The sequence below is a fragment of the Anolis sagrei genome, chromosome 13, assembly GCF_037176765.1.
Source record: "Anolis sagrei isolate rAnoSag1 chromosome 13, rAnoSag1.mat, whole genome shotgun sequence".
Classification (NCBI taxonomy): Eukaryota; Metazoa; Chordata; class Lepidosauria; order Squamata; family Dactyloidae; genus Anolis; species Anolis sagrei.
In genome coordinates, this window is record NC_090033.1 from 1,946,374 (window position 1) to 2,017,368 (window position 70,995).

Here is a 70,995-nt window from a genome sequence, read left to right on the forward strand (position 1 = left end):
ATTGAGCTGTAGAGGAAAGTCTACTGAACAAGCCAGTACCTGCCGTATGCCAGTACTGCCATGTGTTAAGGAGTTACGAAGGTGGAGGCCTTACTTTTTGTGCTAAGGCTTCCTGCCAAAATGGAACTGTAGAGGAGAGTCTACGGAACAAACCAGTACCTGCCGCATACCAGTACTGCCGTCTGTTGAGGAGTTACGAAGGTGGAGGCATTACTTTTTCTACCAAGGCTTCCCGCCAAATAGAACTATAGGAGAGAGTCTACTGAACAAGCCAGTACTTGCTGCATATCAGTACTGCCATTTGTTGAGGAGTTACGAAGGTGGAGGCATTACTTTTCACTTTAACAACACAACCGTTCAATGCTAAGGCTTCCCACCAAAATGGCACTGTAGAGGAGAGTCTACCGAACAAGCCAGTACCTGTCGCATACCAGTACTGCCATTTGTTGAGGAGTTATAAGGTGGAGGCATTACTTTTTCTGCAAAAATGGAACTGTAGAGGAGAGTCTACTGAGCAAGCCAGTACCTGCCACATACCAGTCCTGCCATCTGTTGAGGAGTTACAAAGGTGGAGGCATTACTTTTTCTGCTGAGGCTTCCTGCCAGAATGGAGCTGTAGAAGAGAGTCTACTGAACAAGCCAGTACTTGCCACATACCAGTACTGCCATCTGTTGAGGAGTTACAAAGGTGGAGGCAATACCTTTTCTACCAAGGCTTCCTGCCAAAATGGAACTGTAGAGGAGAGTCTACTGAGTAAGCCAGTACCTTCCGCATACCAGTACTGCCATCTGTTGAGGAGTTACGAAGGTGGAGGCATTACTTTTTCTGCTGAGGGCTTCCTGCCAAAATGGAACTGTAGAGGAGAGTCTACTGAAGAAGCCAGTACCTGCTACATACCAGTTGAGGAGTTACAAAGATGGAGGCATTACTTTTCACTTTAACAACACAACCGTTCAATGCTAAGGCTTCCTGCCAAAATGGAACTGTAAGAGGAGAGTCTACTGAACAAGCCAGTACCTGCTACATACCAGTTGGGGAGTTACAAAGGTGGAGGCATTACTTTTCATTCAACCCTTGTAAGTAATCGAAAAAGGAGGCAGTCAGGACAGTTCTATGGACTCATCATGCCCTAACGGTGTTGTGTAAGAGCCAGCAGGCCATTAGGAATTGTGGGAGTTGAAGTCCAAAACAGATGGAGGGCCCAAGTTTGCTCATACCTGCCCTTACTGGTGCTGCCACCTCCAACGTGGTGCCCTCCAGACGTAGTTAGCGTGGTTTCAGCCATTTCCAGGCTGCAACTCGTCTTCAAAGCTGAAGGCGGCAGCAGAGTCTGGGACACAAGGTCTCCCAATTCCTTTTATGCCAGCTGTATAGTATTTAAAGGGCAAAGGAAGTCTTTGAGTCACCTGGCAAAAGCCCTTCACAATCACAGGTGAGAAAGATGCTTCTTGGCAGGTGGACCTCCATACTCATCTCTGCGGATGAGTGAGCTTTTCGCCCATCTCTGCCCTCAATGATTGGGGGGCCTTCCAGATCTGTGATTCTATAATTCTGTATTCCTTCCAATGCAGGAAGGGGTTGGACTGGATGGCCTTTGGGGTGCCTTCAAGGTCTATAATCCTTCCAATGCAAGAAGGGGTTGGACTGGATGACCTTGGGGTGCCTTCCAGGTCAATGATTCTTCCAATGGCAGAGCGGGGTTGGACTGGATGGCCTTTGGGGTGCCTTCCAGGTCAATGATTCTTCCAATGGCAGAGCGGGGTTGGACTGGATGGCCTTTGGGGTGCCTTCCAGGTCAATGATTCTTCCAATGGCAGAGCGGGGTTGGACTGGATGGCCTTTGGGGTGCCTTCCAGGTCAATGATTCTTCCAATGGCAGAGCGGGGTTGGACTGGATGGCCTTTGGGGTGCCTTCCAGGTCAATGATTCTTCCAATGGCAGAGCGGGGTTGGACTGGATGGCCTTTGGGGTGCCTTCCAGGTCAATGATTCTTCCAATGGCAGAGGGGGGGCTGGATGGGCTTTGGGGTCTCTTCCAATTCCATGTTTCTATCATTCTGTTCTACTTCCAATGGCAGAAAGGGTTGGACTGGGTGGTCTTCGGGGTCTCCTGCATTTCTCTAGGTCTTCCAAAGACAGAAGGGGTTGGACTGGATGACCCTTGGGGTGCCTTCCAATTCCATGATTCCATAATTCTGTATTCCTTCCAATGCAAGAAGGGGTTGGACTGGATGGCCTTTGGGGTGCCTTCCAGGTCTATGATTCTTCCAATGGCAGACAGGAGTAGGACTGGATGGATTTTGGGGTCTTCCCCAATTTCTATAGGTCTTCCAAAGGCAGAAGGGGTTGGACTAGATGACCCTTGGTGGGGGTCTCCTCCATTTCTAGGATTCTATAAATCTGTATTCCTTCCAAAGGCAGAAGGGGTTGGACTGGATGATCCTTGGTGTCTCCTGGATTTCTGAAGGTCTTCCAAAGGCAGGAGGGTTTGGACTTGATGACCCATGGCAAGCCTTCCAATTCTACGATCCTATAACTCTGTATTCCTTCCAATGGCAGAAGGGGTTGGACTGGATGACCCTTGGGGTCTCCCGCATTTCTGTAGATCTTCCAAAGGTAGAAGGGGTGGACTGGATGACCCTTGGGGTCTCTTCCAATTCCATGTTTCCATAATTCTGTATTCCTTCCAATGGCAGAAGGGGTTGGGCTGGATGGCCTTTGGGGTCTCTTCCAATCCTATAATTCTGTATTCCTTCCAGTGGAAGAATGGGTTGGACTGGATGGCCTTTGGGGTCTCCTGCATTTTATAGGCCTTTCAAAAGCAGAAGGGGTTGGACTAGATGACCCTTGGGGTGCCTTCAAGGTCTATGATCCTTCCAATGGCAGAAGGGGTTGGACTGGATGACCCTTGGGGTACCTTCAAGGTCTATAATCCTTCCAATGGCAGAAGGGGTTGGACTGGATGACCCTTGGTGTGCCTTCAAAGTCTATGATCCAAGGGCAGAACAGGTTGGACTGGATGGTCTTTGAGGTGCCTTCAAGGTCTATGATCCAAGGGCAGAAGGGGTTGGACTGGATGACCCTTGGGGTGCCTTCAAAGTCTATGATCCAAGGGCAGAAGAGGTTGGACTGGATGGCCTTTGAGGTGCCTTCAAGGTCTATGATCCTTCCAATGGCAGAAGGGGTTGGACTGGATGACCCTTGGGGTCTCCCGCATTTCTATAGATCTTCCAAAGGTAGAAGGGGTGGACTGGATGACCCTTGGGGTCTCTTCCAATTCCATGATTCCATAATTCTGTATTCCTTCCAATGGCAGAAGGGGTTGGGCTGGATGGCTTTTGGGGGTCTCTTCCAATCCTATAATTCTGTATTCCTTCCAGTGGAAGAATGGGTTGGACTGGATGGCCTTTGGGGTCTCCTGCATTTTTATAGGCCTTTCAAAAGCAGAAGGGGTTGGACTAGATGACCCTTGGGGTGCCTTCCAGATCTGTGATTCTATAATTCTGTATTCCTTCCAATGCAAGAAGGGGTTGGACTGGATGACCCTTGGGGTGCCTTCAAGGTCGTTGATCCTTCCAATGGCAGAAGGGGATGGACTGGATGACCCTTGGGGTGCCTTCAAGGTCGTTGATCCTTCCAATGGAAGAGGGGGTTGGACTGGATGACCCTTGGGGTGCCTTCAAGGTCTATGATCCCTCCAATGGCAGAAGGGGTTGGACTGGATGACCCTTGGGGTGCCTTCAAGGTCGTTGATCCTTCCAATGGCAGAAGGGGATGGACTGGATGACTCTTGGGGTGCCTTCAAGGTCTATGATCCTTCCAGTGGCAGAAGGGGTTGGACTGGATGACCCTTGGGGTGCCTTCAAGGTCTACGATCCTTCCAATGGCAGAAGGGGTTGGACTGGATGACCCTTGGGGTGTCTTCAAGGTCTATAATCCTTCCAATGGCAGAAGGGGTTGGACTGGATGACCCTTGGGGTGCCTTCAAGGTCTACGATCCTTCCAATAGAAGAAGGGGTTGGACTGGATGACCCTTGGGAGGATTATAGACCTTCCAAGGGCAGAAGGGGTTGGATTGGATGGCCTTTGGGGTGCCTTCAAAGTCTATAATCCAAGGGCAGAAGGGTTTGGACTGGATAGACCCTTGGGGTGCCTTCAAGGTCTATAATCCTTCCAATGGCAGAAGGGGATGGATTGGATGACCCTTGGGGTGCCTTCAAAGTCTATGATCCAAGGGCAGAAGAGGTTGGACTGGATGGCCTTTGAGGTGCCTTGAAGGGCTATGATCCAAGGGCAGAAGGGGTTGGACTAGATGACCCTTGGGGTGCCTTCAAGATGTATGATCCTTCCAATGGCAGAAGGGTTTGGACTGGATGACCCTTGGGAGGATCATAGACCTTCCAAGGGCAGAAGGGGTTGGACTGGATGACCCTTGGGGTGCCTTCAAGGTCTACGATACTTCCAATGGCAGAAGGGGTTGGACTGGATGACTCTTGGGGTGCCTTCAAGGTCTAGGATCTTTCCAATAGCCTTTGGGGTCACCTCTCATTTCACGATTCTATAATTCTGTATTCAGAAGGGGTTGGACTGGATGGCCTTTGGGGTCTCCTGCATTTGTCCAAGTCTTCCCAAGCCCCTCCTTCCCAGCTCCTTCACCCTTTCCTTGCTGGTCCAGCTCCGCCATGTGCCGCATCCTTCTCCCTCTCGCCTCCTTCCTCCCTTCTTTCCATCCTTCCTTCCATTCTTCCTTTGCTTCCAATCCCTCTCTCTCCTTCCAAGCCTGAGATCTGAGTGGTGATGGGTGAGGGCTCTCTCTGTTGTGTTGACCTCCCCATCCTCATCCTTCTCTGCCTTCCTCTTTCCCTTTAAGGAGGAAGAAGGCAGGGCGCTGCAAGGACATCCTCCTCCTCCTCCCCCTTCCTCACTTCTGGAAGGAGGAGAAGGAGGAGGAAGCTGAAGTTGTGTGTTTTTCCCCATCCCATTTGCCAGGAAACTTCTCTACTTTGAGTCCATCAAGTCCTGAAGTTCTGGAGAAGCACACCTGGGTGCAAGACGGGACGTCCAACTTGGATCTCCCCATGCTTCTTCTCTTCCAGATTCCAAAAAAAGTCCTTCTTGGCTTTGGAAAGAGGAGGTGACGCCTACCTACCCGCCTTCCTTCCTCCCTCCCTTCCTTCCTTTCTTTCTGATGAATCTCCAAAGGCTTGCCTGGAATGGTAAACAGAGAAGGCGAGAACATCCTCCATCTGGGAAGGTTTGAACGGGGCAGACCAGACGTGGAGTTGGGTTCTCCTTGGACGCCCCAACATCTGGACCCACCCCATGGTTGGATATTGAGGTCCAAGGGCGAGACGAGACTCAGCCCCACGGATGGGGAGCGGACTGTGCACCCGGAGGCAGAAGAGCCTCTGGCAGATGGGACTCTGCTTGGTGGCCCTGGCTTGCTTGGTCTCAGGAGGCTTCCTCTACAACCACTGCCAGCAGAAGATCAAGTTGGCCAAAGACTTGGCCCTGAAGTACAAGCAGCAACAGGAGGCCCTTTCGGCCCAACTGCAAGGTGAGCAAGGCCCTATCGGTTCAGCTACTTCTTGTTCAGCAGTGGAACTCTCTGCCCTGCCTTTTGGCCCAACTGCAAGGTGAGCAAGGCCCTCTCGGTTCAGCTACTTCTTGTTCAGCAGTGGAACTTTCTGCCCTGCCTTTCGGCCCAACTGCAAGGTGAGCAAGGCCCTCTCGTTTCAGCTACTTCTTGTTCAGCAGTGGAACTCTCTGCCCTGCCTTTCGGCCCAACTGCAAGGTGAGCAAGGCCCTCTCGGTTCAGCTACTTCTTGTTCAGCAGTGGAACTCTCTGCCCTGCCTTTCGGCCCAACTGCAAGGTGAGCAAGGCCCTCTCGGTTCAGCTACTTCTTGTTCAGCAGTGGAACTCTCTGCCCTGCCTTTCGGCCCAACTGCAAGGTGAGCAAGGCCCTCTCGGTTCAGCTACTTCTTGTTCAGCAGTGGAACTCTCTGCCCTGCCTTTCGGCCCAACTGCAAGGTGAGCAAAGCCCTCTCGGTTCATCTACTTCTTGTTCAGCAGTGGAACTCACTGCCCTGCCTTTCGGCCCAACTGCAAGGTGAGCAAGGCCCTCTCGGTTCAGCTACTTCTTGTTCAGCAGTGGAACTCTCTGCCCTGCCTTTCGGCCCAACTGCAAGGTGAGCAAGGCCCTCTCGGTTCAGCTACTTCTTGTTCAGCAGTGGAACTCTCTGCCCTGCCTTTTGGCCCAACTGCAAGGTGAGCAAGGCCCTCTCGGTTCAGCTACTTCTTGTTCAGCAGTGGAACTCTCTGCCCTGCCTTTCGGCCCAACTGCAAGGTGAGCAAGGCCCTCTCGGTTCAGCTACTTCTTGTTCAGCAGTGGAACTCTCTGCCCTGCCTTTTGGCCCAACTGCAAGGTGAGCAAGGCCCTCTCGGTTCAGCTACTTCTTGTTCAGCAGTGGAACTCTCTGCCCTGCCTTTTGGCCCAACTGCAAGGTGAGCAAGGCCCTCTCGGTTCAGCTACTTCTTGTTCAGCAGTGGAACTCTCTGCCCCAGAGTGTGGTGGTGGAACTCTCTGCCCCAGAGTGTGGTGGAGGCTCCTTCTTGACCATCTGTTTTTGATGCTTTGAATGCAATTTTCCTTCTTCTGGATGGCCCATGAGGTCTCTTCCAACTCTAGGATTCCATGATTCATCATCATCATCCTCATCCTCATCATCATCCTCCTCCTCATCATCATCCTCATCCTCATCATCCTTCTTTGGAAGCTTTTAAACAGAGGCTGGATGGCCATCTGTCAGGGGTGATTTGAATGCAATATTCCTGCTTCTTGGCAGAATGGGGTTGGACTGGATGATGGTCCATGAGGTCTCTTCCAACTCTATCATTCCATGATTCATCATCATCATCATCCTCATCATCATCCTTCTTTGGAAGCTTTGAAACAGAGGCTGGATGGCCATCTGTCAGGAGTGCTTTGATTGCAATATTCCTGCTTCTTGGCAGAATGGGGCTGGACTGGATGGCCCAGGAGGTCTCTTCCAACTATCATTCCATGATTCATCATCATCATCATCATCATCATCATCATCCGTCTTTGGAAGCTTTTAAGCAGAGGCTGGATGGCCATCTGTCAGGGTTGATTTAAATGCAATATTCTTGCTTCTTGGCCGAATGGGGTTGGACTGGATGATGGCCCAGGAGGTCTCTTCCCACTCTTTGATTCTATGATTCATCATCATCATCCTCATCATCCTTCTTTGGAAGCTTTTAAACAGAGGCTGGATGGCCATCTGTCAGGGGTGCTTTGAATGCAATATTCCTGCTTCTTGGCAGAATGGGGTTGGACTGGATGATGGCACAGGAGGTCTCTTCCATTTATGATTCCATGATTCATCATCATCATCATCATCATCATCCTTCTTTGGAAGCTTTTAACCAGAGGCTGGATGGCCATCTGTCAGGGGTGATTTAAATGCAATATTCCTGCTTCCTGGCAGAATGGGGTTGGATTGGATGGCCCAGAAGGTCTCTTCCAACTCTATCATTCCATGATTCATCATCATCATCATCATCATCCTTCTTTGGAAGCTTTTAAGCAGAGGCTGGATGGCCATCTGTCAGGGGTGATTTAAATGCAATATTCCTGCTTCTTGGCAGAATGGGGTTGGACTGGATGATGGCCCAGGAGGTCTCTTCCAACTCTAGGATTCTATGATTCTTTATTATTATTATTATTATTATTATTATTATTATTATTATGTGGGTGAACTACAACTCCCACCATGCCAGGTTCTATGATTCTTCATCGTTATGATTATTATTATGTGGGTAAACTACAACTCCCACCATGCCAGGTTCTATGATTCTTCATCGTTATGATTATTATTATGTGGGTGAACTACAACTCCCACCATGCCAGGTTCTATGATTCTTCATCATTATGATTATTATGATGTGGGTGAACTACAACTCCCACCATGCCAGGTTCTATGATTCTTCATCATTATGATTATTATGATGTGGGTGAACTACAACTCCCACCATGCCAGGTTCTATGATTCTTCATCATTATGATTATTATGATGTGGGTGAGCTACAACTCCCACCATGCCAGGTCAACCCCTGAAACTCCATCCATATTTAAAGTTTGTTATGTTGTGCAAGTTTGCTCACTGGTGGGGTTCGGTGTGCTCTTTGCCTATAGGGTAAACTACAACTCCCAACATGGTGAGTCAGTCCCCTCAAATCCCTCCAGTAGGTTGCGTTAGTCACGGGGTTTCTGTGTGCCAAGTTTGGTCCGGGTCCATCATTGTTGTAGGTTACAATTTCTCTGGTTGTGGGTAAACTATAATTTCCACCAAGGTGAGTTAGTCCCCTCAAATCCCTCCCATAGGTTGAGTTAGTCACGGGGGTTCTGTGTGCCAAATTTGGTCCGGGTCCATCATCAGTGAAGGTCACCATTTATCTGGTTGTGGGTGAACTACAACTCCCACCATGGTGAGTTAGTCCCCTCAAATCCCTCCTGTAAGTAGAGTTACTCATGTTGGTTCTGTTTGCCAAGTTTAGTCCGGGTCCATCATCAGTGAAGGTCACAATTTCTCTGGTTGTGGGTGAACTACAACTCCCATCATGGTGAGTTAGTCCCCTCAAATCCCTCCCGTAGGTTGAGTTAGTCACGGGGGTTCTGTGTACCAAATTTGGTCCGGGTCCATCATTGGTGAAGGTCACCATTTCTCTGGTTGTGGGTAAACTACAACTTCCACCAAGGTTAGTCCCCTCAAATCCCTCCAGTAAGTAGAGCTACTCATGTTGGTTGTGTTTTCCATGTTTGGACCAGGTCCATCATCGGTGAAGGTCACCGTTTCTCTGGTTGTGGGTGAACTACAACTCCCACCATGGTGAGTCAGTCCCCTCAAATCCCTCCATTAGGTTGAGTTAGTCACGGGGGTTCTGTGTACCAAATTTGGTGTGGGTCCATCATTGGTGAAGGTCACAATTTCCCTGTTTGTGGGTAAACTACAACTCCCATCATGGTGAGTTAGTCCGCTCAAATCCCTCCAGTAGGTTGAGTTAGTCACGGGGGTTCTGTGTACCAAATTTGGTGTGGGTCCATCATTGGTGAAGGTCACAATTTCTCTGGTTGTGGGTGAACTACAACTCCCATCATGGTGAGTTAGTCCCCTCAAATCCCTCCCGTAGGTTGAGTTAGTCACGGGTCCGGGTCCATAATTGATGGAGGTTACAATTTCTCTGGTTGTGGGCAAACTATAATTCCCACCATGGTGAGTAAGTCCCCTCAAATCCCTCCCGTAAGTGAAGGTACTGCGAGTCCCATCATCCATGGTTTATCCTCCTCCAAACTGCATCAGGATGTAGAGTGGGTCATGGGGTCCCATCATCCATGGTCTGCAATCCCTTGAACCACACCAGGTCATGGGGGCTCTTTCTGCCAAGTTTGGTCCTGATCTGTCATAATTTGGGGTTGCAGTGGTCTTAGGAAGTTAGTGAAGGTACTGCGAGTCCCATCATCCATAGTCCATCCTTCTCCAAACTGCATCAGGATGTAGAGTGGGTCATGGGGTCCCATCATCCATGGTCTGTAATCCTCCAAACGACACCAGTTCATGGGGACTCTTTCTGCCAAGTTTGGTCCTGATCCATCCTAATTTGGGGTCGCAGTGGTCTTAGGAAGTTAGTGAAGGTACTGCGAGTCCCATCATCCATGGTCCATCCTTCTCCAAACTGCATCAGGATGTAGAGTGGGTCATGAGTGCTCTGTTTGCAAAGTGTGGTCCTGGTCAGTGATTTGTCGGGGCCACAGTGTTCTGTGGGAAGTGAATCGGGTGAAGGTACTGCAAGTCCCATCGTCCATAGTGGTCCATTATGAAACAAAACATCTTATGAGGGTTGAATGAAAAGTAATGCCTCCACCTTCGTTACTTGGGTTTGGATGGGAATATTTACATAAATCAAACACAGAAATAATCCTTAGAATGTGCTCTTTAACAACCACTATCCACTTTTCCACATAATCACCAGACAATCGGATACTTTTCTGCCAATGATGAATGAAAAGTAATGCCTCCACCTTTGTTACTTGGGCTTGGATGGGAATATTTACATAAATCAAACACAGAAATAATCCTTAGAATGTGCTCTTTAACTCCCACTATTCACTTTCCCACATAATCACCAGACAATTGGATACTTTTCTGCCAATGTTGAATGAAAAGTAATGCCTTCACCTTCGCTACTTGGGTTTGGATGGGAATATATACATAAATCAAACACAGAACTAATCCTTAGAATGTGCTCTTTAACTCCCACTATTCACTTTCCCACATAATCACCAGACAATTGGATACTTTTCTGCCAATGATGAATGAAAAGTAATGCCTCCACCTTCATTACTTGGGTTTGGATGGGAATATTTACATAAATCAAACACAGAAATAATCCTTAGAATGTGCTCTTTAACAACCACTATCCACTTTCCCACATAACCACCAGACAATGGGATACATTTCTGCCAATGATGAATGAAAAGTAATGCCTCTGCCTTCGTTACTTGGGTTTGGATGGGAATATTTACATAAATCAAACACAGAAATAACCCTTAAAATGTGCTCTTTAACTCCCACTATTCACTCTTCCACATAATCACCAGACAATCGGATACTTTTCTGCCAACGATGAATGAAAAGTAATGCCTCCACCTTCATTACTTGGGCTTGGATGGGAATATTTTCATAAATCAAACACAGAAATAATCCTTCGAATGTGCTCTTTAACTCCCACTATTCACTCTTCCACATAATCACCAGACAATTGGATACTTTTCTGCCAATGTTGAATGAAAAGTAATGCCTTCACCTTCGCTACTTGGGTTTGGATGGGAATATATACATAAATCAAACACAGAACTAATCCTTAGAATGTGCTCTTTAACTCCCACTATTCACTTTCCCACATAATCACCAGACAATTGGATACTTTTCTGCCAATGATGAATGAAAAGTAATGCCTCCACCTTCATTACTTGGGTTTGGATGGGAATATTTACATAAATCAAACACAGAAATAATCCTTAGAATGTGCTCTTTAACAACCACTATCCACTTTCCCACATAACCACCAGACAATGGGATACATTTCTGCCAATGATGAATGAAAAGTAATGCCTCTGCCTTCGTTACTTGGGTTTGGATGGGAATATTTACATAAATCAAACACAGAAATAACCCTTAAAATGTGCTCTTTAACTCCCACTATTCACTCTTCCACATAATCACCAGACAATCGGATACTTTTCTGCCAACGATGAATGAAAAGTAATGCCTCCACCTTCATTACTTGGGCTTGGATGGGAATATTTTCATAAATCAAACACAGAAATAATCTTTAGAATATGCTCTTTAACCACCACTATTCGCTTTTCCACAAAACCACCAGACAATCGGATACTTTTCTGCCAACGATTAACAAGTTTTCTGAAGCCGTCACGGAAGAAGTCGACACTCTGTTTCCACAACAAGTTTCTCACAGTTCTCTCCTCCTGGGTACCCATCGTGCACAGATCTTCCAATAGCCAAGCAAAACAATAATGTGACCCACCCGTTCTTGTGAAATGCCGATTATGCTTGGAATTTCTCTCAGAGTGATACGACGATCGTCCTGAATCAATCTGTCAACCTTTTGATTGTGAAACTCGGTGGTTGCCGTCACAGGACGTCCAACTCTTTGTTGTCACGCAAGTCAGATGTTTCCACCTCAACTTCTTTAAACTTAGTCTCCCAACGACGCACAGTACTCACATCAACACAATCACCACAAACAGCTTGCATTCTCCAATGTATCTCCTTTGGGGTGACACCTTCTGCTGTCAAGGATTCAATGACTGCACTTTGCTTAAGTTGCATTGACCAACCGTCTGTGCAGGGTTTCATACTTTTCACTTTAACAACACAACAACTCAATGCTAAGGCTTCCCACCAAAAAGGAACTGTAGAGGAGAGTCTACTGAGCAAGCCAGTACCTGCCGCATACAAGTACTGCCATCTGTTGAGGAGTTACAAAGGTGGAGGCATTACTTTTCAGTTTAATAACACAACCGTTCAATGCTAAGGCTTCCTGCCAAAATGGAACAGTAGAGGAGAGTCTGCTGAACAAGCCAGTACTTGCCGCATACCAGTACTGCCGTCTGTTGAGGAGTTACGAAGGGGGAGGCATTACTTTTCACTTTAACAACACAACCGTTCAATGCTAAGGCTTCTAACCGAAATGGAACTGTAGAGGAGAGTCTACTGCACAAGCCAGTACCTGCCGCATACCAGTACCGCCATCTGTTGAGGAATTACGAATGGGGAGTCATTACTTTTCACTTTAACAACACAACCGTCCAATGCTAAGGCTTCCTGCCAAAAGGGAACTGTAGAGGAGAGTCTACTGAACAAGCCAGTACCTGCCGCATACCAGTACTGCCATCTGTGAAGGAGTTACGAAGGTGGAGACATTACTTTTCACTTTAACAACACAACCGTTCAATGCTGAGGCTTCCCGTCAAAAATGAAGTGTAGAGGAGAGTCTACTGAACAAGCCAGTACCTGCCGCATACCAGTAAGGCCATCTGTTGAGGAGTCACAAAGGTGGAGGCATTACTTTTCACTTTAACAACACAACCGCTCAATGCTAAGGCTTCCTGCCCAAATGGAACTGTAGAGGAGCGTCTACTGAACAAGCCAGTACCTGCTGCATACCAATTCTGGCAACTGTTGAGGAGTTATGAAGGTGGAGGCATTACTTTTCACTTTAACAACACAACCGCTCAATGCTAAGGCTTCCTGCCCAAATGGAACTGTAGAGGAGAGTCTACTGAACAAGCCAGTACCTGCCGCATACCAGTACTGCCATCTGTTGAGGAGTCACAAAGGTGGAGGCATTACTTTTCACTTTAACAACACAACCGCTCAATGCTAAGGCTTCACGACAAAATGGAACTGTAGAGGAGAGTCTACTGAACAAGCCAGTACATTCCAGATACCAGTACTACCATCTGTTGATGAGTTATGAAGGTGGAGGCAGTAATTTATATTATTGTCTGACAGTCTTTGAAGGGCTTGGTTTCACCTCTGGCACTGTAGAGAGAGCTCTGTCTCGAGCTACATACCAGCGTCTCTTCAAACCCAACGTGACAGGATATGACATTTATCCCGATATGCGGCATGCAATTTAAGCCCGACATATGGTCCGCATGATGCTTCCAGATGCCCTTGACTCCTTCAAATCTTCGATTGTGGAACGATCAGCCTCAGAAGGCGGCAAAGGCAAAATGTATTCGAGAAAACACTGTCATGAGTTCATTTAAGGCAGTGCTTCTCAACCTGGGGGTCGGGACCCCTGGGGTGGGGTTGCGAGCCAATTTCGGAGGGGTCACCAAAGACCATATTTTTGGTGATCTGATGGTCCAGAGATCACTTTGGTTTTCTCGGTGTTCAATGAGAGGCCAAGCTGTTTAGAGTGGATTGGAGGTCTTCTGAATGCGCACAGATTATGTTATCATCAGCATATTGGAGTTCTATAACAGACATTGTTGTGACCTTGGTGTTAGCTTTCAGTTTGCTGAAAGGCTGAGCTTTTCATATGCTTCTGCAAAGGCATTTAGAGTAGCTTGTAGGTCTTCTTCTGAATGCTTACATACGTTATCATCAGCATATTGGAGGTCTATAACAGATGTTGTTGTGACCTTGGTGTTGGCTTTCAGTTTGCTGAAAGGCTGAGCTTCTCATATGCTTCTGCAAAGGCATTTAGAGTAGCTTGCAGGTCTTCTTCTGAATGTGTACATACGTTATCATCAGCATATTGGAGTACTATAACAGACATTGTTGTGACCTTGGTGTTGGCTTTCAGTCTGCTGAAAGGCCAAGTTTCTCATATGCGTCTGCAAAGGCGTTTAGAGTAGCTTGTAGGCACATACGTTATCATCAGCATATTGGAGGTCTATAACAGACATTGTTGTGACCTTGGTGTTGGCTTTCAGTTTGCTGAAAGGCTGAGCTTCTCATATGCTTCTGCAAAGGCATTTAGAGTGGCTTGTAGGTCTTCTGAATACGCACATATGACGTTATCATCAGCATATTGGAGTTCTATAACAGATGTTGTTGTTACCTTGGTTTTGGCTTTCAGTTTGCCGAAAGGCTGAGCTTCTCGTATGCTTCTGCAGAGGCATTTAGAGTAGCTTGTAGGTCTTCTGAATACGCACATATGACGTTATCATCAGCATATTGGAGTTCTATAACAGACATTGTTGTGACCTTCGTGTTGGCTTTCAGTTTGCTGAAAGGTTGAGCTTCTCATATACTTCAAAGGCATTTAGAGTAGCTTATAGGTTTTCTTCTGAATATGCACATACCTTATCATCAGCATATTGGAGTTCTATAACGGATGTCGTTGTGACCTTGGTTTTGGCTTTCGGGCTGCTGAAAGGCCGAACTTCTTGTATACTTCAAAGGCATTTAGAGTAGCTTGTAGATCTTCTTCTGAATGCTTACATACGTTATCATCAGCATATTGGAGGTTTATAACAGACATTGTTGTGACCTTGGTTTTGGCTTTCAGTTTGCTGAAAGGCTGAGCTTCTCGTATGCTTCTGCAAAGGCGTTTAGAGTAGCTTGTAGGTCTTCTTCTAAATATGCACATATGACGTTATTATCAGCATATTGGAGTTCTATAACGGATGTTGTTGTGACCTTGGTTTGGGCTTTCAGTTTGCTGAAAGGCTGAGCTTCTCGTATGTTTCTGCAAAGGCATTTAGAGTAGCTTGTAGGTTTTCTGAATGCGCACATATGACATTATCATCAGCATATTGGAGTTCTATAACAGATGTTGTTGTGACCTTGGTTTGGGCTTTCAGTCTGCTGAAAGACCAAGGTTCTTGTATGCTTCTGCAAAGGTGCTTAGAGTGGCTTGTAGGTCTTGTTCTGAATGTGCACATACCACATTATCATCAGCATATTGGAGTTCTATAACGGATGTTGTTGTGACCTTGGTTTGGGCTTTCAGTTTGCTGAAAGGCTGAGCTTCTCATATGCTTTTGCAAAGGCATTTAGAGTAGCTTGTAGGTCTTCTTCTGAATATGCACATACGACGTTATCATCAGCATATTGGAGGTCTATAACAGATGTTGTTGTGACCTTGGTTTTGGCTTTCAGTTTGCCGAAAGACCAAGGTTCTTGTATGCTTCTGCAAAGGTGCTTAGGGTGGCTTGTAGGTCTTGTTCTGAATGTGCACATACCACGTTATCATCAGCATATTGGAGGTCTATAACAGATGTTGTTGTTACCTTGGTTTGGGCTTTCAGTTTGCCGAAAGGCTGAGCTTCTCATATACTTCAAAGGCATTTAGAGTAGCTTATAGGTTTTCTTCTGAATATGCACATACGTTATCATCAGCATATTGGAGTTCTATAACAGACATTGTTATGACCTTGGTTTTGGCTTTCAGTCTGCTGAAAGACCAAGGTTCTTGTATGCTTCTGCAAAGGTGCTTAGAGTAGCTTGTAGGTCTTCTGAATGCGCACATATGATGTTATCATCAGCATATTGGAGTTCTGTAACAGATGTTGTGACAGTCTGCTGAAAGGCTGAGCTTCTCATATACTTCAAAGGCATTTAGAGTAGCTTATAGGTGTTCTTCTGAATATGCACATACGTTATCATCAGCATATTGGAGTTCTATAACAGACATTGTTGTGACCTTGGTTTTGGCTTTCAGTCTGCTGAAAGACCAAGTTTCTTGTATGCTTCTGCAAAGGTGCTTAGAGTGGCTTGTAGGTCTTGTTCTGAATGTGCACATACCACGTTATCATCAGCATATTGGAGTTCTATAACAGATGTTGTTGTGACCTTGATTTTTGGCTTTCAGTCTGCTGAAAGGCCGAGCTTCTCATATACTTCAAAGGCATTTAGAATAGCTTATAGGTGCTGAATAGCCGAGCTTCTTGTATGCGTTTTCAAAGGCGTTTAGAGTGGCTTGTCGGTCTTTGTCTGAATGCGCACGTACAACGTTATCATCAGCATATTAGATTTCTATAAGAGATGTTGTTCCAGCAGAAAACATTGGATTTTATTCAGGTGTGTGGAAGGGGCTTAAGATATCTTTCAACAGGTTGGATGGGCTTTATTTGTATCATCATCAATAATTTTATTTAGTGATGTTTACTATTGGTGAAATACCAATGTTCAGTCTTCGATGTTGTTGTGACCTCTCTGCGTGTCCTTCTCAAAGCTGACGGGGAAGCCATTGTTCGACAACGCAATCTTGAAAGGCTGGCCCGGGGCGTTCTTCACTCAGACGTGAGGAACGTCTTCCTCTTCCTCGGTCTGAGCCAAAAGGAGCACAATAGCTGGCGTCCAAGTGCAGCTTTTAGATGTTTAGTTTGACTCTCGTTCAGCGAGAGAGAGGCCTTGAAGAATGTTCTTGCCCTTAGGCACTTATGCATTACGATAGCGCATGGGGAACGAGCATGGCCGGAATCACTGGGTTGTTGGAGGTTTTTTCGGGCTATCTGGCCATGTTCTAGAGGCATTCTCTCCTGACATTTCGCCTGCATCTAGCAAGCATCCTCATGAGACCGAACTACAAATCCCAGTAACTACAACTCCCAAATGACATGGCCTATTTCCCCCAAACTCCATCTGTGTTCATATTGGGGCATATGGAATAGTCATGCCAAGTTTGGTCCAGATCCATCATGGTTTGAGTCCACAGTGCTCTCTGGATGGAGGTGAACTACAACTCCCAAACTCAAGGTCAATGCCCACCAGTCCCTTCCAGTGTTTTCCATTCGTCATGGAGCACAAGTTTGGTTCAAATCCATCGAATCCACCATTGCATGAGTCCATAGTGCTCTCTGGATATAGGTGAACTACAACTCCCAAACTCAAGGTCAATGCCCACCAGTCCCTTCCAGTGTTTTCCATTCGTCATGGAGCACAAGTTTGGTTCAAATCCATCGAATCCACCATTGCATGAGTCCATAGTGCTCTCTGGATATAGGTGAACTACAACTCCCAAACTCAAGATCAATGCCCACAAAACCCTTCTAGTGTTTTCTGTTGGCCATGGGAATTTTGAGTGCCACGTTTGGTTCAATTCCATCATTGGTGGAATTCAGAATGCTCTTTGATTGTAGGTGAACTATAAATCCCAGCAACTACAACTCCCAAATTTTGAGGCCTATATTCCCCCCCAAACTCCATCTGTGTTCATATTTGGGCATATGGAATATTTGTGCCAAGTGTGGTCCAGATCCATCATGGTTTGAGTCCACAGTGCTCTCTGGGTGGAGGTGGACTACAATTCCCAAACTCAAGGTCAATGCCACTAAACCGTTCCAGTATTTTTTTTTTTGGTCATGAGAGTTCTGTGTGCCAAGTTTGGTTCAATTCTAACATTGGTGGGGTTCAGAATGCTCTTTGATTGTAGGTGAACTATAAATCCCAGCAACTACAACTCCCAAATTTTGAGGCATATTTCCCCAAAACTCCACCAGTGTTCACATTTGGGTATATGGAATATTTGTGCCAAGTGTGGTCCAGATCCATCATGGTTTGAGTCCACAGTGCTCTCTGGATGGAGGTGGACTACAATTCCCAAACTCAAGGTCAATGCCCACCAAAACCTTCCAGTATTTTCTCTTAGTCATGGGAGTTCTGTGTCCAAAGTTTGGTTCAATTTCATCATTGGTGGAGTTCAGAATGCGCTTTGATTTTAGGTGAACTATCAATCTCAGTAACTACAACTCCCAAATTTTGAGGCCTATTTCCCCCCAAACTCCATCTGTGTTCATATTTGAACATATGGAATATTTGTGCCAAGTGTGGTCCAGATCCATCATGGTTTGAGTCCACAGTGCTCTCTGGGTGGAGGTGGACTACAACTCCCAAACTCAAGGTCAATGCCCACCAAACCCTTCTAGTGTTTTCTGTTAGTCATGATAGTCCTGTGTGCCACGTTTGGTTCAATCCTAACATTGGTGGAGTTGAGAATGCTTTTTGATTGTAGGTGAACTATAAATCCCAGCAACTACAACTCCCAAATTTTGAGGCATATTTCCCCAAAACTCCACCAGTGTTCACATTTGGGTATATGGAATATTTGTGCCAAGTGTGGTCCAGATCCATCATGGTTTGAATCCACAGTGCTCTCTGGGTGTAGGTGAACTACAATTCCCAAACTCAAGGTCAATTCCACTAAACCGTTCCAGTATTTTTTGTTGGTCATGGGAGTTCTGTGTGCCAAGTTTGGTTCAATTCTAACATTGGTGGAGTTCAGAATGCTCTTTGATCGTAGGTGAACTATAAATCCCAGCAACTACAACTCCCAAATGACAAAATCATATTTTTTTTGAGTGAAGGACGTACATTGGGTTGTTAGGTGTCTTGTGTCCAAATTTGGTGTCCATTCGTCCAGTGGTTTTTGAGTTCTGTTAATCCCACAAACGAACATGACATTTTTATTTATATAGATGGAAAACACAACGTAAAGGTGAAACTGGTGCAAAATACAAGGAAGTAAACAAACTTGCTCTGGTCACAGAACCCAAGTTTCCTTGGCACAGAAGTTGGAGGATTCATCCCTTGTGAAAGCAGGATCTTAGCGCTGAATTTTTCTTTCCTCCCTTTCTAAATTCCTCTTTTCCTGCAGTTGTTTATGAACACAGATCCCGCCTAGAACGATCCTTGCAGAAGGAGCGAGGAGAACACAAGAAGACCAAAGAAGGTGAGTTGACCAACCCAAAGCATTTCCCCAAATTCCACCAATGTTCACATTTGGGCATAATTGAGTATTTGTGCCAAGTTGGGTCCAGATCCATCATTGTTTGAGTCCACAGTGCTCTCTGGATTTAGGTGAACTACAACTCCCAAACTCAAGGTCAATGCCCACTAAGCCCTTCCAGTATTTTCTGTTGGTCATGGGAGTTCTGTGTGCCAAGTTTGGTTGAATTCCATCATTGGTGGAGTTCAGAATACTCTTTGATTGTAGGTGAACTATAAATCCCAGAAAGTTACAACTCTCAAATGTCAAGGTCTATTTTCCCCAAACTCCACCAGTGTTCACATCTGGGCATATTGAGCATTTGTGCCGAGTTTGGTCCAGATCCATCATTGTTTGAGTCCACAGTGCTCTCTGGATGTAGGTGAACTATAACTCCCAAACTCAAGGTCAATGCCCACCAAACCGTTCCAGTATTTTTTGTTGGTCATGGGAGTTCTGTATCCCAAGTTTGGTTCAATTCCATCATTGGTGGGGTTCAGAATGCTTGTTGATTGTGGGTGAACTCTAGATCCCAGCAACTACAACTCCCAAATGACAAAATCAATCTCTCCCAGGCTCACCAGTATTCAAATCTGGATTCATGACAGTGAGTCCCTTCAAGGCTTGGGGTTCTGTGTGGGAAGTTTTGCCCAATTCCATCATTGGTGGAGTTCAGAATGCTCTTTGATTGTAGGTGAACTATAAATCCCAGCAACTAAAACTCCCAAATGTCAATGTCTATTTCCCCCAAACTCCACCAGTGTTCACATTTGGGCATATTGAGTATTCGTGCCAAGTTTGGTCCAGATCCATCATTGTTTGAGTCCACACTCCTCTCTGGATGTAGGTGAACTATAACTCCCAAACTCAAGGTCAATGCCCACCAAACCGTTCCAGTATTTTTTGTTGGTCATGGGAGTTCTGTGTCCCAAGTTTGGTTCAATTCCATCGTTGGTTGAGTTCAGCATGCTCTTTGATTGTAGGTGAACTATAAATCCCAGTAACGACAACTCCCAAATGTCAAGTTGTATTTTCCCCAAACTCCACCAGTGTTCACATTTGGGCATATTGACTATCTGTGCCAAGTTTGGTCCAGATCCATCATTGTATGAGTCCACAGTGCTCTCTGGATGTAGGTGAACTATAACTCCCAAACTCAACGTCAATGCCCACCAAACCGTTCCAGTATTTTTTTGTTGGTCATGGGAGTTCTGTTTGCCAAATTTGGTTCAATTCCATCGTTGGTGAAATTCAGATTGCTCTTTGATTGTAGGTGAACTATAAATCCCAGCAACTAAAACTCCCAAATGTCAAGGTCTGTTTCCCCCAAACTCCACCAGTGTTCACATTTGGGCATATTGAGTATTCGTGCCAAGTTTGGTCCAGATCCATCATTGTTTGAGTCTGCAGTGCTCTCTTGATGTAGGTGAACTACAACTCCCAAACTCAAGGTCAATGCCCACCAAACCGCTCCTGTATTTTTTGTTGGTCATGGGAGTTCTGTTTGCCAAGTTTGGTTCAATTCCATCGTTGGTGAAATTCAGATTGCTCTTTGATTGTAGGTGAACTATAAATCCCAGCAAGTACAACACCCAATTGTCCAGGTCTATTTCCCCCAAACTCCACCAGTGTTCACATTTGGGCATATTGAGTATTTGTGCCAAGTTTGGTCCAGATCCATCATTGTTTGAGTCCACAGTGCTCTCTGGATGGAGGTGAACTACAACTCCCAAACTCCCTTCTCTTTTTCCCCCTTTTAGACTTCCTAGTGTACAAGTTGGAAGCACAGGAAGCCCTGAATAAAGAAAAGGTGGGTAGAACTAGTTTCGTGTGGAAGTATGCATCAGGTTAACTTCTGTCAATATCCTGGGACTTCTAGTTTTGTGAGGCTTGGCACTCTTTAGCAGAGAAACTAAATGCCTTGTAAAACTACAATTTCCAGGATTCCATAGCATTAAGAAACGGAAGTTTAAATGGCATCAAAGTGCGTAAACTACAACTCCCATCATGCCAGGTTAACCCTGAGAAATATATTAAATACTAGCTTGGGTACCCGGCATTACCCGGGCTATTTCAAAAAGTCCAAAATGCATAAATTGGTGGGTGAACTACAACTCACCTCATGCCAAGTTAACCCTGAGAAACTCCATCAGTACTTAAAGTTTGTTATGTTGGGCAAGTTTGTTCCAGATGTATCATCGGTGGGGTTTAGTGTGCTCTCTTGCTGTAGGGTAAACTATAATTCCCACTATGGTGAGTTAGTGGGAATTGTAGTTTACCCTACAGCAAACCCCTCCAGTAGGTTGAGTTAGTCATGGGGGTTCTGTATGCCAAATTTGGTCCAGGTCATCATTGTTTAAGTCCACAGTGCTCTCTGGATGTAGGTGAACTACAACTCCCAAAACTCAAAGTCAATTCCCAGCAAACCCTAATGGTCATGTCATGGGAGTTCCGTGTGTCAGGTTTGGTTCAATTCCATTGTTGGTGGAGTTCAGAATGCTCTGTGATTGTAGGTGAACTATAAATCCCAGCAACTACAACTCCCAAATGTCAAGGTCTATTTCCCCCAAAATCTGGTGTTCACATTTGGGTACACGTGCCAACTCTGATCCAGATCCATAATTGTTTGAGTCCACGGTGCTCTCTGGATGTAGGTGAACTACAGCTCCCAAACTCAAGGTCTATGTCCACCAAACTCTTCCAGTATTTTTGTGTTGGTCGTGAGGGTTCTGTGTGCCAAGTTTGGTTCAATTCCATCTTTGGTGGAGTTCAGAGTGCTCATTGATTGCAGGTGAACTATACATCCCAATAGCTACAACTCCAAAATGTCCAGGCTGATTCCCCTCATAACCCACCAGTATTCAAATTTGGGCATATCGGGTATGCATGCCAAGTTTGGTCCAGTTCCATCATTGTTTGGGTCCATAGTGCACTCTGGATGTAGGTGAACTACAACTCCCCCAAATCAAGGTGAATTTTCCCCAAAGACCTCCAGTATTTTTGTCTTGGTCATGGGGGTTCTGTGTGCCGAGTTAGTTCCAGGTCCATCATTGGTGGTGTTCAGAGTGCAGTTCTTAGATTGCAGGTGAACTATACATCCCAGTACTTGCAACTCCTATAAATCATGGTAAATTCTCCCCAAACCTCTCCAGTATGTTGAGTTGCTGATCAAGTCTTCTCTTTGTTGTGTGCCATAGAACAGAACATGGAAGGGTTAAGAGAGAGGCAGTGGGAGGGGTTATGCAAATTCCACACCAATGGAGAAATTAAGGAACACTGGGATGCCTGTGGTGGAGGAAACACATACAATCTAGGATGAAATTGTCTTCAGATGAAGGCATTACTTGGGTGCTGGGCAGGGTGTTTATTTTATAATACTGTTACCAATTTTTTTCATTTTTAGCAAGATTCCATGAATAGATACGGCGCATTGAGCTCCCAGCATAAGATCCTGAAGGTAAATTCATATTCTCCTTTTTTTGAAATCTAATTGAAATCTAAGCCTGATGGTGTGAGTGGTCCAGCATTTCCATGCTCTCAAATAATATGCTGTGTCCAGGTTGGACCATTCTCACAACCGCCGTGTCAGTCTACGCAGAGAAGCCACTGAAATCCACAAGAAGCATGTGGACAATCTCAACATGAAAATGTAAACAATACGCCTCCCAGTATTAAAAAAAAACAACTCTAAAATCAGGACATTAAATAAAGAGGAACATTAAAAAAGACAGGAGTCAATACAATACAATTCTTTATTGATTAGTCAATTTTGACCATATCAAAACATACAAAACATACACATACAGTAAAACCATATATGAATACGAGGCATCATGGCCTACTGGCCTGTCAACCCACTCCTAAATAATTGAGCAACTACGAGATAAAAAGGTTAAAAGATTAAAATTGTTTAATTCCTTAAAATAGGGTTAGAGTGGGGGGCATGGGTAGGTAAAACTAGTGGCGTGTCCATATTAAGTTTTTAAGTTTGAGTTTTGCTGATGGCAGCAAGGTCGCCTCTCTCTGCTTCCATCTTCTCACGGATGGCCAGCGCTTTTTGGATAAAAAGGGTCAATTTTAAAATAGAGTTTTTATCTGAACCCTGAAGAAGGATGTGCAATTTCTCCTTATTCTCTGAATAAGTATGGTTCTCCAGCAGAGGCTCTAGATAGCAAGACCGGATCCTGTTGTAGTAGGGACATTTTAAGAAAAAATGTTCTGAGTCCTCCACTTCTGCAATCAGGGCCAGCTAACACTTCCCAATAAACGATTCCCCCAGGCAGGAAGCACGCAGACCTTGAAGCTGTCTGTAGACAGTCCACGTTTCACTTGAGTGTAACGTCTGTAGACAGTCCACATTTCACTTGAGTGTAATGTCTGTAGACAGTCCACGTTTCACTTGAGTGTAATGTCTGTAGACAGTCCTCATTTCACTTGAGGGTAACGTCTGTAGACAGTCCACGTTTCACTTGAGTGTAACATCTGTAGACAGTCCACGTTTCACTTGAGTGTAACGTCTGTAGACAGTCCACATTTCACTTGAGTGTAACACCTGTAGACAGTCCACATTTCACTTGAGTGTGACGTCTGTAGACAGTCCACATTTCACTTGAGTGTGACGTCTGTAGGCAGTCCACCTTTCACTTGAGTGTGACGTCTGTAGACAGTCCACGTTTCACTTGAGTGTGACGTCTGTACACTCACGTTTCACTTGAGTGTAATGTCTGTAGACAGTCCTCGTTTCACTTGAGTGTAATGTCTGTAGACAGTCCACGTTTCACTTGAGTGTGACGTCTGTAGACAGTCCACGTTTCACTTGAGTGTGACGTCTGTAGACAGTCCACGTTTCACTTGAGTGTGACGTCTGTAGACAGTCCACGTTTCACTTGAGTGTGACGTCTGTAGACAGTCCACGTTTCACTTGAGTGTGACGTCTGTAGACAGTCCACATTTCACTTGAGTGTGATGTCTGTAGACAGTCCACATTTCACTTGAGTGTGACGTCTGTAGACAGTCCACGTTTCACTTGAGTGTGACGTCTGTAGACAGTCCTCGTTTCACTTGAGTGTGACGTCTGTAGGCAGTCCACGTTTCACTTGAGTGTGACGTCTGTAGACAGTCCACGTTTCACTTGAGTGTGACGTCTGTAGACAGTCCACGTTTCACTTGAGTGTGACGTCTGTAGACAGTCCACGTTTCACTTGAGTGTGACGTCTGTAGACAGTCCACGTTTCACTTGAGTGTAATTGTAGACAGTCCACGTTTCACTTGAGTGTGACGTCTGTAGGCAGTCCACGTTTCACTTGAGTGTGATGTCTGTAGACAGTCCACGTTTCACTTGAGTGTGATGTCTGTAGACAGTCCACGTTTCACTTGAGTGTAACGTCTGTAGACAGTCCACATTTCACTTGAGTGTGACGTCTGTAGACAGTCCACGTTTCACTTGAGTGTGACGTCTGCAGACAGTCCACGTTTCACTTGAGTGTGACGTCTGTAGACAGTCCACGTTTCACTTGAGTGTGACGTCTGTAGACAGTCCACGTTTCACTTGAGTGTAATGTCTGTAGACAGTCCACGTTTCACTTGATTGTGACGTCTGTAGACAGTCCACATCTCGCAGGTGTATAGCAGGGTTGGGAGGACAATAGCTTTATAAACAAGCACCTTGGTATCCCTACGGATGTCCTGGTCCTCAAACACTCTCTGCTTCATTTGGAAAAATGCTGCACTCGCAGAGCTCAGGCGGTGTTCTATTTCAGTGTCAGTGTTGACTATGGTGGAGGGGTGGCCAAGGGAGCGGAAATGGTCCACATTTTCTAATATGACACCATTAAGCTGTATTTCTGGCATTGGAGAGGGATTGGCCGGTGACTGCTGGAGGAGCACTTGGGTTTTCTCGATGTTTAATGACAGTCTGAGCTTCTCGTATGCTTCTGCAAAGGTGTTTAGAGTCGCTTCTGAATGTGCACAGATGATGTTGTCATCAGCATATTTGAGTTCTATAACAGATGTTGTTGTGACCTTGGCTTTCAGTCTGCTGAGGTCCCATGATATCCACTCTGGTGGGAAGCTTGAAGTATCATAGCAATGAAGATGGAGAATAAAGTTGGGGCAATAACACATCATTCCTGTTTGACACGTGATTCCACCTTAAATGGGTCACTTTGGGAGCCATCGCTGTCCAAGACTGTTGCCATCATGTCATCGTGGAGGAGCCGCAGGATGCTCACTAATGTGTTAATACCAGGCTGATAGCCCCAATAGCCCCACCGCCTTCATCTAGATCTCTACAACTAAGAGGAGATCTTGTCACATCCCGTCTAGACTACTGCAACGCACTCTACGTGGGGTTGCCCTTGAAGACTGTTCGGAAACTCCAACTGGTCCAACGAGAGGCAGCCAGACTGCTCACTGGAGCAACATACAGGGAACACACCACCCCCCTGTTATGTCAGCTCCACTGGCTGCCGATTCAGTTCCGAGCACAATTCAAGGTGCTGGTTTTGACCTACAAAACCCTTTACGGTTCTGTCCGAACGTATCTCCCTCTACGTCCCACCTCGGAGTTTGAGATCATCTGGGGAGGCCCTGCTCACGACCCCACCGCTACCACAAGTGAGGCTGGTGGGGACGAGGAGCAGGGCCTTCTCAGTGGTGGCCCCTCACCTGTGGAACTCACTCCCGGGGGAAATCAGGGCTTCAACTTCCCTCCTTGCCTTCAGGAGGAAGGTAAAGACGTGGCTCTGGGACCAGGCCTTTGGGCACCCTGACAATTAGACACGGAACCAGAATGATAGGACCAACAATGTGCGGAAAGTAGAACCTAACTATGAGTCGGTTAAACGCTGACCAGCAATGAGGTTTGTATTGCTTTTATTGTTTTAATTGTTTTTTTATGGGTTTTATGCCTATTCCTGCCGATAATATTGATTGTTTACGTTAATTGTTATCAGTGTTATAATTATTGTTGTTATTAATGTTATGGGTTTTTTTTGATGTTATGTTTTTTTGTAATACAGGCATCGAATTGTGCCTCGTTTGTGTAAGCCGCCCTGAGTCCCCCCGGGTGAGAAGGGCGGGGTAGAAGCAACCGTAATAAATAAATAATAAATAATAGAACTTGGAAATGAAATGAGACTGGGAATTGCCACCAACTCCTGGTCATGACTTGCTTGCAGATGCGCCCTCGTTGATTCATTTTTCGTTTCCCCCCGATCAGAACCAGCATGACGAAGTCAAGAAACAACTGATTGATTTGCAGCTGCAGCACAACGGGCTGAAACTGGAGCACCGCAAAATCGTGGAGACCCACAACCAAAAATATGCCCAGCTGCAGCGGGAGAAGGAGAGCGAGGTCTCGGCTTTGCAGGGTAATCCTAGGGTCAAGAGCAAGTTTCTCATTTACTCTGAATGTCTGTATAGGAACGTTGTACCTTTCCGTTAATCCAGCATTTCTCCCAGGGGGTCGGGACCCATGGAGGGGGGTCGTGAGGGGCCACCAAACACCATAGAATCATAGAATCATAGAATCAAAGAGTTGGAAGAGACCTCATGGGCCATCCAGTCCAACCCCATTCTGCCAAGAAGCAGGAATATTGCATTCAAATCACCCCTGACAGATGGCCATCCAGCCCCTGTTTAAAAGCTTCCAAAGAAGGAGCCTCCACCACACTCCTTCCGGGGCAGAGAGTTCCACTGCTGAACGGCTCTCACAGTCAGGAAGTTCTTCCTCATGTTCAGATGGAACCTCCTCTCTTGTAGTTTGAAGCCATTGTTCCATTGCGTCCTAGTCTCCAGGGAAACAGAAAGGAAGCTTGCTCCCTCCTCCTCCCTGTGGCTTCCTCTCACATATTTATACATGGCTATCATGTCTCCTCTCAGCCTTCTCTTCTTCAGGCTAAACATGCCCAGCTCCTTAAGCCGCTCCTCATAGGGCTTGTTCTTCAGACCCTTGTTCTGCTCCCTCCTCCCTGTGGCTTCCTCTCACATATTTATACATGGCTATCATATCTCCTCTCAGCCTTCTCTTCTTCAGGCTAAACATACCCAGTTCCTTAAGCCGCTCCTCATAGGGCTTGTTCTCCAGACCCTTGATCATTTTAGTAGACACGAATCACATATTTGTGATGGTCTTAGGAACCCCTTGGGCAGAGAAGGCTGAAGATCTCCCCTCCTGTCCTCTTCCTTTTTGGAAACAGTCGGCAAACCCTCCTGCCAAAAGTCCTGTGATTGGCCGGGAGGGGAGAGCAGGCGTGCTCGGCGCATGGCAGTGTGGTGAGGGAGAGCGTGCGAAGTTGGAGGGAGGCTCAAGCCAGCGAGTCTCTTCAAGGCATGAAGTTTGGCCCAATTCTATCATTAGTGGGGTTTGGTATGCTAGTTAGTGGGGTTCAGGTGTGCTCAGCGCATGGCAGCGTGGTGAGGGAGAGTGTGCGAGGCTGGAGGGAGGCTCACCCTAGCGAATCCCTTCAGGGCATGAGGATTCTGTGTCTGAAATTTGGCCCAATTCTATCGTTAGTGGGGTTCTGGATGCTAGTTTGTGGGATTCAGGTGTGCTCAGCGCATGACAGTGTGGTGAGGGAGAGCGTGCGAGGCTGGAGGGAGGCTCACACCAGTGGTCCCTTTAAGGCATGTGGGTTCTGTGTGAGAAGTTTGGCCCAATTCTATCGTTAGTGGGGTTCTGGATGCTAGTTTGTGGGATTCAGGTGTGCTCAGCGCATGGCAGTGTGGTGAGGGAGAGCGTGCGAGGCTGGAGGGAGGCTCACACCAGTGGTCCCTTTAAGGCATGTGGGTTCTGTGTGAGAAGTTTGGCCCAATTCTATCGTTAGTGGGGTTCTGGATGCTAGTTTGTGGGATTCAGGTGTGCTCAGCGCATGGCAGTGTGGTGAGGGAGAGCGTGCGAGGCTGGAGGGAGGCTCACACCAGTGGTCCCTTTAAGGCATGTGGGTTCTGTGTGTGAAGTTTGGCCCAATTCTATTGTTAGTGGGGTTCTGGATGCTAGTTTGTGGGATTCAGGTGTGCTCAGCGCATGACAGTGTGGTGAGGGAGAGCGTGCGAAGCTGGAGGGAGGCTCACACCAGTGGTCCCTTTAAGGCATGTGGGTTCTGTGTGTGAAGTTTGGCCCAATTCTATTGTTAGTGGGGTTCTGGATGCTAGTTTGTGGGATTCAGGTGTGCTCAGCGCATGACAGTGTGGTGAGGGAGAGCGTGCGAGGCTGGAGGGAGGCTCACACCAGTGGTCCCTTTAAGGCATGTGGGTTCTGTGTGTGAAGTTTGGCCCAATTCTATTGTTAGTGGGGTTCTGGATGCTAGTTTGTGGGATTCAGGTGTGCTCAGCGCATGACAGTGTGGTGAGGGAGAGCGTGCGAGGCTGGAGGGAGGCTCACCCCAGCGAGTCTTTTCAAGGCATGAAGTTTGGCCCAATTCTATCATTAGTGGGGTTCTGGATGCTAGTTTGTGGGATTCAGGTGTGCTCAGCGCATGGCAGTGTGGTGAGGGAGAGCGTGCGAGGCTGGAGGGAGGCTCACACCAGTGGTCCCTTTAAGGCATGTGGGTTCTGTGTGTGAAGTTTGGCCCAATTCTATTGTTAGTGGGGTTCTGGATGCTAGTTTGTGGGATTCAGGTGTGCTCAGCGCATGACAGTGTGGTGAGGGAGAGCGTGCGAGGCTGGAGGGAGGCTCACCCCAGCGAGTCTTTTCAAGGCATGAAGTTTGGCCCAATTCTATCATTAGTGGGGTTCTGGATGCTAGTTTGTGGGATTCAGGTGTGCTCAGCGCATGGCAGTGTGGTGAGGGAGAGCGTGCGAGGCTGGAGGGAGGCTCACACCAGTGGTCCCTTTAAGGCATGTGGGTTCTGTGTGTGAAGTTTGGCCCAATTCTATTGTTAGTGGGGTTCTGGATGCTAGTTTGTGGGATTCAGGTGTGCTCAGCGCATGACAGTGTGGTGAGGGAGAGCGTGCGAGGCTGGAGGGAGGCTCACACCAGTGGTCCCTTTAAGGCATGTGGGTTCTGTGTGTGAAGTTTGGCCCAATTCTATCGTTAGTGGGGTTCTGGATGCTAGTTTGTGGGATTCAGGTGTGCTCAGCGCATGACAGTGTGGTGAGGGAGAGCGTGCGAGGCTGGAGGGAGGCTCACCCCAGCGAGTCTTTTCAAGGCATGAAGTTTGGCCCAATTCTATCATTAGTGGGGTTCTGGATGCTAGTTTGTGGGATTCAGGTGTGCTCAGCGCATGGCAGTGTGGTGAGGGAGAGCGTGCGAGGCTGGAGGGAGGCTCACACCAGTGGTCCCTTTAAGGCATGTGGGTTCTGTGTGTGAAGTTTGGCCCAATTCTATCGTTAGTGGGGTTCTGGATGCTAGTTTGTGGGATTCAGGTGTGCTCAGCGCATGACAGTGTGGTGAGGGAGAGCGTGCGAAGCTGGAGGGAGGCTCACCCCAGTGAGTCTCTTCAAGGCATGAAGTTTGGCCCAATTCTATCATTAGTGGGGTTCTGAATGCTAGTTTGTGGGATTCAGGTGTGCTCAGCGCATGGCAGTGTGGTGAGAGAGAGCATACGAAGTTGGAGGGAAGCTCACGCCAGCGAGTCCCTTCAAGGCATGAAGTTTGGCCCAATTCTATCATTAGTGGGGTTCTGAATGCTAGTTAGTGGGGTTCAGGTGTGCTCAGCGCATGGCAGTGTGGTGAGGGAGAGTGTGCGAGGCTGGAGGGAGGCTCACCCCAGCGAGTCCCTTCAGGGCATGAGGATTCTGTCTGAAATTTGGCCCAATTCTATCGTTAGTGGGGTTCTGGATGCTAGTTTGTGGGATTCAGGTGTGCTCAGCGCATGACAGTGTGGTGAGGGAGAGCGTGCGAGGCTGGAGGGAGGCTCACACCAGTGGTCCCTTTAAGGCATGTGGGTTCTGTGTGTGAAGTTTGGCCCAATTCTATTGTTGGTGAGGTTCTGAACGCCCACCTCTCCTGACGTTTCGCCTGCATCTATGGCAGACATCCTCAGAGGCTGTAGTATCTTCACAACTTCTGAGGATGCCTGCCATAGATGCAGGCAAAACGTCAGGAGAGAAGGCTTCTGGCACATAGCCATACAGCCCGGAAAACTCACAACATGTCCCGTTATTTGTGTGTGTTGTAGATACAGTTTACAAGCTGAGAGAAGAAAGCAAACTCCTTCGGAAGGCCCACCAGGATATCCATTCACAACTTCTCAACGCTCACGTAAGTTTTGGAAATGGGTTTCTTTTTGGGTATCGATACACAAATCTCCTTTTTCCAGTCCTTGCTTCACAGTCTATCCAGGGTTAATGTTGCTGGAGCTCCATCCCCGACCCATCGTCCACGTCGGTGTCCTGGCTGGGATCTGTTAGCAGAGGACATGTCTGAATGTTTTTGGACAGGAGTAGGTCACGTGCCGGCCTCCAAATGCCCACAAGCGCTTTCTCTTTCTTCCGGATCTAGGTTCAGATGGAAGAGTTCAGGCAGCTCAAGGAAACCCTTCAAAAGATGCCAAGTTTCAAGGAGATGGCGGGGATGAGAGGGCAGCAGAAGCCACCGGCGAAGGAGAAGCCCCCCACGCCAGCCCTTGCCCCACTACCAACTCCTAAGCCAAAGGTGGGGTACCCACTGCCCTTCTTGTGTATACAGAGTCCCATTCCAGGATCACCCGCGATAAATGAAAATCCGTGAAGTAGGGATGCCATAAATATTTATACATAACTAGCCGTCCCCTGCCAAACGTCGCTGTGGCCCACTCTGGTGGTCTTGGGGGTTCTGTGTGGGAGGTTTGGCCCAATTCTATCGTTGGTGGGGTTCAGAATGATCCCTAATTGTAGGTGAACTATAAATCCCAGCAACTACAACTCCCAAATGTCAAGATTCTATTTCCCCCAAACTCCACCAGTGTTGCATTTGGGCATATTGTGTCAGCTCCACTGGCTGCCGATCCAATTCCGAGCATAATTCAAAGTGCTGGTTTTGACCTACAAAACCCTATACGTCTCTGGCCCAGTGTATTTGTCCGAACGGATCTCCCTTTACATCCCACCCCGGAGTTTAAGATCGGCCGGGGGGGGGGGGGGGCTGCTCTCGACCCCGCCAGTGTCACAAGTGAGGTTGGCGGGGATGAGGAGCAGGGCCTTCTCAGTGGCGGCCCCCTGCCTGTGGAACTCGCTCCCTGGGAAATCAGAACAGCGACCTCGCTCCTCTCCTTTAGGAGAAAAATCAAAACATGGATGTGGGACCAAGCGTTTGGCAAATGAGCAGGTAAAGAATTGACACTATCTATCTAGGAAACCCGGAAAGACGAATGCTGAACACATGAATTGTTCTATAGGTTGTGTTATTGATTCTTAATTGCATTGTGGTTTTATCTATGTTAACTGTTTTAATTGTTTTAATCATGATTGTCATTTTGTATAACTGTAATTGTATGGGCGCGGAATGGTGCCTCGTTGTGTAAGCTGCCCTGAGTTCCCCCTTGGGGGTGAGAAGGGCGGGGTAGAAGTGCCGGAAATAAATAAATAAATAATTGTGTAGTTTGGTCCAGATCCATCATTGTTTGAGTCCACAGTGCTCTCTGGATGATGGAGCTATGCTTCTCTTCCTCTGCAGTCAAGGCAGTGGCAGTTGGGATGGAAGGAAGACCTTAGATCTGTTGTTGGGCCTAGACATGATGGAGCTATGCTTCTCAAGGCAGTGACAGTTGGGGTGGACGGAGGACCTTAGATCTGTTGTTGGGCCTAGACATGATGGAGCTATGCTTCTCAAGGCAGTGACAGTTGGGATGGAAGGAAGACCTTAGATCTGTTGTTGGGCCTAGACATGATGGAGCTATGCTTCTCAAGGCAGTGACAGTTGGGGTGGACGGAGGACCTTAGATCTGTTGTTGGGCCTAGACATGATGGAGCTATGCTTCTCAAGGCAGTGACAGTTGGGATGGAAGGAAGACCTTAGATCTGTTGTTGGGCCTAGACATGATGGAGCTATGCTTCTCAAGGCAGTGACAGTTGGGGTGGACGGAGGACCTTAGATCTGTTGTTGGGCCTAGACATGATGGAGCTATGCTTCTCAAGGCAGTGACAGTTGGGGTGGACGGAGGACCTTAGATCTGTTGTTGGGCCTAGACATGATGGAGCTATGCTTCTCAAGGCAGTGACAGTTGGGATGGAAGGAAGACCTTAGATCTGTTGTTGGGCCTAGACATGATGGAGCTATGCTTCTCAAGGCAGTGACAGTTGGGGTGGACGGAGGACCTTAGATCTGTTGTTGGGCCTAGACATGATGGAGCTATGCTTCTCAAGGCAGTGACAGTTGGGGTGGACGGAGGACCTTAGATCTGTTGTTGGGCCTAGACATGATGGAGCTATGCTTCTCAAGGCAGTGACAGTTGGGATGGAAGGAAGACCTTAGATCTGTTGTTGGGCCTAGACATGATGGAGCTATGCTTCTCAAGGCAGTGACAGTTGGGGTGGACGGAGGACCTTAGATCTGTTGTTGGGCCTAGACATGATGGAGCTATGCTTCTCAAGGCAGTGACAGTTGGGGTGGACGGAGGACCTTAGATCTGTTGTTGGGCCTAGACGTGATGGAGCTATGCTTCTCAAGGCAGTGACAGTTGGGGTGGAAGGAGGACCTTTGATCCGTTGTTGGGCCTAGACATGATGGAGCTGTGCTTCTCAAGGCAGTGACAATTGGGATGGAAGGAAGACCTTAGATCTGTTGTTGGGCCTAGACATGATGGAGCTATGCTTCTCAAGGCAGTGACAGTTGGGGTGGAAGGAGGACCTTTGATCCGTTGTTGGGCCTAGACATGATGGAGCTATGCTTCTCAAGGCAGTGACAGTTGGGGTGGAAGGAGGATCTTTGATCCGTTGTTGGGCCTAGACATGATGGAGCTGTGCTTCTCAAGGCAGTGACAATTGGGATGGAAGGAAGACCTTAGATCTGTTGTTGGGCCTAGAAATGATGGAGCTATGCTTCTCAAGGCAGTGACAGTTGGGATGGAAGGAAGACCTTAGATCTGTTGTTGGGCCTAGACATGATGGAGCTATGCTTCTCAAGGCAGTGACAGTTGGGGTGGACGGAGGACCTTAGATCTGTTGTTGGGCCTAGACATGATGGAGCTATGCTTCTCAAGGCAGTGACAGTTGGGGTGGAAGGAGGACCTTTGAGCCGTTGTTGGGCCTAGACATGATGGAGCTGTGCTTCTCAAGGCAGTGACAATTGGGATGGAAGGAAGACCTTATATCTGTTGTTGGGCCTAGACATGATGGAGCTATGCTTCTCAAGGCAGTGACAGTTGGGGTGGAAGGAGGACCTTTGATCCGTTGTTGGGCCTAGACATGATGGAGCTGTGCTTCTCAAGGCAGTGACAATTGGGATGGAAGGAGGACCTTTGCTCCGTTGTTGGGCCTAGACATGATGGAGCTATGCTTCTCAAGGCAGTGACAGTTGGGATGGAAGGAGGACCTTTGATCTGTTGTTGGGCCTAGACATGATGGAGCTATGCTTCTCAAGGCAGTGACAGTTGGGTTGGAAGGAGGGACTTTGCTCCGTTGTTGGGCCTAGACATGATGGAGCTATGCTTCTCAAGGCAGTGACAGTTGGGTTGGAAGGAGGACCTTTGCTCGGTTGTTGGGCCTAGACATGATGGAGCTATGCTTCTCAAGGCAGTGACAGTTGGGATGGAAGGGGGGACTTTGCTCTGTTGTTGGGCTTAGACATGATGGAGCTATGCTTCTGAAGGCAGTGACAGTTGGGATGGAAGGGGGGACCTTTGCTCCGTTGTTGGGTCTGACATGATGGAGCTATGCTTCTCAAGGCAGTGACAGTTGGGATGGAAGGAGGACCTTTGATCCATTGTTGGGCCTAGACATGATGGAGCTATGCTTCTCAAGGCAGTGACAGTTGGGATGGAAGGAGGACCTTTGCTCCGTTGTTGGGTCTGACATGATGGAGCTGTGCTTCTCAAGGCAGTGACAGTTGGGATGGAAGGAGGGCCTTTGCTCCGTTGTTGGGCCTAGACATGATGGAGCTATGCTTCTGAAGGCAGTGACAGTTGGGATGGAAAGAGGACCTTTGCTCCGTTGTTGGGCCTAGACATGATGGAGCTATGCTTCTCAAGGCAGTGACAGTTGGGATGGAAAGAGGACCTTTGCTCTGTTGTTGGGTCTGACATGATGGAGCTATGCTTCTCAAGGCAGTGACAGTTGGGATGGAAAGAGGACCTTTGCTCTGTTGTTGGGTCTGACATGATGGAGCTATGCTTCTCAAGGCAGTGACAGTTGGGATGGAAAGAGGACCTTTGCTCTGTTGTTGGGTCTGACATGATGGAGCTATGCTTCTCAAGTCAGTGACAGTTGGGATGGAAAGAGGACCTTTGCTCTGTTGTTGGGCCGAGACATGATGGAGCTATGCTTCTCAAGGCAATGACAATTGGGATGGAAAGAGGACCTTTGCTCTGTTGTTGGGCCTAGACATGATGGAGCTATGCTTCTCAAGGCAGTGACAGTTGGGATGGAAGGAGGACCTTTGCTCCGTTGTTGGGCCTAGACATGATGGAGCTGTGCTTCTCAAGGCAGTGACAATTGGGATGGAAAGAGGACCTTTGCTCTGTTGTTGGGCCTAGACATGATGGAGCTGTGCTTCTCAAGGCAGTGACAATTGGGACGGAAGGAGGACCTTTGATCTGTTGTTGGGCCTAGACATGATGGAGCTATGCTTCTCAAGTCAGTGACAGTTGGGATGGAAAGAGGACCTTTGCTCTGTTGTTGGGCCGAGACATGATGGAGCTATGCTTCTCAAGGCAATGACAATTGGGATGGAAAGAGGACCTTTGCTCTGTTGTTGGGCCTAGACATGATGGAGCTATGCTTCTCAAGGCAGTGACAGTTGGGATGGAAGGAGGACCTTTGCTCCGTTGTTGGTCCTAGACATGATGGAGCTATGCTTCTCAAGGCAGTGACAGTTGGGATGGAAGGAGGACCTTTGCTTCGTTGTTGGGCCTAGACATGATGGAGCTGTGCTTCTCAAGGCAGTGACAGCTGGGATGGAAGGAGGGACTTCGCTCTGTTGTTGGGATGGATTGAACCCGTGGCAATGCTTCTTTAGCCTCCTTTTCTGTTCTAGGTTTCGGTGGCTAATGCCGCAAAAGCATCTCTGAGCCCCTTGGAGAAGACTGGGAACTCCCTTTTCGCTCCGGCCTCGGACACCAAGCGCCAGGGAGGCGAAAACCTTCCTGATGGCCAAGTCTCGTACAGAAACGATGGTCCGAAGCCACAGGGCAGCATGCCATTGGGTCAAGTGGCTCCGCCAAATGACGTCCATTTGCCACCCGCGGGCTGGGCTGCTGCAGGACAGAGGGACAACCCCATCATTCGCTTCACAAGGATGGTGAATAGTGTGCAGAACGGAAACACGGTAAGAATATTCTGGGTAGAATTCTATTAGATGGTTTCAGAGCTTGGAAACTGTAATTTTGCTCCTGTTATGAATCGTAATGTAAATATTTCATATTTTCATTCACTGGACCAAATTTCATTCAGTGGACCAATAGTGGTGGGGTTTCGAGGGCACCGACCTCAAAGGTTGGGAGTTATAGTTCACCCACAACGACAGAGCCAGAGTGAAGAGGGCAGAAGATAGTTCCACCTTGCCTCCTGTGCTATGTCAATAATATAATATAATATAATATAACATATAGTATTTACATATAATATTTATATTATAATGTAATGCAATATAATACTAAAAATATATTATAATTATATATTTATATTACATGTAATATTACTAATAATCAACTTTTTGTTGATTATATATTTCCATCATACTTACTGGCAGCACATGGGGTGCAGACCCAAAATTAATAAGAACATCAGCCCTGGCCTTGTCTTACTCAACTGCCGAGTATGCCTCCCCTGTTTGGAATAGGTCTGCCCATGCAAAGCAGGTGAACATAGCATTGAATGAAACATGCAGAGTAATCACAGGATGTCTTAAACCTACACCTGTTGAGAAACTCTACAAGCTAGCTGGCATTGCCCCCCCGATGTGCGATGGGAAGTTGCTGCTAAGTGTGAGAGAAATAAGGTTGAACCCTGTGAAAGCCCCCCACTGCATGGCTACCAGCCTCCTCCCAGTAGACTCAATTCAAGGGAAAGCTTTAGGAGAACGACCACTCCATGCAAACTCTCATTGAATGAAACATGCAGAATAATCACAGGATGTCTTAAACCTACACCTGTTGACACACTCTACAACCTAGCTGGCATTGCCCCCCCCCCCCCCCCCCCGATGTGCGATGGGAAGTTGGTGCTAAATGTGAGAGAAATAAGGTTGAACCCTGTGAAAGCCCCCCACTGCATGGCTACCAGCCTCCTCCCAGTAGACTCCAGTCAAGGGAAAGCTTTATGAGAACGACCACTCCATGCAAACCAGGTGAACATAGCATTGAATGAAACATGCAGAATAATCACAGGATGTCTTAAACCTACAACTGTTAAGGAACTCTCATTGAATGAAACATGCAGAATAATCACAGGATGTCTTAAACCTACACCTGTTGACACACTCTGCAACCTAGCTGGCATTCCCCCCCCCCCCCCCCGATGTGCGATGGGAAGTTGGTGCTAAATGTGAGAGAAATAAGGTTGAACCCTGTGAAATCCACCCACTGCATGGCTACCAGCCTCCTCCCAGTAGACTCCAATCAAGGAAAAGCTTTAGGAGAACTACCACTCCTCTTGGCGTCCCTCCAGCAACAGCAAGGGAATCCCTCTGGGCAGCCCAACCAGGAAATCCCAACTGGATGGCCCCCTGGATGGTCTTCCTCCCTAAGAATGGGAAACTTGGAAGTCCCAGAATAGATTCAGAAGCGGAGTGAGCAGATCAAAAGAAAACCTGGCAAAATGGCACAACCTAAAACAATCCCATACCTTGCGTGACTGTGGAGCAGAACAGACAACTCTGCATCTGTATGCTTGTCCACTATGCCCTGCCTCATGTACAGAGGAGGATTTGCTGGAGGCTACAGACAAGGCCGTTGCTGTTGCCCGTTTTTTGTCAAAAGATATTTAGCCGCCTGTGCGACTCCTATTTTTATCACCTTTATACTAATTTATGCAATGCTTAAATTCATGCTGGTTCCAGTTACACCTTAGGTTTTTTTTCCTCCTTTCTTCTGTAGGATCACAAATCAACGAAGGCGGAAAATGAGGACAATGTACACCCTGATCACAGGATTTCTCCTGCTTTGGAGGCAGCACAGACCATGGGTAAACAGCCCTCCGTGGGAAGCGAGTGGGATCCTGACGTGCAAAGGTATGCCCCGTAGTGAGGTTAATGAGCCCTAGGGTGAGCCACAGCAAGGACTCTTCCTTCCCCTCCAAATGACCAGAGCAGAGTTATTACGGAGATGTTGCAGAAGCAGAGAGAACACACACAGATGCAGGGCAACGTAGGACCTTATCACACAAAGCTCTAAAAATGTAATGCAAGATGCATTGTTGGCATGGACCCAGTTGGCATGGACCCGTATCCACTTCTAAAAGTATGTACAATGCAGCAATGAGTGAACCCAGGGGTCCACTGTCCTGTTCTATGACTCGCACCAACATCTCTGTTGACCCAGAAGTTATTAGAAGGGATAAAGCTACAGGCAATGCAGTTGCTGTTGCCTGTTTTTGGTCTAAAATTATTTAGCCGCTTGCGATCCCTGTATTTGATCAGTTTTATACTTGTTTATTTATGCAATATGGTAGACGTTATGCAGCATTTTTCTGTGTTACACTGTGTCATAAGTTGCCGTGAGAGAAGCCTCTGTGTGAAGTAGGCCTCACGGTGTGAGGTAGGCCTTTGTCTGTGAGAGAAGCCTCCGTGTGAGGTAAGCCTCACGGTGTGAGGTAGGCCTTACACAGAGGCTTCTCTCACAGACTAAGGCCTACCTCACACTGAGGCCTTCTCTCACAGACTAAGGCCTACCTCACACAGAGGCTTCTCTCACAGACTAAGGCCTACCTCACACTGAGGCCTTCTCTCACAGACTAAGGCCTACCTCACACTGTGAGGCCTACCTCACACTGAGGCCTTCTCTCACAGACTAAGGACTACCTCACACTGAGGCCTTCTCTCACAGACTAAGGCCTACCTCACACTGAGGCCTTCTCTCACAGACTCTCACAGACTAAGGCCTACCTCACACTGTGAGGCCTACCTCACACTGAGGCCTTCTCTCACAGACTAAGGCCTACCTCACACTGTGAGGCCTACCTCACACAGAGGCTTCTCTCACAGACCTACTTACTTACTTAAGCGATCCCTTGTTTTCTGAGGAGGATTATCTTCCAATATTTTTGTGGGTCCGTACGTGGCTGTGGAGCCCTCTTCTTGCTCTGCATCTTCTTCCGCAGTGAGGGCATTGGTTTCCCGGTGGAAGGCGGTCTCGGTCGGGGTTGGTTTGACACGCCTTCCTCTTGGCATGCTTCTCCCTTTCGCCCTCCATTCGTGCCTCTTCAAATTCTGCAGCACGGCTGGCCACAGCTGACCTCCAGCTGGAGCGGTCAAGGGCCAGGGCTTCCCAGTTCTCAGTGTCTATGCCAGAGTTTTTAAGGTTGGTTAAGGCCTACCTCACACTGTGAGGCTTGCTCTCACAGACTAAGGCCTACCTCACACTGTGAGGCCTACCTCACACTGTGAGGCTTTCTCTCACAGACTAAGGCCTACCTCACACTGTGAGGCTTTCTCTCACAGACTAAGGCCTACCTCACACTGTGAGGCCTACCTCACACAGAGGCTTCTCTCACAGACTAAGGCCTACCTCACACTGTGAGGCTTTCTCTCACAGACTAAGGCCTACCTCACACTGTGAGGTCTACCTCACACAGAGGCTTCTCTCACAGACTAAGGCCTACCTCACACTGTGAGGCAAAATAAATAATATGCAAAATAAAATCAGAAGGAATGAATTTGTTGGTAAATGAAGTTGGGGGGGGGGAGGTGCATCTTGACTTAGAAGACAACACATGATTCCCACAGTTCCCACCCTGATGCTGATGGCTTTCATTTTTTTTCACCTTCAGCTGGCAAGACACTGTGAAAAAAGTCAATGCACAGATGGATGAGAAGCAAGCCCCTCCTTATCCACAAAGCATTCATGAGCCAGTGGTGACAAATGGCAAGCCAAAGATGGCCAGTCAACACGAAAGTGCAGAGCGGTTACCGATATCCAGCTGGACGGATGGAAAAGGAGGGATGGATAATGAGGAGCTTCAAATGGGTATGGTTTCCGCATTGAAGGAATGTGTGTCTTGATATATGCTCGCAGGAAACGTTGGTCTGTATAGCCAGGTTAACAACAGTCAGATAACCAGCTGGGTGTTGCACTCCAGGACAGGAAAAGCCCTCTGACTGGAAACACACACCGTTGATTGGAAAACAATCCTTTTATTGAAGATAATTTAAAAACAGGAAAGTAAAAAGCACTTTAAAGAAATAGGTAAATCCAATTAGGCAAGAAGATAAGCAGGAGCAAAAGTAGTCCAGGGTAAAGTTCAGCAAAGTCCATAAAAACAAAGTCCACACTTCTCTAATATAATTCAGAAAATCAGGAAACATTAATCCAAGGCATGAGTTGGCATTCATACAATCCAAGAATCCAAACCATGAAACAAGAAATATTTAGACAAGAATCTTCCAAGCAAGGCTTCCATGAAACAAGGATGAGAAGTAGACTTGATTCCAAACGATGCTTCATCTGACTATATTTCCCATACTTGGAACTTTTATCTCCTTGTTAAACTATTCCAAACACTCAGAATTTTTTTAAAAAACCCTCTAAAATTACAACAGTACAACAACAGAGAGGAAACAAAGAAGGACATCTAATCACCTCTCAACAAAAGTTTGCTCTAGGCACTGTCAGGCCATTATATGCTAATCAAGGTGGTCAGTTGAAACATTCACCCCTAGCTCCAGCAGACAAGAGTCATTCCACAGATACATAAACCCTTTTTCCTACTTCCAACAGACCTCACTACCTCTGAGGATACTTGCCATAGATGCAGGCGAAACGTCAGGAGAGAATGCCTCTAGACCATGGCCATATAGCCCGAAAAAACCTCCAACAACCCAGTGATTCCGGCCATGAAAGCCTTCGACAATACTCAGAAATTAGTTTCGCTTTAATTGAGATTCCCTTATCTTTTTCTGTCTGATCCTAACAGACCGCCGAAGCCACTGTTCGGTTTGCCTGTTTTGACTAATCTCCTGCCGCCTACCTATTTGCTCATTAAGTTTTGCAGATGGGCCAGGTGCCCAGTTGTTTTCAAGCCCCAAATCCTGGGAACTCTCTGGTAGCAATTCAGAGAGCACACCATCATCCCCAAACCCTTCAGGGACATTCTCATGGGAAACTACACTTTGCACAGGGGTCCCCTGGTCTTTCTCTGCATCAGTATCATTGACCACACCAATACCATCTTGAAATTCATCGGCATCACTTTCCACATCCAAAGCACCCTAATCCTGAAATACAATCACAGACTGAACTCCAACACTGGGATGTACCTGAACAGTGCATTGTAAAGGTGAACAGAAGATGTTGAGATAGGCATGGCTTGTTGACATTTCGATTTGCTTTCTTCAGATGCTGGCATAATTGCAAGAGAAGAGGACTCACGTTCTTATAAGGAGGTGATTGCTCATCGATCTGCGGTAAGAGGAAATAGGTCTTTGAATTGGGCATTTGGCGGAGTATTGACATTGGTGTGTCATTTCCATGGACCATCGAGCTTGATGTTCCAACATAACTTTCCAGAAAGTTTAGACATTTCCAAGAAATCACTGCTTTTGACCACACCGTTGACTTAGTCTCAAGGTGGTGGCATGTTTGGGAGACTTGGAAAACTGTGTCCAGTTCTGGGAACATGTTGACAAGCTGCTGTGTGTTTAGAGAAGAGCAATCCAAATGGACAAAGGTTTGGAAACCATGAATCCCTCTGAGGAGTGACATAGGGAACTAAATATAGAATCATAGAATTGGAAGAGACCTCATGGGCCATCCAGTCTAACCCCATTCTGCCAAGAAGCAGGAAAATCGCATTAAACGCATACAATTACAGATGGCCATCCAGCCTCTGTTTAAAAGCTTCCAAAGAAGGTGCCTCCACCACACTCTGGGGCAGAGAGTTCCACTGCTGAACGACTCTCACAGTCAGGAAGTTCTTCCTCATGTTCAGGTGGAATCTCCTTTCTTGTAGTTTGAAGCCATGGCTCCATTGCGTCCTAGTCTCCAGGGAAGCAGAAAGGAACCTCCCTCCCTCCTCCTCCCTGTGGCTTCCTCTCACATATTTATACATGGTTATCATGTCTCCTCTCAGCCTTCTCTTCTTCAGGCTAAACATGCCCAGCTCTTTCAGCCGCTCCTCATAGGGCTTGTCCTCCAGACCCTTGATCATTTGAGTCGCTCTCCTCTGGACACATTCCAGCTTGTCAATATCTCTCTTCAATTGCGGTGCCCAGAATTGGACACAATATTCCAGATGTGGTCTAACCTAAGCAGAATAGAGGGGTAGCATTACTTCCTTAGATCTAGACACTATACTCCTCTTGATGCAGGCCAACATCCCATTGGCTTTTTTTGCCGCCACGTCACATTCCTGGCTCATGTTTAACTTCCTGTCCACGAGGACTCCAAGATCTTTTTCACACGTACCGCTCTCGAGCCAGCCGTCACCCATTCTGTATCTTTGCATTTCATTTTTTCTGCCAAAGTGGAGTATCTTGCATTTGTCACTGTTGAACTTCATTTTGTTAGTTTTGGCCCATCTCTCTAATCTGTCAAGATCGTTTTGAATTCTGCTCCTGTCCTCTGGACTATTGGCTATCCCTCCCAATTTGGTGTCGTCTGCAAACTTGATGATCCTGCCTTCTAGCCCTTCATCTCAGTCATTAATAAAGATGTTGAACAGGACCGGGCCCAGGACGGAACCCTGCGGCACTCCACTTGTCACTTCTTTCCAAGATGAAGACTTCCCTGGGTCCAGACTCCTATTGATGCAGGCCAAAATCCCATTGGCTTTTTTGCCGCTGCATCACATTGTTGGCTTGGGTGGTGATGGCACGATCATCAGCATAGATGAAACTCTCTGTCCCTTCTGGCAGTGGCTGGTCATTTGTGTAAATACATTGAAGAAACATGCACTCTCCCCTGATGAAGGCCTTTTTTTTTTGCCATCTGCTTCTCTAACCCTGGAACTCAACAAAAAAGCTCCTGTTTTGTAGAGAAGGCTGAGAGGGACATGATATCCATGTTGGAAAGGATGTCATATTGAGGGGAGAGCAAGCTTGTTTTCTGCTACTCAAGAGACTAGGACAGAGAGCAATAGATTCCACCTAGAACTTCCCAACAGTAGGAGGGATATTTGAGTGACAAGATGTCACTCAGCATTGGGACGTTGTGTGGACGCCTCCTGTTCCTTGCTTTCTATTCAGGTGCCCGATCGGGCTGCTGACCCTGCCCAGGACCCCAACAACCAAGGGGAAGATGAGTTCGAAGAGGCAGAGCTGGAACGCCCAGACTTTGACGAGAAAGCCAATCAGGCCGATAACAATGGCCTTGGCCCAACAAACGGAGCAGCAAAAGATTCAACCAAGGAAAAGATCCCAAAAGTTGTATGTATGTGGCTGTGTGCGCACTGGGCAAAAGACCCCATTATTGTTTGGAATCTGATATTCGTAGCTTTATGATTTTTATTCCTCCGAGATCTTCTTCCAAAAGGGAAACAGCTCTGTAACTGATCAGGAGTTAACTCCAGAAGTAAGGAGGCTACAGAGTTCCCTCGCTAGTTCGCGGTTTGCTTTTAGCAGACTCGCTGTTTCGCGGTTTTCAAAAAATATTAATTTAAAATATATATTGCGGTATTTTCGCTGTTTCATGGGGTTTTGTTTAAGTTTATAAAGAATTAAAATAGTGTCGGCATGTGTGATCCATGGTTCTAAATGGTTCCACCCCACCGCACTGCCTCTGAGGATGCTTGCCATAGATGCAGGCGAAACGTCAGGAGAGAATGCCTCTAGACCATGGCCATATAGACCAAAAAAAACCTACAACAACCCAGTTATTCCGGCCATGAAAGCCTTTGACAATACGGTTCCAAAGTACTTACAAAACTAGGTGGTGTTAGTGCTTTGCTTCTAAAGTGTTTCTAAAGTTCTGGTGGTGAAAATTTCAGAACTCTAACAAAACTTTCAAAATTTCATTATGATTTCGTTAATGGCGATTTTTATGACAGAACCAATTAGAAACTGCCATTTATAACGAAACGAGGGGGTGCTGGAGCTTTGCTTCTAAAGTGTTTCCAAAGCTGGTGCTTTGCTTCTAAAGTGTTTCTAAAGTTCTGGTGGTGAACATTTCAGAACTCTAACAAAACTTTCAAAATTTCATTATGATTTCATTAATGGCGATTTTTATGACAGAACCAATTAGAAACTGCCATTTATAACGAAACGAGGGGGTGCTGGTGCTTTGCTTCTAAAGTGTTTCTAAAGCTGGAGCTTTGCTTCTAAAGTGTTTCTAAAGTTCTGGGGGTGAAAATTTCAGAACTCTAATGAAACTTTCAAAATTTCATTATGATTTCGTTTATTTATTTATTTATTTATTTATTTACATCGTTTCTACCCCGTCCTTCTCACCCCCAAGGGGGGACTCAGGGCGGCTTACATGGGCAACAATTCAATGCCATAATATCAGTACAACAACATAAAATCAAATACATAGAAAATTAACAATAACATTAATTAAAATCACATACTCATATACTAACACAGTCGCCTAGTCAAAATCACATATCCGTTTCCAATTGTCATAATCCTATGGTCTGTTTCAGTGTCTATAGTGCTGCTATGCCCTCTAGCCAAAAGCCTGGCTCCAAAACCACAACTTTAGTTTTTTCCTAAAAGTGAGGAGGGAGGACACCGATCTAATCTCACCGGGGAGCGAATTCCACAAGCAGGGGGCCACCACTGAGAAGGCCCTGTCCCTCGTCCCCACCAGACGCGCTTGTGACACAGGTGGGACCGAGAGCAGGGCCTCCCCAGTAGATCTTAAAGTACGAGGTGGAGCATAGAGAGAGATATGTTAATATAATAATAAGTAAGCTGGGCCGGAGCCTTAGAGGGTTTTATAGGCCAAGACCAGCACTTTGAATTGTGCTCGGAGGTGGACCGGCAGCCAGTGGCGATTTTTATGACAGAACCAATTAGGAACTGCCATTTATAACGAAAATTTGAAAGTTTTGTTAGAGTTCTGGAATTTTCACCACCAGAACTTTAGAAATATTTTAGAAGCAAAGCTCCAGCTTTAGAAACACTTTAGAACCATTTATTTATTTATTTGTTTGTTTACAGCATTTCTATTCGGCCCTTCTCCTCACCCCGCAGGGGACTCAGGGCAGATTACAGTGTACTCATATATGGCAAACATTCAATGCCCATTTTGATATACAACATATACAGACATAGACAGAGGCTATTTAACTTTTTCTGGCCGCCTAGGGAGCTGTTGCTTTCATCGTCCCATCTGCGACACTGATGAAGCACTTCCGCATTCCCCGCATGCTTTTGCTGAAGTCTTTTTTTAATGGCCTCATAAATTAGTTAATCTAGCCTCCCCACACTTTTAAGGTGGTACCTTATTTTCCTCCTTGACAGATGCAGCTGTCTTTCGGGTTGCAAAGGTCGACAACAGGCTACACAATTGGTTGGAAACCCACTCCAACCCGGGCTGGCTTCGAGCTCATGACCTTTTGGTCAGAGTGATCTTAATGCAGCTGACACTCAGCCAGCTGCGCCACAATCCTGGTGCCATGGCGATTTTTATGACATAACCAATTAGGAACTGCCATTTATAACGAAATTTTGAAAGTTTTGTTAGAGTTCTGAAATTTTCACCATGAGAACTTTAGAAACACTTTAGAAGCAAAGCTCCAGCTTTAGAAACACTTTAGAACCATGGATCGCACATGCCTACTAAAATAATGTATAAATATTAAAATAAATATAGCGTCCCTACATTGCGGTTTTTCACTTATTGTGGGAGGTCCTGGAACCTAACCCCTGCAATAAGTGAGGGAACACTGTACATCCCAAAATAGGTAGCAGGAAAGATGTTGGTGGCCGCATTAATTCGACAGTACGGATGTACCCGATGTGTTCCTCCAGGCTGTTATCCAGGAGAGAAGCAGAGAAGCCCTTCCTTGTTCTGACATGCTGCCCGATCTGCTCTGCATCACTTGCTTTCTCCAAGGCAGCAATTTCCCTGTCACGATCCGAGACAGAAAGTGGTGGCTAGGTTAGACGGGTGTGTGTATTTAAAGCACTCCCATCCACACAACGTGGCATTTCAACATCGGCTGTCACTTGGAATGCATTTCGCTCTGCTCTGTGCTCAGGTTGAATGCTAGATATTAGGACTTTCGAGGTGAGGAATCAGACTTCCCAGCCACAGAGAACCAGAGTACAGACCCAAAGGTTTCATAGGATGTCAAAACAGCAAAAATACCGCAATATATATATTTTAAATTAATATTTATTGAAAACCGTGAAACAGCGAGTCCGCAATAAGCGAACCGCGAAGTAGCGTGGGAAGAATGTACTTTGCAGTATATAATAATTCTTCAATTTTTTTGGTTCAACAATAAATGAAAAAATAAGACATCCCCTGAAAATAATACCCAGCACATCTTTGGGAGCAAAAATTAATATAAGACACTGTCTTATTTTTGGGGAAACAGGTTATATATATAGGCTTGACAATCTTTAGGCATCTTTGGAGGCTATGCTCAGTGCTGTCACTCCATCTCCTTGTCGAAGAGCTTTCTTTGTTCGTAAGCTTCATTTTTTCTGGGTTGTTGTAGTTTTTCCGGGCTATATGGCCATGTTGGAGGAAAGTGCTGAGAGTGCCTTGGACTGCGAGAAGATCCAATCAGTCCATCCTCCAGGAAAGAAAGCCCGGCTGCTCACTGGAAGGAAGGATACTAGAGACAAAGTTGAAGTCCTTTGAATGCCACATCATGAGGAGACAGGAAAGCCTAGAGAAGACAATCATGCTGGGGAAAGTGGAAGGCAAAAGGAAGAGGGGCCGACCAAGGACAAGATGGATGGATGGCATCCTTGAAGGGACTGGACTGACCTTGAGGGAGCTGGGGGTGGTAACGGCCGACAGGGAGCTCTGGCGTAGGCTGGTCCATGAGGTCACGAAGAGTCGGAGACGACTGAACGAATGAACAACAACATGGCCATGTTCTAGAGGCATTCTCTCCTGACGTTTCGCCTGCATCTATGGCAAGCATCCTCAGAAGTAGTGAGGTCTGTTGGAACTAGGAAAAATGAGTTTATATATCTGTGGAATGACCAGGGTGGGACAAAGGACTCTTGTCTGCTGGAGCTAGGTGTGAATGTTCAACAGAAAGGAAGAAACCATGAAAATGAACAAAATCTGGCTACCAGTATTAAAAAAAACTCAAAAATTACAACAGCAAAACAACAGAGAGTAAACAATCAGGTACATCAAATCACCTCTCAAAGAAAGATTCCCCCAGGCACTTCCAAGCCATTAAATGCTAATCAAGGTGGTCAGTTGAAACATACACACCTAGCTCCAGCAGGCAAGAGTTCTTTGCCCCATCCTGGTCTTTCCACAGATATATACACCCATTTTCCTACTTCCAGCAGACCTCACTACCTCTGAGGATGCTTGCCATAGGTGCAGGCGAAACATCAGGAGAAAATGCCTCTAAACCATGGCCATATAGCCCGGAAAACCTACAACAACCCAGTGATTCCAGCCATGAAAGCCTTCGACAATACATTCCTTTTTTCTGATCGAAATACCTCCCCGTTTTAATGCGGTTCCTATTTATCTACTCACAAATTTGTTTTCGAACTGCTAGGTAGGCAGGAGCAGGGCCAAATGTCAGGCGCTCACCCTGACCCGGCTTCAAACTGGGTTGGCAAGATTTATTTCAGCTTGGTAATTAACCTGCTGTGCTAAAGCCCGGCCCTTTGTCATTTGGGGAGCCATGTTGCCTAAGATTTTATCCTGTTGGCTTAAAAATGTCATCTCTTCATTCCAGGATGCTGCTGGACCTAAGAAAATTTCAAATGATCTGATGGATGATTATCAGGAAGACGAGGAAGAAGACCTTGTACGAGTCCCAGGTTTTTCTTTTTCATGCCTTTCTCTCCCCATAAGTCTCATTTATTTATGTATTTATCTACAGCTTTTCTATTCCACCCTTCTTCTCACCCCGCAGGGGACTCAGGGCGGATTACAGCCTACACATATATGGCAAACATTCAATGCCAATTTTGACATACAAACATATACAGACATACACAGAGGCTATTTAACTTTTTTCTGTACTTTCCTCGTCCATCTGCAACACTGATGAAGCACTTCCGCATTCCCCGCATGCTTCCTCGCTGGAATGCTTTGCTGGAGTCTCCTTTATGGCTTCATAAATCAGTTAATTTAGCCTCCCCACACTTTAAGGTGGTACCTTATTTTCCTACTTGACAGATGCAACTGTCTTTCGGGTTGCAAAGGTCGACAACAGGCTACACACAATTGGTTGGAAACCCACTCCAACCCGGGCTGATGAAGCACTTCCGCAATCCCCGCATGCTTCCCCGCTGGAATGCTTTTGCTGGAGTCTTTTTATGGCTTCATAAATCGGTTAATTTAGCCTCCCCACACTTTAAGGTGGTACCTTATTTTCCTACTTGACAGATGCAACTGTCTTTCGGGTTGCAAAGGTCGACAACAGGCTACACACAATTGGTTGGAAACCCACTCCAACCCGGGCTGATGAAGCCTTCCGCAATCCCCGCATGCTTCCCCGCTGGAATGCTTTTGCTGGAGTCTTTTTATGGCCTCATAAATCAGTTAATTTAGCCTCCCCACACTTTAAGGTGGTACCTAATTTTCCTACTTGACAGATGCAACTGTCTTTCGAGCTGCAAAGGTCGGCAACAGGCTACACACAATTGGTTGGAAACCCACTCCAACCCGGGCTGATGAAGCACTTCCGCAATCCCCGCATGCTTCCCCGCTGGAATGCTTTGCTGGAGTCTTCCTTATGGTCTCATAACTCAGTTAATTTAGCCTCCCCACACTTTAAGGTGGTACCTTATTTTCCTACTTGACAGATGCAACTGTCTTTCGGGTTGCAAAGGTCGACAACAGGCTACACCAGGGGTAGGGAACCTTCGGCCCTCCAGGTGTGGTGGACTTCAACTCCCACAATTCCTTGAGGCTCGTGTAAGCCTTTGGGGCGAATGCCAAGCCTCAAGGAATTGTGGGAGTTGAAGTCCACCACACCTGGAGGGCCGAAGGTTCCCTACCCCTGGGCTACACACAATTGGTTGGAAACCCACTCCAACCCGGGCTGATGAAGCACTTCCGCAATCCCCGCATGCTTCCCCACTGGAATGCTTTGCTGGAGTCTTCTTTATAGCCTCATAAATCAGTTAATTTAGCCTCCCCACACTTTAAGGTGGTACCTAATGGGGAGGTGTCGCTTTCACCGTCCATCTGCGACGCTGATGAAGCACTTCCGCATTCCCCGCATGCTTCCCCGCTGGAATGCTTTGCTGGTGTCTTCTTTATGGCCTCATAACTCAGTTAATTTAGCCTCCCCACACTTTAAGGTGGTCCCTAATTTTCCTACTGTCTTTCGGGTTGCAAAGGTCAACAACAGGCTACACACAATTGGTTGGAAACCCACTCCAACCCAGGCTGGCTTCGAACTCATGACCTTTTTGGTCAGAGTGATCTTAATGCAGCTGACACTCAGCCAGCTACGCCACAATCCCGGTGTAATAGGCAGTAAGGGCACCTAGAGCTTCGGAGAGCTTCTGTTCTACCATCTCAAAGCTCTCTGCTTGAGCGGTGATGGCACGATCATCAGCATAGATGAAGCTCTCTGTCCCTTCTGGCAGTGGCTGGTCATTTGTGTAGATGTCGAACATTGATGGAACAAGCTTTGGAGAGCTTCTCTTCAACCATTTCAAAGCTCCATGCTTGAGCGGTGATGGCAGGATCATCAGCATAGATGAAACTCTCTTTCCCTTCCATAGCATTGGACCATGGCATTTAAAGAAGGTTCGAATTGCAAGCATTCTACAATGCAGACACACTCGAAGTCTCTTCTCGTTCTGTCTATATTTTCTTCCTGTTGAGCAGCAACCGTGGGGAGGGAGATGGATTAAAAGCCCTTGCTTGTGTTGCAATGAACCCAATTAGCGCCCTGGCATCGTCTGAGATGCCTGGAAACCAATTAAGTCAGGCTCTGAGTGCCCGTGGCCCCTTTGATTGCAGGCAGGGCAAGGAGCTGCCCTTTGGCACCACTGGGCCAAGCACTTCCTTTGGATCTTGGCTGTGCCATTTAAAATGCAATTTGGGATTCAGAGTGCAGCGGGAAGGAAGTGCAGCGGGCAAACATTCAATGCCAATTTTTGACATACCAACATATACAGACATACACAGAGGCTATTTAACTTTTTCTCTCCCCCAGCACCAACCAGCAACAGGCTGCGAGTCTCTCTCACCCCCAAAAAACGAGGGGATGCTCTGCTGTAGGCATTGTGTGTCCTCAGGGGGAAGAAGTAAAGCTATGGCTGCCTTTTTACTTAGCATTGTAGGTCCCCCCCCCCCCCAATCACCAGGGGATGCTCCGCTTTAGATATTGTGTGTCCTCAGGGGAAAGAAGTAAACCTGTGGCTGCTGTTTTACTCTGCACTGTGGGTCTCTCTCCCAGCACCAACCAGCACCAGGCTGTGGGTCTTTCTCATCCTCCACAAACACGAGGGGATGCTCTGCTTTAGATATTGTGTGTCCTCAGGGGAAAGAAGTAAAGCTGTGGCTGCTGTTTTACTCTGCACTGTGGGTCTCTCTCTCCCAGCACCAACCAGCACCAGGCTGTGGGTCTTTCTCATCCTCCACAAACACGAGGGGATGCTCTGCTTTAGATATTGTGTGTCCTCAGGGGGAAGAAGTAAAGCTGTGGCTGCTGTTTTACTCTGCACTGTGGGTCTCTCTCTCCCAGCACCAACCAGCACCAGGCTGTGGGTCTTTCTCATCCTCCACAAACACGAGGGGATGCTCTGCGTTATATATTGTGTGTCCTCAGGGGGAAGAAGTAAAGCTGTGGCTGCTGTTTTACTCTGCACTGTGGGTCTCTCTCCCAGCACCAACCAGCACCAGGCTGTGGGTCTTTCTCATCCTCCACAAACACCAGGGATGCTATGCTTTAGATATTGTGTGTCCTCAGGGGAAAGAAGTAAAGCTGTGGCTGCCGTTTTATTCAGCACTGTGGGTCTCTCTCCCCCAGCACCAACGAACAACACTCTGTGGGTCTCTCTCACCCCGCACAAACACGAGGGGATGCTCTGATGTAGGTACAGTGTGTCCTCAGGAGGATGTAGGTACACTGTGTCCTCAGGAGGAAGAAGTAAAGTGGTGGCTGCCGTTTTACTCAGCACTGTGTGTCTCTCTCCTCAGCACCAACTAGCACCAGGCTGTGGGTCCCTCTCATCCTTCACAAACACCAGGGGATGCTCTGCCTTAGGTATTGTGTGTCCTCAGGGGGAAGAAGTAAAACTGTGGCTGCTGTTGTACTCAGCAATGTTGGTCCCTCTCCCCCGAGCACAAACTAGCACCAGGCTGTGGGTCTCTCTCACCCCCCACAAACACGAGGGGATGCTCTGATGTAGGTATAGTGTGTCCTCAGGAGGAAGAAGTAAATTGGTGGCTGCCATTTTACTCAGCACTGTGTGTGTCTCTCCCCCAGTGCTAACCAGCAACAGGTTGTGGGTCTTTCTCAACCCCCCCCCCAAAAAAAACACCAGGGGATGCTCTGCCTTAGGTATTGTGTGTCCTCACGGGGAAGAAGTAAAGCTGTAGCTGCCTTTTTCCTTAGCACTGTGGGTCTCCCCCCCCCCCTTCCCACAACAAAACACCAGGGGATGCTCTGCTTTAGATATTGTGTGACCTCAGGGGAAAGAAGCAAAGCTGTGGCTGCTGTTTTACTCAGCATTGTGGGTCTCTCTCCCACAGCACCATCCAGCAAGAGGCTGTGGGTTTCTCTCAACCCCCAGAAACACCAGGGGATGATCTGCTTTAGATATTGTGTGTCCTCAGGGGAAAGAAGTAAAGCTGTGGCTGCTGTTTTACTCAGCATTGTGGGTCTCTCTCCCCCAGCACCATCCAGCAAGAGGCTGTGGGTTTCTCTCAACCCCCACAAACACCAGGGGATGATCTGCTTTAGATATTGTGTGTCCTCAGGTGGAAGAAGTAAAGCTGTGGCTGCCATTTTACTCAGCACAGGGGGTCTCTCTCCCCCAGCACCAACCAGCAACAGGCTGTGGGTCTCTCTCACCCCCCACAAACACCAGGGGATGCTCTGCTTTAGGTATTATGTGTCCTCAGGGGGAAGAAGTAAAGCTGTGGCTGCCTTTTTACTCAGCACTGTGGGTCTCTCTCCCCCAGCCCCAACCAGCAACAGGTTGTGGGTCTCTTTCACCCCACACGAGCACTAGGTGAGAGGGTAAAAGCTTTGGTAAGCAGTCCAGAGACATCATCCCATAAATGCAGATCGTTGTACCACACTTAAGACGTCCCCTAAAAATAGTGTGTCTTCTTGAGGAAAAATAAATATAAGAGTGTCTTATTTTCGGGGAAACACGGTACATGCAACAAATGACAAAAACATAAAGACCTTCCTTGCCTGGAGGTCTTTAAACCAAGGCTGCATGGCCATCTGTCGGGAGTGCTTTAATTGCGTATTTCCACATGACTGTAGGAAATTGGCCTGGATAATCCTTGTGATCTCTCCCAACTCGAGCATTCGATAGCCCAGGCTTTTTCTCTGACTTCCTCCTTCTCTCTTTTCATTTGACAACAGGAAGATCGTAGAGGTGAAGCCGACGATGCAGATGATCTGGAGCTCGTCCCTGAGCAAAAAGAGCGCATAGGAGGAGGCAAACGAAAGGACAACTACTACTGACTCCGATACCAGCTTCTGCCAGGAGGCTAGATATAAACTTCAGGAGGTGGACCTGGGCCAAGTCTGTTGCGACACAGCCAGATTCTTAGCCTGAATCCTTCCAAAACGAATTACGACGATTGCCGCAAATATCTCTGTTTGTTTATTTAACAAGTTCCGGGGTGATATAACGTAAAGCAGACTGGCTTCTGGAGTGTCCGGATGCTTCTTCCGAACGGGACTGATATTTGTAAAATAAGTGAGATTTCCTCTTTGGACGACCTTCCACCTTTTCCAATTGTGGTTTGGATTTGCCTGATTTTTATTGTTCAGCCTTTGCATCTTTGTATTAAAAGGAATCCTTTTGGTAAAGAGCCGCCTTTCTCATCCTTACAAGAACGTTGCCAGTGTTTTGGGTGAGCAGAACAAGAAAGGAGGGTGAATAGCAAATACGAGGGGCGTTCATTAAAGATGGCCCCTGACCCACTTCTGTTTATCACAGGATACTGAAATTGCACGTGTGTCATGATACAAGTCTCTATAGGTTACGTGCCAATTTACAACTCAGAACGGAGAACGGTCTTGATTTTACAGGTGATGAAGTGGAGTGAGGTTTGAGAATGGACCCAGCGGAATCCTCAAGTTCCTTTACTCGAAAGTCCGCACACCAAAGGAGACGTTGGATGAGATGGAACATTTACGCAAGTGATCAGCCGCTGCCAGAAGGGACAGTTTCATCTATGCTGACGATCGTGCCATCACCGCTCAAGCAGGGAGCTTTGAAATAGTTGAACAGAAACTCTCTTTAGCTTTAGGTACTCTGACCCACTTCTGTTTATCACAGTGTCACCTATGCTGATGATTGTGCCATCACCGCTCAAGCAGGGAGCTTTGAAATGGTTGAAGAGAAGCTCTCCAAAGCTTGCTCCATCAATGTTTAACATTTACACAAATGATCAGCCACTGCCAGAAGGGACAGAGAGTTTTATCTATGCTGACGATCGTGCCATCACCCCTCAAGCAGGGAGCTTTGAAATAGTTGAACAGAAACTCTCTGAAGTTTTGGTACTCTGACCCCCTTCTGTTTATCACAGAGTGTCATCTATGCTGATGATCGTGCCACCACCGCTCAAGCAGGGAGCTTTGAGATGGTTGAATAGAAGCTCTCCGAAGCTTGCTCCATCAATGTTTAACATTTACACAAATGATCAGCCGCTGCCAGAAGGGACAGAGAGTGTCACCTATGCTGACGATCGTGCCACCACCGCTCAAGCAGGGAGCTTTGAAATGGTTGAAGAGAAGCTCTCCGAACCTTGCTCCATCAATGTTTAACATTTACACAAATGATCAGCTACTGCCAGAAGGGACAGAGTGTCACCTATGCTGACGATCGTGCCATCACCGCTCAAGCAGGGAGCTTTGAAATAGTTGAACAGAAACTCTCTTTAGCTTTAGGTACTCTGACCCCCTTCTGTTTATCACAGAGTGTCACCTATGCTGATGATCGTGTCATCACCGCTCAAGCAGGGAGCTTTGAAATGGCTGAGGAGAAGCTCTCCGAAGCTTGCTCCATCAATGTTTAACATTTACACAAATGATCAGCTACTGCCAGAAGGGACAGAGTGTCACCTATGCTGACGATCGTGCCATCACCGCTCAAGCAGGGAGCTTTGAAATAGTTGAACAGAAACTCTCTTTAGCTTTAGGTACTCTGACCCCCTTCTGTTTATCACAGAGTGTCACCTATGCTGATGATCGTGTCATCACCGCTCAAGCAGGGAGCTTTGAAATGGCTGAGGAGAAGCTCTCCGAAGCTTGCTCCATCAATGTTTAACATTTGCACAACTCCATATTGGAACTTTCTATTACTTTTTATTAAACTATATTATATTATACTGTAATATATTATTATAATCTATTATATCACTATATCATTTAAATTATTATATTATATTATACTATATTATATTATATTATATTGTTTTAAAGCCACTATATTGGAACTTTTTATTAAATTATATTAAATTTTATATTATTATATTAAATGTTATAATAATATTATACTACACTGTACTATATTATAATATAATATTATACTATTTAAATCATATTATATTTTTTGAAGCCACTCACTCTATATTGGAACTTTCTATTAAACTTTTTATTAAAATATTGTATATTTTAATATTATAAGTTATATTACATATTATATTATAATATATTATTATATATTATATGATGATGAAGATAGACAGGCAGATAGATGGAAGGTGATAGATACACAGATGGATAATGGGGAGACAGATTATCTATATAAATAAAAATGTAATGTTTGTTTGTGGAATTAACATAACTCAAAAACTACTGAACAAATTGACACCAAATTTGGACACTACACCCTTAACAGACCAACAAGTGACCATCACTCATAACCCCCCCCCCCCCAAAAAAAGACAGGATTTTTAAAAACCCCAAAAAACTAAATGACAATACAGATACAGATGCCCGGCTTACTAACCATAGAGCTCTTGCTCAAGTGCTGCCTTCGAGCCCAACTATTTGCTGGCCTATGTCTAGAGGAAAGGAATGAAGGAGGGAAAGAGGGAAAGAAGGAAGAAAAGAGGTAGAGAAGGAAGGAAGGAGAGAAGGAAGGAGGGAGGGAAAGAAGGAAGGAGGGAAGGAAAGAAAGAGGTAGAGAAGGAAGGAAGGAGAGAATGGGGGAGGGGAAAGAGGGAAAGAAGAAAGGAAGGAAGGAAAGAAAGAGGTAACAAAGGAAGGAAGGAGAGAAAGAAGGAAGGAAAGAAGGAAGGAGGGAAGGAAAGAAAGAGGTAGAGAAGGAAGGAGTGAGGGAGGGAAAGAAGAAGCAGGTATGCAGAAAAGAGGTTGAGATGGAAGGCAGGAGCAAAGGAAAGAAAAAAGGGAAGGAAGGAAGGAAGGAAGGAAGGAGAGAAAGAAAGGAGAGAAAAAGGGGGAAGGAAGGAAAGAGGTAGAGAAGGAAGAAGAGAAGGGGGGAGGGAAAGAAGGAAGGAGGGAAGGAAGGAAAGAAAGCAATAGAGAAGGAAGGAAGGAGAGAAGGAGGAAGGGAAAGTGAGAAAGAAGAAAGGAGAGAAAGAAAGAAAGAGGTAGTGAAGGAAGGAAGGAGAGAAGGAAGGAGGAAAGAAGGAAGGAAAGAAAGAGGTAGGGAAGAAAGGAGAGAGTGAGGGAGGGAAGAAAAAGTGGGTATGCAGGAAAGAGGTAGAAATGGAAGGAAGGAGAAAAGGAAAGAAAAAAGAGAAGGAAGGAAAGAGAGAGGAAAGGAAAGAGAGAAAGAAAGGAGAGAAAGAGGGGGGGAAGGAAAGAGGTAGAGAAGGAAGGAAGGACAGAAAGAGGGATGGAAAGAGGGAAAGAAGGAAGGAGGGAAGGAAGTTAGAGAAGGAAGAAAGAAAGGAAGGAAAGAAAGCGATAGAGAAGGAAGGAAGGCGAAAAGGAGGGAGGGAAAGAAGGAAGGAGGGAAGGAAGGAAGGAAGGAAAGAAAGCTATAGAGAAGGAAGGAAGGAGAGAAGGAGGAAGGGAAAGTGAGAAAGAAGAAAGGAGGGAAAGAAAGAAAGAGGTAGTGAAGGAAGGAAGGAGAGAAGGAAGGAGGAAAGAAGGAAGGAAAGAAAGAGGTAGGGAAGGAAGGAGAGAGTGAGGGAGGGAAAGAAAAAGTGGGTATGCAGGAAAGAGGTAGAAATGGAAGGAAGGAGAAAAGGAAAGAAAAAAGAGAAGGAAGGAAAGAGAGAGGAAAGGAAAGAGAGAAAGAAAGGAGAGAAAGAGGGGGGGGGGAAGGAAAGAGGTAGAGAAGGAAGGAAGGACAGAAAGAGGGATGGAAAGAGGGAAAGAAGGAAGGAGGGAAGGAAAGAAGGAAAGAAAGAGGTAGAGAAGGAAGGAAGCCACAAAGGAGGGAGGGAAAGAAAGAAGGAAGGAAAGAGGTAGAGAAGGAAGGAAGGACAGAAAGAGGGATAGAAAGAGGGAAAAGAAAGAAGGCACAAAGAAAGAAAGGAAGGAAGGAGAGAAGGAAGGAGGAAAGAAAGAAGGAAAGAAAGAGGTAGGGAAGAAAGGAGAGAGTGAGGGAGGGAGGGAAAGAAAAAGTGGGTATGCAGGAAAGAGGTAGAGAAGGAAGGAAAGAAGGAAGGAAAGAGGTAGAGAAGGAAAGAAGGACAGAAAGAGGGATGTAAAGAGGGAAAGAAGGAAGGAGGGAAAGAAAGAAGGAAGGAAAGAGATAGAGAAGGAAGGACAGAAAGAGGGATGGAAAGAGGGAAGGAAAGAAAGAGGTAGAGAAAGAAGGAAGGAAGGAAGGAAGGAGAGAAGGAGGGAGGGAAGGAAGGAGAGAGTGAGGGAGGGAAAGAAGGAAGGAGGAAAGGAAGGAAGGAAAGAAAAAGGTAGAGATGGAAGGAAGGAGAAAAGGAAAGAAAAAAGGGAAAGAAAGAAAGAGAGAGGGAGGGAAAGAATGAAGGAAAGAGGTAGAGATAGAAGGAAGGAGAGAAAGAAAGAAAGAGGGAAGGTTGGGCACAGCTACACATGGCGGGTACAGCTAGTTTATACATCTACCCTTTAGGAACTGGCTGTTGGGAATTGTGGGAGTTGAAGTCCAAGGAGGCACCTGGAGAGAGGGCGGGGCCTGGTCGTGGCATGCCCGAGGGAGGGAGAGAGGGAGGCCGGTCCCTTCCTCTCGCCATGCCGCCTTGGGGGCTCCTCCTCCCGCTGCTCCTGCTAGGCGAGTCCGGGGCTCCTCCGGCCTGGTCCCCTCCTCCTTCCTCCTCCTCGGCGTCGCCTTGGTGCCCCTTCTTCGAGGATTCCGAGGGCGGCGGGCTGTGCTTCCGGAGGGCGGCGCGGGGCTTCGAGTGCCGTCCGGGCAGCTGCCGGGAGCAACTCTTTTCCCCGGGCGGGAACCTGAGCGCCAGCGTGCTGGGCAACGGGAGCGTGCTGCTCCAGTGGGCCTGGCCGCCTCCGGCCTCTCCTCCGCGGGGCTTCCGCCTCTCCTGCTCGTGGGAAGGGCCCCAGGCCGCGCCAGGCCTCCCTTGCCGCTCCGTCCGCCTCGGCGCCGCCTGCCGAGACTACCTGCTCCCCGAGGCCCACGCCGGGATCCGGTACCGCCTTTGCCTCGCCGCCCTCTCGCTGCCGCCACCTCGGGAGGAGAAAGTAGGCCGCGAGGACCTCTCGCTGCCGTCTCGGGAGGAGGAAGCCGAGGAAGGAGGCGGCGAGGAGGAGTGCGTGGAGTTCGAGGGCCAGCCCGCGGGGCCCCGCGACATCGTGGTGGCCATGGCCGCCGTGGGGGGCGCCATCTGCGTCATGCTCGTCCTCATCTGCCTCCTCGTCGCCTACCTCACCGAGAACGCGCCCCCCGCCGGGCCCGGGCCTACGCCGCCCCCACAAGCCTGACCTGGGGTTGCCATGGCGACGGGGCACTGCGCCATCTTGGAAGAGGACGCCCCACAGGGACAGGAGGAAGGCAGAGTCCCTGAGGGAATGGCCCTTACAAGATGGCGCCCTGAGGGAAGGACTCGTGCAAGATGGAGCCCTGAGGGAAGGACTCGTGCAAGATGGAGTCCTGAGGGAAGGGCTTTTACAACATGGCACCCTGAGGAGATGATGCTTTAAAGATGGCACCCTGAGGGAATGGCTCTTACAAGATGGCAGCCTGAGGGAATGGCTCTTGCAAGATGGTGGCCTGAGGGAATGCTTCTTACAAGATGGCAGCCTGAGGGATTGACTTTTACAAGATGGTGGCCTGAGGGAATGGCTTTTACAAGATGGCGCCCTGAGGGAATGCTTCTTACAAGATGGCAGCCTGAGGGAATGGCTCTTGCAAGATGGTGGCCTGAGGGAATGGCTCTTACAAGATGGCGCCCTGAGGGAATGGCTTGTGCAAGATGGCGCCCTGAGGGAATGACTCCTGCAAGATGGAGTCCTGAGGGATTGACTTTTACAAGGAGTGACTCTTACAAGATGGCACCCTGAGGGAATGGCTTTTACAAGATGGAGTCCTGAGGGAATGGCTTTTACAGGATGGCGCCCTGAGGGAATGCTTCTTACAAGATGGCAGCCTGAGGGATTGACTTTTACAAGATGGTGGCCTGAGGGAATGGCACCCTGCGAGATGGCAGCCTGAGGGAATGGCTTTTACAAGATGGCGCCTTGAAGGAATGACTCATACAAAATTGAGCCCTGAGGGAATGGCTTGTGCAAGATGGCGCCCTGAGGGAAGGACTCATGCAAGATGGCGCCCTGAGGGAATGGCTTTTACAAGATGGCGCCCCGAGGAGATGATGCTTCCAAGATGGCACCCTGAGGGAATGGCTCGTGCAAGATGGAGTCCTGAGGGAATGGCTTTTACAAGATGGCACCCCGAGGAGATTATACTTCCAAGATGGCACCCTGAGGGAATGGCTTGTGCAGGATGGCGCCCTGAGGGAAGGACTCATGCAAGATGGTGGCCTGAGGGAATGGCACCCTGAGGAAAGGGCTTTTACAAGATGGCAGCCTGAGGGAATGGCTTTTACAAGATGGCGCCTTGAGGGAATGACTCATACAAGATGGCATCCTGAATGAATTGCTCTTACAAGATGGAGCCCTGAGGGAATGGCTTTTACAAGATGGCACCCTGAGGGAATGGCCCATACACGATGGCACCCTGAGGGAATGGCCCATACAAGATGGCACCTTGAGGGAATGGCTCTTATAAGATGGCACCCTGAGGGAATGGCTCTTACAAGATGGCGCCCTGAGGGAATGGCTCGTGCAAGATGGTGGCCTGAGGGAAGGGCTTTTACAAGATGGCACGCTGAGGAGATGATGCTTCCAAGATGGCACCCTGAGGGAATGGCTTGTGCAGGATGGCGCCCTGAGGGAAGGACTCATGCAAGATGGTGCCCTGAGGGAATGGCACCCTGAGGGAAGGGCTTTTACAAGATGGCGCCCTGAGGGAATGGCCCTTACAAGATGGCAGCCTGAGGGAATGACTCATACAAGATGGCACCCTGAGGGAAGGACTCTTACAAGATGGCGCCCTGAGGGAATGGCTCGTGCAAGATGACGGCCTGAGGGAATGGCACCCTGAGGGAATGGCTCTTACAAGATGGCGCCCTGAGGGAATGGCTTTTACAAGATGGCGCCCTGAGGGAATGGCTCTTACAAGATGGCGCATTGAGGGGGTGACTCTTACAAGATGGCAGCCTGAGGGAATGACTTTTGCAAGATGGAGCCCTGAGGGAATGACTCATACAAGATGGCAGCCTGAGGGAATGGCTTTTACAAGGCGGCACCCTGAGGGAATGGCTCTTACAAGATGGCAGCCTGAGGGAATGACTTTTGCAAGATGGAGCCCTGAGGGAATGGCACACTGAGGGAATGGCTCCTACGAGATGGCACCCTGAGGGAATGGCTTTTACAAGATGGCGCCCTGAGGGAATGGCTTTTACAAGATGGCAACCTGAGGGAATGGCTCTTACAAGATGGTGCCCTGAGGGGATGGCTTTTACAAGATGGCACCCTGAAGCAATTTTCCTGCTTCTTGGTAGGGGGTAGGACTGGATGGCCCACAATCCAGCTCTGTGATTCTATGAGGAAATGGCTCAAAATGGCGCCGTGAGAGAATGGCTTTTACAACATGGCGGCCTGAGGGAATGGCTCTTCCAAGATGGCGCCCTGAGGGAATAGCTCTTCAATGATGGTGGCCTTTTACAAGATGGCGCCCTGAAAAAATGATCTTTTAAAGATGGTGATCTGAGGGAATGGCTCTTCTGTGATGGTAGCCTTTTCAAGATGACGCCCTGATGGAATGATGGTTCCAAGGTGGCGCCCCGAGGAATGGCTCTGACAGGATGGCGCTCTATAAGAGAAGAGCTCTTCCATGATGGTGGCCTTTTCAAGATGGTGTCCTGACAGAATGATGCTTCCAAGATGGTACCCTGAAGGGAAGAGGTCTTCCATGATGGTGGCCTTTTACAAGATGGTGCCCTGACAGAATGATGCTTGGAAGATGGTGCCCTGAGGGAATGGCTCTTACAAGATAGTGCCCTGAAAGGAAGAACTCTTCCATGATGGTGGCCTTTTCAAGATGGCACCCTGATGGAATGACGCTTGCAAGATGGTGCTCTGAAGGGAAGAGCTCTTCCATGGTGGTGGCATTTTACAAGATGATGCCCTGACAGAATGATGCTTCGAAGATGGCACCCTGAGGAAATGGCTCTTACAAGATAGCACCCTGAGATAATGACTTCCAAGATGGTGTCCTGAGGAAATAGCTTTCCCAAGATGGCGCCCTGAAGGGAAAAGCTCTTCCAAGATGGTGCCCTGAGGGGGTGGCTTTTACAAGATGGCGGCGTGAGGGGATGGTTCTTATAAGATGGCGCCCAGAGGGAATGGCTTTTACGAGATGGCCTGAGGAACCATGGTGCCCTTGGCTCTTATAAGATGACGCCCTGAGGGAATAACGCTTCCAAGAGGGCACCCTGAGGGAATGATGCTTCCAAGATGGCACCTTGAGTGAACAGCGCTATCAAGATGGTGCCCAGGGGAATGGCTTTTACAAGATGGCACTCTGAAGGGAAGAGCTCTTCCAAGATGGTGGCCTCAGGGAATGACCATTTCCAAGATGTCATCCTGAAAGAAAGGCCTCTTCCATGATGGTGCCCTGAGGGAATGGCTCTTACAAAATGGCGCCCTGAGAGAATGACACTTTCAAGATGGCAGTCTGAGGGAATGGCTTTTACCAGATGGTGCTCTGAAGAGAATAGTTCTTCCAAGGTGGTGCCCTGAGGGAATGACACTTTCAAAATGGCACTGAGGGGAATGGCTTTTAGAAGATGGTGCCCTGAGGGAATGGCTCTTACAAGATGGTGCCCTGAGGGAATAGCTCTTACAAGATGGCACACTGAGGGAGTGGCTCTTCCAAGATGGCGTCTTGACAAGAAGGCCTCTTCCAAGATGGCACCCTGAGAGAATGACACTTTCAAGATGGCACTCTGTGGGAATGGCTTTTACAAGATGGTGCTCTGAGGGAATTGCTCTTAACAGATGGCGCATTGAGAGAGTGACTCTTCCAAGATGGCATCTTGACGAGAAGGCTTCTTCCAAGATGGCACCCTGAGAGAATGCCACTTTCAAGATGGCACTCTGAGGGAATGGCTTTTACAAGATGGTGCCCTGAGGGAATGGCTCTTACAAGATGGCGCATTGAGGGTGTGACTCTTCCAAGATGGCATCTTGACAAGAAGGTCTCTTCCAAGATGACACCCTGAGAGAATGACACTTTCAAGATGGCTCTCTGAGGGAATGGCTCTTCCAAGATGGCGCATTAAGGGAGTGACTCTTCCAAGATGGCATCTTGATGGGAAGGCCTCTTCCAAGATGGCACCCTGAGAGAGTGGCTCTTTCAAGATGATGCCTTGAGGGAATGGTTCGTTGTCAAGGTGGCACTCTGAGGGAATGACTTTTTCAAGATGTCGTCCTGAGGGAATGGCTCTTACAAGATGGCGCGTTGAGAGAGTGACTCCTCCAAGATGGCATCTTGATGGGAAGGCCTCTTCCAAGATGGCACCCTGAGAGAATGACACTTTCAAGATGGCACTCTGAGGGAATGGCTCTTCCAAGATGGCACCCTGAGAGAGTGGCTCTTTCAAGATGATGCCTTGAGGGAATGGCTCGTTGTCAAGGTGGCACTCTGAGGGAATGACTTTTTCAAGATGTCGTCCTGAGGGAATGGCTCTTACAAGATGGCCAGTTGAGATAGGGTAGACTCTCCTTGAGCCTGCACCTATGGGGATGGGTAGATGCTAGATAAAGGCAGTAGACTCTCGGTTAACCGGAAATCTCAAATTCAAATAAATAATATTTAAAATTAAATTAAAATACATTTTAGTGGAAATGTTCAAGTTTGTTTTAATTTGTTTTGAATTTCTTGAGAGTTGCTCTTAAAAATAGGTCTAACATTAATATACGGCATACAATACCGCACTATAAACTCTATATTGATTTGATATTACTATTGAAGTGCAAATTAAAATCACATTAAGCTTAAGTTAACGTGACACTGTTTTACTGTATTATAAAAACAGCGTATGAATGCAGTAATGTTAACTAAGTTTGATTTTTTGACCGGTTGCTTGAGAGTTATAATTGCTTGAGTTCTGGTTAACTGAGAGTCCACTGTAGATGGGGTTGCTTTGGGAAGAAATAGGGACACACAACTGTGGATGGGGATAAATCAGAAAAGTTCCTAAAATGGGAATTTTTTAACTTTGAACGTGGGAACAAACACCGCTGTGAGTCGCTTGCCACCGTTCGTCTTTGTCTCACTGTGCTTTTAGCGGGTCACTTCACCATATTGGAAAACCTATAGCCTTCCTCGTTCAATGAGGGATTGGACGTTATGGAGGTCAAGCTTGTCATTCAAGCCATGCCGCCCGCGATTCTTCTCTCCGACTGTGTTCGTTGTGCATTATAAACACACCTATGAATGTGGAAGACGGGAACATATGCCCTTCCATATGAAACTGGCATAGTCAGGGAAAAGTGAATGTTCGAATGCCGGAGTTCCCCTCACAAGCAACTCTTGCCACTTGCTCAGCTTTTGGACGGGGTTGTCTATCTCCTGGTTGAGTCTTTTTTCATCTGTGTGCATCTATTTATTTATTTCGTATCAAAAGCATTGCATAAATTAGTATTAAACTGATAAAAATAGAAGGAGCGCAGGCGGCTCAATATCTTTTGACCAAAAACGGGCAAGAGCAACGGCACTGTACACCCGGCAGGGCGTAGTGCACAAGCATACAGATGCGGAGTTGTCAGTTCCGCTCCAAAGTCACACAAGGTGTGGGATTCTTTTAGGTCGTGCCATTTTGCCAGGTTGCTAACTATCGCTAACTATTGTGTCTATGTACATCGATAAATGGATAACTTGCTTTTAGAAGCAAACACACACAAAGTGGCCATACACACCCGAATACACAGAACTATGCAATTTCAGTTCTTTGCACTCATTGCCTTCTGTCCAGAGCTAATAAAAAATGGATCAAACAGAACTGTCTTTGGTAAGTCTTATCTCTTTGTGTCGACTTCCATCTATCTATCTATCTATCTATCTATCTATCTCTATCTATCAGTGGTTCCCAACCTGTGGCCCGTGGACCACCAATGGTTCGCAAAAAACTAAAATATGGTCCACGACCTCACCGTTACTACACCGTTGCAAGTAGAGTGACTGGTCTCGCAAAACCCTCTTATAGTGCCAAGGCTTATTAAATATGGCTTTCTGGGGGTGAGCAGATGGCGACTACTGGGTGGCATATGTTCTGTATCAGAAACTAGAGCTGATGTGGTCTGTCCAATGCCATTTTCTGAACCGGCACCCCACATAACCAAATCAAATCTAAAGTTGATCATAAACTGATTCGTAACCCATTTGGGATTAATGTTGGGGAGTGGTCCCTAGCCAAGAAAAGGTTGGGAACCACTCCTCTATATGTATAAATATCAAAAGTGTGTTTGTATATTTGTTGGTTTGTCCCACAAAGGCTCCTCCGTGGCTTGATGTCTCTGGACCAAACTCCCAACAGATCTTACAACCTCTGAGGATGCTTGCCATAGATGTGGGCGAAACGTCAGGAGATAATGCTTCTGGAACATAGCCAGGCAGCCCGGAAAACTCACAGCAACCCAAACAAGAGTTCTTTCTCCTACCGTGGACATTATTCCACAGATATATTAAACCCACTTGCATAGTTTCTAATATACCTTACAACCTGAGGATGCCTGCCATAGGTGTGGGCGAAACGTCAGGAGAGAATGCTTCTGGGACATGGCCAGACAGCCCGGAAAACTTACAGCAACCCAAACAAGAGTTCTTTCTCCCACGCTGGACATGATTCTGCTTGCATATTTCCAATAGACCTCACAACCTCTGAGGATGCTTGCCATAGATGTGGGCAAAACGTCAGGAGATAATGCTTCTGGAACATAGCCAGGCAGCCCGGAAAACTCACAGCAACCCAAACAAGAGTTCTTTCTCCCACGCTGGACATGATTCTGCTTGCATATTTCCAATATACCTTACAACCTGAGGATGCCTGCCATAGGTGTGGGCGAAACGTCAGGAGAGAATGCTTCTGGGACATGGCCAGACAGCCCGGAAAACTTACAGCAACCCAAAAAAGAGTTCTTTCTCCCACGCTGGACATTATTCCACTTGCATATTTCCAATAGACCTCACAACCTCTGAGGATGCTTGTCATAGATGTGGGTGAAACGTCAGGAGAGAATGCTTCTGGGACATGGCCAGACAGCCCGGAAAACTTACAGCAACCCAAACAAGAGTTCTTTCTCCCACGCTGGACATGATTCTGCTTGCATATTTCCAATAGACCTCACAACCTCTGAGGATGCTTGCCATAGATGTGGGTGAAACGTCAGGAGGGAATGCTTCTGGGACATGGCCAGACAGCCCGGAAAACTCACAGCAACGCAGGCAGAGGCTGTCCTAGGTAATTTTCAATGGTAAGCAAACAGTATTTTGGCGCCCCCCCACCAACCAATCACTAATATATATATTTTCTGTTCGTTGTGGGAGTTCTGTGTGCCATATTTGGTTCAGTTCCATCATTGGTGGAGTTTAGCAAGCTCTTTGATTGTAGGTGAGGCTGTTCCTAGGTAATTTTCAAGTGTAAGCAAACAGTATTTTGCCCCCCCCCCCAAAAAAAGCCAATCATTGATATATATATTTTCTGTTCGTGGTGGGAGTTCTGTGTGCCATATTTGGTTCAATTCCATCATTGGTGGAGTTCAGAATGCTCTTTGATTGTAGGTGAACTCTACATCCCAGTAACTTGTTGTTGTTCATGCGTTGTCGTCTCCGACTCTTCATGACCTCATGGACCAGCCCACGCCAGAGCTCCCTGTCGGCCGTTACCACCCCCAGCTCCCTCAAGGTCAGTCCAGTCACTTCAAGGATGCCATCCATCCATCTTGCCCTTGGTCGGCCCCTCTTCCTTTTGCCTTCCACTTTCCCCAGCATAATTGTCTTCTCTAGGCTTTGCTGTCTCCTCATGATGTGGCCAAAGTATTTCAACTTTGTCTCTAGTCTCCTTCCCTCCAGTGAGCAGTCGGGCTTTCTTTCCTGGAGGATGGACTGGTTGGATCTTCTCGCAGTCCAAGGCACTCTCAGCACTTTCCTCCAACACCACTACAACTTGCATATGTCAAGGTCTATTTTCTCTCAATAGCACCCTTGGGCAAAATCAAGTATACCGCAAAGGCTTACTTTGCGTAATGGTTGAACCGCCCCTGCGGCCAGGAAAGAGAAAGGGAAAAGATGCGTGAGGGAAATGCAAGAAGGAAAGAAAGCTACGAAGAGCCAGCCCAAAGTGAAACGACTTTCTTCAATACAGCTTTGGAACGGCTATTGTCAATGGCTAAAGGTGTTTACCACCCTGCGCAGATTGGGTGCCTCTTCCTCCCGGTCTGTTCTTTCCTTTCGCAAGGACACTAATATCCCTAAAAGCAACCTTCCTCCCCAACTCCTGCCTTGCTCGCAAAGTAATTACAGCTCTTAAGAACATGCTGCCGGGGCATTCTTCTTTATCAGTCCATCAATGGGTTCTGGCAAACGGCGCAGTGGCTGGAAATAGCTCGATGCCCTGCGATGCCTTTCCATCTTCCTTCTCCCTCCCACATCCATCTCTCAATGAAGGAAGAGGGAAAGGAGCCAGGATCAATAGGAATGACCTTGAGCCAAAACGTGGGCCGGGGTGATCCATTTAGGATGCGTCCTAAGCAGGATAATGCGATTGCGAGCCAGATAACGCTGCAGTTGGGGCTGGGAAGCACACCGGAGGGCCAAGTCGTGGCAATTCAACACAATTCCGCATCCTCAGAGATTCATAGATGAAAAGAGGGGTATAAGGATACCAAACGATTGCCACTAATTATAAGGAACTTCGCAGGGAAAGGAACAGGGAATTTTAAAATAGTAATTCCGTCAAGCTGCCAACCCAAGCAGAGAGTGGTCAGGCATCCGGACAACATGGCCAGTCCAGCGGAGTTGATGGCGGAGGACCATCGCTTCAATGCTGGTGGTCTTTGCTTCTTCTTCCAGCACGCTGACGTTTGTCTGCCTGGTTTCCATTCTTGAGTTTGGAGTAGAGCAACTGCTTTGGGAGACGGTGGTCGGGCATCTGGACAAAGTGGCCGGTCCAGCGGAGTTGATGGCAGAGGACCATCGCTTCAATGCTGGTGCTCTTTGCTTCTTCTTCCAGCACGCTGACGTTTGTCTGCCTGTTTTCCGTTCTTGAATTCAGAGTAGAGCAGCTGTTTTGGGAGACGGTGGTCAGGCATCCGGACAATGTGGCCAGTCCAGCAGAGTTGATGGCGGAGGATCATCGCTTCAGTGCTGGTGGTCTTTGCTTCTTCTTCCAGCACGCTGACGTTTGTCTGCCTGTTTTCCGTTCTTGAATTCAGAGTAGAGCAACTGCTTTGGGAGACGGTGGTCAGGCATCCGGACAATGTGGCCGGTCCAGCGGAGTTGATGGCGGAGGACCATTGCTTCAATGCTGGTGGTCTTTGCTTCTTCCAGCACGCTGACGTTTGTCTGCCTGTTTTCCATTCTTGAGTTCGGAGTAGAGCAACTGCTTTGGGAAACGGTGGTTGGGCATCCGGACAACGTGGCCGGTCCAGCAGAGATGATGGCGGAGGACCATCGCTTCAGTGCTGGTGGTCTTTGCTTCTTCTTCCAGCACGCTGACGTTTGTCTGCCTGTTTTCCATTCTTGAGTTCGGAATAGAGCAACTGCTTTGGGAGACGGTGGTCGGGCATCCGGACAACGTGGCCGGTCCAGCAGAGATGATGGCGGAGGACCATTGCTTCAATGCTGGTGGTCTTTGCTTCTTCCAGCACTCTGACGTTTCTCTGCCTGTCTTCCCAAGAAATTTGCAGGATTTTCCGGAAGCAGCGCTGATGGAATCGTTCCAGGAGTTCCATGTGATGTCTGTAGGGAGACCAAGGTGCTTGTTGATAAAGCCATTCCCCTCCCAACCCTGCCATGCACCTGCGAGACGTGGACTGTCTACAGACGTCACATGCAACTCCTGGAACGATTCCATCAGCGCTGCCTCCGGAAAATCCTGCAAATCTCTCGGGAAGACAGGCAGAGAAACATCAGCATGTTGGAAGAAGCAAAGACCACCAGCATTGAAGCGATGGTCCTCCGCCATCAACTCCGCTGGACCGGCCACGTTGTCCGGATGCCTGACCACCATCTCCCAAAGCAGTTGCTCTACTCCGAACTCAAGAACGGAAAACGGAAAGTTGGTGGGCAGGAAAAGAGATTGAAAGATGGGCTCAAAGCCACCCTTAAAAACTTGGCATAGACACTGAGAACTGGGAAGTCCTGGCCCTTGACTGCTCCAGATGGAGGTCAGCTGTGACCAGCAGTGCTGTAGAATTTGAAGAGGCACGAATGGAGGGCGAAAGAAAGAAACGTGCCAAGAGGAAGGCGCGTCAAGCCAACCCCGACCGGGACTGCCTTCCACCTGGAAACCGATGCCCTCACTGCAGGAGAAGATGCAGGTCAAGAACAGGGCTCCACAGTCACCTACGGACCCACCGCCAGGACACTACACTTGAAGGACCATCATCCTTGGACTACAAGGGATCACCTAAGTAAGTAAGTAAGTAAATAAGTGACTTGCCTAGTTTCCAACAAACCTCACAACCTCTGAGTATGCCTGCAGTAGATGTGGGTGAAACATCAGGAGAGAATGCTTTTGGAACATGGCCAGAAAGTCTGGAAAACTCACCGCAACCCAGACAAGAGTTCTTTCTCCCACCCTGGACATTATTCCACAGATATATAAACTCCACTTGCCTAGTTTCCAACAAACCTCACAACCTCTGAGGATGCTTGCCATCGATGTGGGTGAAATGTCAGGAGAGAATGCTTCTGGAACATGGCCAGAGAGCCCAGAAAACTCAATTTTCATCACTTTTTATTTTTATTTTTTTGTTGTTGTGTCAAAACAGACAAAAGGGAACTTTGAACCACAACTATTGTGAGGTTTCTGGGGCATTTGTCCACATAATCTCATTTTCATTTGATCATAGAAGAGTTTAAGTAAGTGGAAGACGGCTGCAGGAGGAATTCCTTGGAGGCCGTCATGAGGTCCTGCCTGTACTTGGAGACCGATGGCACCTCTTGGCTGGTTCTCAAAAGCTCATTATTTTTGCGGGCTTTGTAGTGGAACTGAGAGTTTCGCATCTCATACCTAAAACAAAGCAAGCCATGGATTTACATGGGCCATCAACAATATTGCAATTCCTTTTCCTTTACCTACTCGATTATAAGGCGAGGATTTATTATTGTTATTACTACATTTATTATTTTACTCTATTTATTATTATTTGTTTACATCTATTATTTTACTCTATTTATTATTATTTTATTACATTTATTTTTTTACGCTATTTATTATTATTTTATTACATTTATTATTTTACTCTATTATTATTATATTTATTATTTTAATCCATTATGTTTACATTTATTATTTTATGCTATTTATTATTATATTTATTATTTTACTCAATCAATTATGTTTACATTTATTATTTTACTCTATTAGTAGTATTAGTATTACATTTATTATTTTACTCTATTATTATTATATTTATTATTTTACTCAATTATATTTACATTTTTTACTCTATTTATTATTATTTTATTACATTTATTATTTTACTCTATTACTATATTTATTATTTTACTCAATTATGTTTACATTTGTTATTTTACTCTATATATTATCCTTACATCACTTGAGATCTATTTATTAATATTACTACGTTTATTATTTTGCTCTACTATTATTGTTATTGTTAGATTTATTATTTTATTCTATTTAATATTGTAATTAATGCATTTAATATTATTATTATTACAATTATTATTTTACTCTATTTATTATTATATTTATTATTTTAATCAATTATGTTTACATTTATTATTTTATGCTATTTATTATTATTTTATTACATTTATTATTTTACTCTATTATTATTATATTTATTATTTTACTCAATCACTTATGTTTACATTTATCATTTTACTCTATTTATTATCTTTACATCACTTGAGATCTATTCATTAATATTATTACGTTTATTATTTTGCTCTACTATTATTATTATTGTTACATTTATTATTTTATTCTATTTAATATTGTAATTAATGCATTTAATATTGTTATTATTACAATTATTATTTTACTCTATTTATTATTATTTTATTACATTTATTATTTTACTCTATTATTATTATATTTATTATTTTTCTCAATTAATTATGTTTACATTTATTATTTTACTCTATTATCTTGAGATCTATTTATTAATATTATTACGTTTATTATTTTGCTCTGCTATTATTGTTATTGTTACATTTATTATTTTATTCTATTTACTATTGTAATTAATGCATTTAATATTATTATTATTATTACAATTATTATTTTACTCTATTTATTATTATTCCATCAGACTGGAAAAAATCAACTTATATCCCCATACCAAAACAGGGAAATGCGAAAGACTGCTCACACTTCCGTACAGTGGCCCTTATTTCTCATGCCAGGAAGGTAATGCTCAAGATCCTGCAAGGAAGACTCCAGCAAGACATGGAGAGAGAGAGTTGCCAGATGTTCAAGCTGGGTTTAGAAAAGGCAGAGGAACCAGAGACCAGATTGCCAATATCCGCTGGAGAATGGAGAAAGGCAGGGAGTTTCAGAAAAACATCTACTTCTGCTTCATTGACTATTCTAAAGCCTTTGACTGTGTGGATCATAATAAATGGTGGCAAGTTCTTGGTGGTCTGGGGATACCAAGCCCCCTTCCCTCTCTCCTGAGGAGGAATCTGTCCAAGGACCAAGGAGCAACAGTCAGAACTGACCACGGAACAACAGACTGGTTCAAGATTGGGAAAGGCGTCCGGCAAGGCTGCATCCTCTCACCCAACCTTTTTAACGTGTATGCAGAACACATCATGCGAGGATGTGCGGGGCTTGATGAATGCAAAGCTGGGGTGAAAACTGCTGGAAGAAACATTAACAACCTCAGATATGCAGATGACACCACTCTGATGGCCGAAAGCGAGGAGGAGCTGAGGAGCCTTCTCATCAAGGTGAAAGAAGAAAGCGCAAAAGCCGGATTGCAGCTAAACGTCAAAAAAACCAAGATGATGGCAACAAGAATGATTGACAACTGGAAAATAGAGGGAGAAACCGTGGAGGCCGTGACAGACTTTGTATTTCTAGGCGCAAAGATGACTGCAGATGCAGACTGTGGCCAGGAAATCAGGAGACGCTTCCTTCTTGGGAGGAGAGCAATGTCCAGTCTCGATAAAATAGTAAAGAGTAGAGACATCAGACTGGCAACCAAGATCCATTGCCTACTCCAAGCCATGGTCTTCTCTGTAGTCACCTACGGATGTGAGAGATGGACCTTAGGGAAGGCCGAGCGAAGGAAGATTGATGCTTCTGAACTGTGGTGCCGGAGGAAAGTGCTGAGAGTGCCTTGGACTGCGAGAAGATCCAACCAGTCCATCCTCCAGGAAATAAAGCCCGACTGCTCATTGGAGGGAAGGAGACTAGAGACAAAGTGGAAGTCCTTTGGCCACATCATGAGGAGACAGGAAAGCCTAGAGAAGACAATTATGCTGGGGAAAGTGGAAGGTAAAAGGAAGAGGGGCCGACCAAGGGCAAGATGGATGGATGGCATCCTTGAAGTGACTGGACTGACCTTGAGGGAGCTGGGGGTGGTAACGGCCGACAGGGAGCTCTGGCGTGGGCTGGTCCATGAGGTCACGAAGAGTCGGAGACGACTGAACGAATGAACAACAACAACATTATTATTTTATTACATTTATTATTTTACACTATTATTATTATATTTATTATTTTACTCAACTAATTATGTTTACATTTATTATTTTACTCTATTATCTTGAGATCTATTTATTAATATTATTACGTTTATTATTTTGCTCTGCTATTATTGTTATTGTTACATTTATTATTTTATTCTATTTACTATTGTAATTAATGCATTTAATATTATTATTATTACAATTATTATTTTACTCTATG

General features: G+C 46.7%; 3 protein-coding genes across 6 annotated transcripts in view; 2 read left to right on the forward strand and 1 right to left on the reverse strand.

The window, feature by feature from the left end:
* The first annotated feature begins 4,802 nt into the window (after positions 1–4,802).
* On the forward strand, positions 4,803–52,222 carry LOC132764859 (Golgi integral membrane protein 4-like). 4 transcript variants are annotated; one of them, XM_067472960.1, is made up of 14 exons: positions 4,803–5,557; positions 18,716–18,790; positions 20,587–20,636; positions 22,230–22,283; positions 26,046–26,196; positions 29,947–30,029; positions 30,270–30,422; positions 34,938–35,228; positions 36,997–37,130; positions 38,888–39,084; positions 40,453–40,520; positions 42,300–42,479; positions 46,940–47,011; positions 51,770–52,222. In XM_067472960.1, exons 1-14 carry the CDS (start codon positions 5,371–5,373, stop codon positions 51,869–51,871), a joined length of 1,797 nt encoding a protein of 598 aa, XP_067329061.1. In that variant the 5' UTR covers positions 4,803–5,370; the 3' UTR covers positions 51,872–52,222. The 4 variants fall into 4 exon arrangements, with proteins under 4 accessions (XP_067329061.1, XP_067329062.1, XP_067329063.1 ...); XM_067472961.1 differs by having other exon boundaries at positions 40,453–40,499; XM_067472962.1 differs by having other exon boundaries at positions 46,940–47,024; positions 51,770–51,860.
* Positions 52,223–56,375: 4,153 nt separating this feature from the next.
* On the forward strand, positions 56,376–57,792 carry FNDC10 (fibronectin type III domain containing 10). Its single transcript, XM_067472964.1, has one exon. The coding sequence runs from the start codon at positions 56,387–56,389 to the stop codon at positions 57,245–57,247; it is 861 nt and encodes a 286-aa protein (XP_067329065.1). The 5' UTR covers positions 56,376–56,386; the 3' UTR covers positions 57,248–57,792.
* Positions 57,793–67,875: 10,083 nt separating this feature from the next.
* Positions 67,876–70,995, reverse strand: part of LOC132764943 (uncharacterized) — a 6,121-nt gene continuing 3,001 nt past the window's right edge. Inside the window, exon 3 of the mRNA XM_060759113.2 lies at positions 67,876–68,121. Coding sequence (XP_060615096.2) covers positions 67,947–68,121 — 175 coding nt within the window. The 3' untranslated portion in view covers positions 67,876–67,946. The remainder of the gene's footprint in view (positions 68,122–70,995) is intronic.

Bases quoted from the DNA above. Each gene is read 5' to 3' on its own strand.
- LOC132764859 (XM_067472960.1), top strand. From the start codon at position 5,371: ATGGGGAGCGGACTGTGCACCCGGAGGCAGAAGAGCCTCTGGCAGATG. The intron at 37,131-38,887 runs GTATGCCCCGTA...TTTCACCTTCAG, and splicing joins TGGGATCCTGACGTGCAAAG to CTGGCAAGACACTGTGAAAA. The intron at 40,521-42,299 runs GTAAGAGGAAAT...CTTTCTATTCAG, and splicing joins TGATTGCTCATCGATCTGCG to GTGCCCGATCGGGCTGCTGA.
- FNDC10 (XM_067472964.1), top strand. From the start codon at position 56,387: ATGGCGGGTACAGCTAGTTTATACATCTACCCTTTAGGAACTGGCTGT.